At 31.9% G+C, this 72089-nt stretch overlaps 5 protein-coding genes and 1 pseudogene across 10 annotated transcripts; 4 read left to right on the forward strand and 2 right to left on the reverse strand.

Annotated features, from left to right (window-relative positions):
- The first annotated feature begins 24643 nt into the window (after positions 1-24643).
- On the forward strand, positions 24644-32546 carry LOC25482967 (uncharacterized). Its single transcript, XM_013611586.3, has 14 exons — positions 24644-24805; positions 24971-25053; positions 25412-25591; positions 26130-26250; positions 26336-26393; positions 26819-26871; positions 26950-27005; positions 27345-27497; positions 27633-27799; positions 28545-29824; positions 29916-30860; positions 31461-31845; positions 32116-32181; positions 32281-32546. The coding sequence occupies exons 2-14, from the start codon at positions 24995-24997 to the stop codon at positions 32349-32351; spliced, it is 3594 nt and encodes a 1197-aa protein (XP_013467040.1). The 5' UTR covers positions 24644-24805; positions 24971-24994; the 3' UTR covers positions 32352-32546.
- Positions 32547-33327: 781 nt separating this feature from the next.
- Positions 33328-36352, reverse strand: LOC25482968 (putative protein phosphatase 2C-like protein 44). 4 transcript variants are annotated; one of them, XM_039834496.1, is made up of 6 exons: positions 36270-36352; positions 35860-35922; positions 35360-35644; positions 34532-34790; positions 33849-33970; positions 33328-33726 (listed from the first exon to the last, which is right to left on the reverse strand). In XM_039834496.1, the coding sequence occupies exons 2-6, from the start codon at positions 35890-35892 to the stop codon at positions 33589-33591; spliced, it is 837 nt and encodes a 278-aa protein (XP_039690430.1). In that variant the 5' UTR covers positions 35893-35922; positions 36270-36352; the 3' UTR covers positions 33328-33588. The 4 variants fall into 4 exon arrangements, with proteins under 4 accessions (XP_039690430.1, XP_024641268.1, XP_013467041.1 ...); XM_024785500.2 differs by lacking the exon at positions 36270-36352 and having other exon boundaries at positions 33849-33946; positions 35860-36205; XM_013611587.3 differs by lacking the exon at positions 36270-36352 and having other exon boundaries at positions 33849-33958; positions 35860-36203.
- Positions 36353-40564: 4212 nt separating this feature from the next.
- Positions 40565-42893, forward strand: LOC25482969 (S-protein homolog 19). The gene is made up of 3 exons (XM_013611588.2): positions 40565-40605; positions 40771-40843; positions 42504-42893. Exons 1-3 carry the CDS (start codon positions 40565-40567, stop codon positions 42891-42893), a joined length of 504 nt encoding a protein of 167 aa, XP_013467042.2.
- Positions 42894-45213: 2320 nt separating this feature from the next.
- On the forward strand, positions 45214-52220 carry LOC25482970 (glycolipid transfer protein 1). Of its 2 annotated transcripts, none has more exons than XM_013611590.3 (7): positions 45214-45386; positions 46529-46659; positions 47574-47629; positions 48172-48302; positions 49040-49175; positions 51062-51193; positions 51776-52163. In XM_013611590.3, exons 2-7 carry the CDS (start codon positions 46542-46544, stop codon positions 51809-51811), a joined length of 609 nt encoding a protein of 202 aa, XP_013467044.1. In that variant the 5' UTR covers positions 45214-45386; positions 46529-46541; the 3' UTR covers positions 51812-52163. The 2 variants fall into 2 exon arrangements, with proteins under 2 accessions (XP_013467044.1, XP_013467043.1); XM_013611589.3 differs by having other exon boundaries at positions 45221-45386; positions 49040-49202; positions 51776-52220.
- A 3755-nt stretch (positions 52221-55975) lies between these two features.
- LOC25482971 (uncharacterized) lies at positions 55976-57146 on the forward strand. Of its 2 annotated transcripts, XM_039833166.1 has the most exons (3): positions 55976-56117; positions 56216-56279; positions 56376-57146. In XM_039833166.1, the coding sequence occupies exons 2-3, from the start codon at positions 56216-56218 to the stop codon at positions 56777-56779; spliced, it is 468 nt and encodes a 155-aa protein (XP_039689100.1). In that variant the 5' UTR covers positions 55976-56117; the 3' UTR covers positions 56780-57146. The 2 variants fall into 2 exon arrangements, with proteins under 2 accessions (XP_039689100.1, XP_039689082.1); XM_039833148.1 differs by lacking the exon at positions 55976-56117 and having other exon boundaries at positions 56126-56279.
- A 5251-nt stretch (positions 57147-62397) lies between these two features.
- Positions 62398-64661, reverse strand: LOC25482976 (heat shock cognate 70 kDa protein 2-like; annotated as a pseudogene).
- Between the last annotated feature and the right edge of the window lie 7428 nt (positions 64662-72089).

The raw sequence follows: 72089 nt of genomic DNA on the forward strand, positions 1-72089 counted from the left end.
CAATGTATGTCCCACCACTTTATGCGAGTTCTATTTCTAAAGTGTAGATCCGCAATGATTTAAACCAATAAGTTAGTATTAGAGAGAGTGTTCAAAAGAGAGTAGTGCTAGCACTACTCTATTAGACATTTTAAGCGTAGATGTGGTGTTAGTCTCACTTGTGTGATTGCTATTATCATAATGTGATATTTCGACCAATTGTAGGCTTCCTTTGTAAACTCAACATTATGATGAATTATTTTGTCGATTTTTGGATGTTATTTTCTATTTTTTGAAGAGTTAATTAGCTAAAAGGTCTCAATAAATATCAAGAATTTCTTTGTACCAAATTTTTTTTTATTTTAAGAATTTCATTTTAAATTCCTACAAAAATAAATCGCATATTTTGGCCCTTGTAAAATTATTCTGTCAGCATTTTTTGTCACTGTAAAATTTTCCGTCAACAATTTGGGCCATAAAATGTTCAAAGGAAAATGTTACAACGTTTAAAAATGTGACTTATTTATAGGGACTAAAAACAAAAAAAAAGTCTTATTTATATGGAATATTTATTTAATTAACTTTTTTTCGCTTTCATTGTATTTTTGTATTCAAGCTCTATTATTTCAAATTTCTTCACTTCTAGTCTTTGGGGGATGTGACAATGGAAAATCCAGATGAGTTATGATGAGTTTACAAAATACATGTTTATTAGACATTTTAAAATGATGCGATGTTTTTTTAATGAAGTCATACTCTTTGGTAATACTAACCCAAAAATATTCAACTTCTTCAATAAAACCATGTAATTACCGGTAACTCAAACTATTATATACTATCACCGATAAAACACACAATACATATTTTTTTCTTATTATTTCTCTCATGTTCAATTTTTTTATTTTTTATGTTCTTTCCTTTTCTAATTTATTTTCTAACTTCTCATGAAATAAAAGAACGTAAACCCCCATGCATTAAATCACCATCAACCGACCTTTTTTTTACCATCAAATGACTTCATCTGATTTTATTTGGCTATGTTACAAAATCACCGATGCGGAGAGTCTAACACGTAAATGAAGAGATGTTAATATGTGTTATATTAGTTAAAGTTCCAGATTGCATGCAATAATATTAGAAAGTGGAAAACATATAGTGAGGTTGCCCTTGTATCTAATGCCTTTAGAATTTGGATGAAGGTATGATGTTAATCTCACTTGTGCAGTTTCTCTTAGTATAATATGATTATCCAACTCAATTTAGGCTCATGTGGAAGTCTTGTCATTACGATGAATTGTTTTCTTCATTTTTTGATGTCATTCGCTTAATCCTTACTTTCTCATGAAAGAAAGGGAAAAAACTCCTTGTATGAAACCACCACAGTCCCATAGTTTTTAGCATGTTGTGCATCCTTCTGGCCTTATTTGGCTATGTCTCTATATTATAGTCGCAGAGAGTATCACACTTAAGGGAGAGATGTTAATATGCCAAGTGTGAGTTAAAGTTCTAACTTGAATGCAAAAGTATATGTTGAACAAAATATAAATGAGATGACTGATTATATCTGATGAGTTAAGGTTTTGGGTCAATATGTAGTGTCATTTTTTCAATTGCTTAACAAAAATCCATAAAGTTACCAACAACTCTTGCAAAATAAGTTTTACATGTGATGTCAATCACCAAGCATAATTAAACTATTAATTTCTTCAAGTAAAAAATCAAGATGAAAGATGTTTTAGGTATAAGGAATATTTCATTTGTCATGATTAATTTGAAATAAAAATCTATTTTTTGTTCTTTGCAATTTTTCAACTCTAGGGATTTAGTCTAGTAGTTAAAGAACAAACTTGATTTAAATATTATGAGTTTCGAGCTCTGCTGGTATCCTTGAAGATATGTAAATGTAAGTATATTTGTGAGAGCTCTTTTATCTCCAAGGTTTTCCCTACATTGCACAAAATCATCACTCTTTTATCTCTAACATATTTTTATCACTCATTAATTATCCAGAATTTTTAACTCATTCATCAAATCCATAAAATTACCATCAACTTCTAGAAAATGTGTTTGATCAAACAATTGCAATTAGCAAGAACAATTAAATCAATAGCTTCTTTCGGTAAAAAAATCAAGATGAGAGATGATTCAGGTATAAGGAATATGTCATTTTTTCTCCCCGATGACAATGATTAGCAAGAGCAATTAAATCAATAACTTCTTTTAGTAGACAATTGGTAGCAAGAACAATTAAATCAAAAACTTCTTTTAGTAAAAAGATCAAGGTGAAAAATGATCTGGGTATAAGGAATATGTAATTTCTTGTCCCTGATGCCAATTTAGGTAGGCTAGTAAGATTTAAAAAAAAAAATATATATTTGTCATGATTAATTTAAAATAAAAACCTATTTTATAATTTTTTTTTTCTATTTTCAAACTCTAAGAGTTTAGTCTAGCAGTAAAAGGATAAACTTTGGATTTATGGGTTATAGATTTTGAGTCTTGTTAGTATCCCTGAAGATAAGTAGATATAAATATATTTGTGAGTGCTCTTCCATATCTAAGATATTTTCCCCACCTTGTACAAAACTGATATTCCCTCACCATACAATTTTTTACCGAAAAAATTCATTGTGATTTTTGTATTTTAATAACGGCATTAAATTTCAAATCTCAAGAATCATTATGATTACATGATCATTAAATTGTTACCCTGTATACATTTTTCTATATAGAATTAGGCATTAAATAGCTTTTTTTTTTTTGTATTAGATAGCATTTACATGCATTATGCTATTAAAAAACATATCGTACCTAAAAAAAATAAAAATCGAGACAAACTTTATATAAAATTAGTATAATTCATTGGATCATTGCTCAAATTTACTTATGGCCATCATTCAATTCTCTTTCAAAATATTTTATTCCTATTTCGATAATCATATGATTTTCCCATGTTTTTGAATAATCATTTTTCTTTTAGAATATGTCAAAAGTGAAACTTTTATTTTGAATAAAAATTTGAGGCTTTTCAACGACTACTATAAAAATTTTAAATTTAAACAAAACCTTTTTTAAATTCAAACCTAATGCACATGTTTGAACTTTATTTTGCATAACGGACATGATATATAATACGAATATAGTGTACACGAAACCGAAAAATTGCACTACTATTAAATCAAGACTGCATTTTTGTCCATCATTTAAAGTTTATTTATCATTGTACCCATGATTGGTCATTTTTATTGAAATTTCGTGTAGAACAAATTCGTAAAGTTTAACATCTCTCTTTGCGTAAACCACTCGTATCGGATCACATTTTGAATTAATTTTTTAAAATCAAACTAAACCGCATACATATAATTTAATCTTTATTTATTTATTTACAAAAATTAATCTTTATTTACTTTTCATTAGTATAATAAATTGAATTTATCTATCATTCCTTAGATTTTAATATTGTTAATACTACTTATACTTATTAGTTTTTTTTACCATTTCATATGTTTCAAACATAATTATAAGAACATCCTATAAATATGATTTATTTCTTCATCGAACTCACACAGTTTCCTTAATATCAAATGATCAAACTTCTATGCTTTTAAAACACATAAAATAGTTGTTATTACAAAAAAAAAAAACTATGGGGGAAGAGACACATGAAAATAATGAAAAACAAATTGTTTATATATAGGAAAAAAATCAAGGCATGATCAATTTTGATTGGTTGATGAAAACTAAATGAGTCATAATTCAATTTGATTGGATGATAAGAAAACATTAAATGAAATGAAGAATGTGAAGATGCCACATGTACTCTTCAAAAAAATTAAGGCAAATGTTTATAATAGAGATTTAAGGTTTTAGTAACAAAATTAAGGCATTTTTTTTTACAAAAATTTAAGGCATTGTTGTATTCTTAAAAATATTTTATCACAAATTAATTTTAGCGTATTTGGTCATATATATGAACAAAGATCGTTTGATTAAATGCTATAATATTTTCAAATGAAATTCAAGATGATAAAAAAAAATATTGGGACAAAGACTATCATTGAATTGAATAGAAAAGAATGCTTTTTTAATGTCAAATGTTAGTAATTAGTTGTTAGATTAATTTATTTTGTTTCCCGAAACAAAATTAAATTTTTCTTCTTCGTCCGAGTTTGTACCAAGAACCTATAGCATCGTATATAGAAAAAACACAATCAAAGGAAACCAATAAATACATTGAAATAAGAGATGATATTCATTTGCCAAGATTAATTTGATATAAAAATCGATTGTCTGGTTAATTGGAATTTCTCAACTCTAAGGGTTTAGTATAGTAGTAAAAGATAGATTTTGAATTTAGTGATTATGGTTTTCGAGTTGCTAGTGTCATTAGGATAGATAAATGTAAATATTCGTGAATGTTCTTTTATCTCTAAGGTCTTTCCTACTTTGTACAAAATAAACATTTCCTCACCAAAAATATTTTTAGTAGAAAGAAATTCATTGTGATTTTCTGTTTTTTTTAAAATAACGGCATTAAATGTTAAACCTCAAGAATCATAATGGCGCAATGAACACCAAGGTGTTCCGTGTATATTTTTCTTTATAAAATTAACCATAAATGTATTATTATCTTTTTGTATTAAAAGACATTTATGTGCAATATGCTGCTAAAAGGCAGTTGGATTCTCTCCATTGAAAATTTTCTCTAAGTTTTCTCCATTTTCAATCTTCACCATTAAAATACAACAACCTTTTTTTAATTTAATTCTCAATTTCTCTCTCATGTTTAATTGTTGAGATTCCACTTGAGAAAATTTGACAGAATTTTCAATGTAAAAAATCAAATCATACTATAAGACATAAGGTAATAAAAAAAATAAAAGACATGATGTACTTTGATTTTTTTGAAGATAATTTTTTTAGAAAAAAAATAAAATTGGAATTTGAATAATTAATGGGTTTATTGCTTAAATTTAATTTTCGGTATCATTCAATTCTTCCTCATAATCTTGTTGTTATTATATTTCTGTAATTGTATGATTTTTCTATGTTCTTGAGTGTTACATTAGTTTTGGCAAATAATGTACTCTCAACTTTTATACTCGCTTTTATTTAATATATTTTCCTTTACTTAAAAAAGATAATAATACAATTACATTATTAATATAAATTTGCTTCTCTAAAAGCAAAAACAGGCACATTAATGAAAAAGACATACATTAATAAATGCAAATCAATATAAATCAAAATAATGTAATACCCTAATAAACAATAATTATGATTATTTACTCTATAGTTAAGGCAAGGTAGTAAACGTAGTAAATAGGTTTTACTCTGATGATGAATTTAAGTGCAAGAATCAATTGTCATATCAATGTGTGATCAATTACAATAGGAGTACTGTTTTCTATCGTCTTGGTTCCTGCCCTAGCTAGATACATCCTTAAGACAATCTCTTAGAAATATAGAATATTGATTCAATTCATAACACCATCACCTATTATAATTATAATTGACATCTATCTTACAACTGAAATGGTAGTATAGTTGCTTTCATAATAATCTCTTTCAAGTCAAAGGAAAAGTCCCGATTAATAGAATAAAGAAGCACGTTTGTCTTTTGCCCTCTTTGGATCTCAACTATACTTTGTCTTTCTTCCTATAATTCAATCTTCCTGAATATTCTTTATTCATGAATTATGTCTGCAGGTTAAAGAGCCAAAACAAACAAAAAAGTTATAAAATATTCAACAACGCAACTTTATACCGAAGAAGAAAAACTACATTGTATTTGTTAAAAAAAGAAAGAAAAACAGACTTAAAAAAGACTTTTAATAATATGAATTAACGAAACTCATGATTCTTTTACATATATCAAATAAGATAAATCAAATAAGTCTTTACAATACATGAGTCATGGAAATTAACAAGAGAAATGTGAAAAAAATTGACATTGTAACAAAAAGAGAAAATAGAAGTTCAGAGAAAAACTTTTAATAATATGATTTGTGAATATAGAGTGGTGTGAAAAGTGTGGGAGTCAAAATCGATATTTATAGCCAAAGAAATAAAATAAACAAAATAATCAAGTGCTTGATTCATGCAAACAATAACGAAAAAAATAATATTGTACATTAATATTCATCAATCGATACATTTGATCTTAGAAACAAAATCGCAGTAATTCAAACCAATTGATTTTTTTATTTCTTTTACAAAACCAATTTATAACCATGTATTTGACATTTACACAGACACACACTATTTTTTGACCAAATATTTTTATTTAATTTAAATGTGTAAAAAAAAAACTAAAAATGTGTATAAACTATGGAAGGCATTACAAAAATTTAGAGGCTTTCCCTTCGTTGAAATATTTAAAAAGAAAACAAAACAAAACACAATGGATGAATAAAGAAAACGAAAACAAATATAATTAAAAACATACGGGAGAGAGAGAGAGAGAGAGAGAGAGAGAGAGAGAGAGAGAGAGAGAGAGAGAGAGAGAGAGAGAGAGAGAGAGAATGAAAATGATGAGAAACATGTTGACTATATATAGGAAAAAAAACAAAGTAAATGTTATAACGATGACATGTTATTGGTAATTTCAATCATGAATCATGATTGGCTGATAATTTAAATCATGAATCATGCTCAATTTTTATTGGCTGATAATACAAAATTTATTCATGATAAGCTATAATTTCCATTTTTGTTTTTAATAAATTAATTGAAATAAATCAAATTTGTGTGAGTGATGCAAATGACATAAATAGCATGTGAGTAAATATGTGATGATTTGAATATTTGATCAAGCAATTAATGAGAGGAAGCAAGAAGGAGTGACACATGTACTTTTCAAAAAAAAAAAATAGCGCAAATGTATATAATAAAGATTTCGAAGAGATTTAAATTTAGTATCTTGAAATAAATATTTAATAATTTTTTATATTTGTTTTCATTCCAAAATGCAAATACATGTTTCTCTTTTAACAATTAGTGTAACCTTCATATAACAAAAGTGATTCGCTTCCACAAAAAAGATTTATTGAAAGTGTAATGTCTCAATTTGCCAAAAATTATTTTCTTCCAAAATAATAAAGTGACATTGTTGACCATTTTTTAATTTAAAGTGACATCTCAAGGGGGATTTAAATTTAGTATCTTGAAATACATATTTAAACTTTTTTAATATTTATTTTCTTTCCAAAACACCTATATATACATGTTTCTCTCTTAACAATTAGTGTAACCTTCATATAACAAAAGTGATTCACTATCAGAAGACTTTTTTTTTATTCAAAGTGCAATGTCTCTATCGACCAAAAATTGTTTTCTTTCCAAAATAATAAAGTTACATTGTTGACCATTTTTTTTTAATTTAAAGTGATATTTCAAGGGGATTTAAATTTAGTACCTTAAAATACATATTTAAACTTTTTTTAATATATTTGTTTTCTTTCCAAAATGCCTATAAATAGATGATGTTTCTCTATTAACAATCAGTGTAACCTTCACATAACAAAAGTTATTCACTTAAAAAATAAAGATTTATTGAAAGTGCAATGTCTCTATTAACCAAAAAATTGTTCCTGCTATGTGCGTTGACGTTGCTATCAACGCACAATGTTCATGTAGTTGCCCATAAACATGTGAATGTTTTTAACTATATAGAAGACAATTTGGATATGTACCTTCATTGCAGATCCGGAGATGATGATCTTGGAGAACATAATCTTCATCATGGTGAGAGTTTTGGTTGGAAATTTGATCATAACTTTTTTGGTGGCACAAAATTCTGGTGTTTGTTTAATTGGAATGGTAATCAAGAGGAACGTAAGTTTTATGTTTTTGTACAATCTAGAGATGATGAAAAAGATGATACTCTTAATTATTATATAGTGAAAGCAGGGCCATGTTTGACTCAACGAAGCCAAACTCTTTGCTATAATTGGAATGGTGATATTAGGGACATGTAGGATCCTCTTTGCTATGATTGAGATGTTGAATTTTTAATGTAATACACAATTTTAATAATACAAGAGGGATTGAGAACCCAATATTTTACCTATCTTAATATACTTCTTAATGGAATGATTGAATATCTTAGTGTGTTTTAAATTTGTTATTTTTTTTAATGATTTTTAAGTCTAATTTTTATTTTTTGGATGCCAAGTCTCGATCTGTTTATCTATCAATCAAGTGACCTTTTCAAAAAAACTGAAGTTTAATTTTTAAGGAGTCTTATTTTTTATTTTTTTTTGTTAACATACCCATTATAATATTTAGGGTGCGTTTGATTTGTTAAAAAATGAAGGACAGGACAGAACAACTCCAGTTGTCCAGTGTTTGATTTGTAAAACTGTTTCAAGGACAGAACAAACTGGAGGCAAGAGACAGGACAAAACCTGAAACTTTTGTCTTTCACCAAACCACAGCACAACTTTTTGTCATACGTAGAAGTTGTCTAAAACACCAAAATAACATTTTGTCCCCCAAAAATCATATAAAACAAAAAATTATTCAATACCATAAAAACTTGTCATGTGTTGTTATGCCTTGTGTTGTGCTGTTCTGCATTGTACTGTTCTGTCCAGTACTTACTGTTTCTCAAAACATATATTAACAATTTTTTTTTATATAATTTTTAAGTTTAATTTTCATTTTCAAGGAGTCATAATAAACAACTTTGCACATAATTATTTCAGGAGTCATAATGAACAACTACACACATCATTATTTCTAATGATGTTTACATCCAAACCGATCCAAAATAAAAAGAAAAAAACGCAGAAGACTGAAATTTATTGGATGTTTTTTGTAACAACCGTTCGGATCATGTCGAATATTGGATTACATTTTTAAAACCAAACCAAACAACGTACAAAAATATTAAGCTTAATTACAATTTTGGTTTTTTTATTTTCACTCACTCACCAAGATGGTCCCCCCATTTTAAAATCACACAATTTTGGCCTGTTTCTCTCTTTTTTTTTTTTACTTAAAAATCACACAGTTTTAATTAGTATAATATATTGAATTAATATGGTATTTGTTGGTTTTTTTTAAATATTTACTCCGGTCCTTATTATAAGTAAAATAAATTACTTTTTAGATTCATTGAAATTGTCTTGAGTTCGCTTGAGACGGCGTGAGTATCTAGGACTAGCTTGGCGCTTCCTCATATTCTTATTGCTTTTGGAGTCTAGTTATACGCTCGGATTGAGAGTTTTTATTTTTGTTATTTGTTGGACTATGTTATGAATGTGGAGTTTTTTTTTTTTTTTTGAAAGAAGAATTTGGAGTTTTATTTGATGTATTCTGAAATTGAGTTATGTTATTGAGACCTTGAGAGTATTTAGAAAGTTTGTAATTATTCCGTTGCGAAACTTTTTATGAAATTCGAGCTAAGCATGTTTCATTTGATTTATTTTGAAGAAATAACACCTTAGACCTTGTATTTACTCTGATTTATTTTTAAATATTGTTAGTGGGGTTTCATGGTGTTACATTAACCACCAACCAACCATGAAGTTTCTGTTAGCACTCTTTACTGGACTTTTCTCGTCATCAATGCACGACACCATGCTCTAGACTCTATATTAACTTAAAGAATTAAATTTGACAAGTAATACATGTATACACCTAGTCACATAATCCACATATTAATTGAAGAGTCCCCCTAAAATGCACGACTCTAAGGTAAGCACATAAATCATCATCACAACTCTCATCATCATCATATATAAACATCTTCACTCTCATCATCATAATAGTGTAGTTATCGTCATTCTCATAATCACTAAAATATAAACATTATCATTCTCATCTTCATCATAATTTAACCATCTTCACTCTCATCATTATTATAAGGGTTAATAATGCTTTTCACCCCTGTAATATATGTCATTTCCGGTTTTCGCCCCTATAAAATTTTCGGTTTGATTTGCACCCTCGTAAAATTTTTATTTTCCGGAAAACACACCTAATAGGCCATTTTTAGAATTTTTTTTCAAGAAATTTTGGTTTTTGAATGACCTATTAAGGGTGTTTTCCGAAAAATAAAAGTTTTACGAGGGTGCAAATCAAACTGAAAATTTTATAGGGGCGAAAACCGGAAATGACATAAATTACAGGGGTGAAAAACACTATTAACCCTTATTATAATATAAACATCGTCATTCCTCATTGTATCTATTTATTTACTTATATACAATATCAATCGTTATCACTTGTTGTCACAATTATATGATTCCTCATCTTTACTCTCTATCAACTGTTTATACCACCATATCGCTTCATTAATAAAACCCTTACGCCTGACTCATTTCTACTTCAACGTCCCTCTATGTCATTTTATTATTCTTCTTATGGACATACTCTATTCCAGGCTCTCTATATACTTTATTTCTAATATCATACTCTAATTCTCATCCTTAGTCTCAAGATGTTATCTTATTCATTTTTATTACATATAACATCTCCTCTCTATATAACTAGGCCTCAAGAGACTTTACAGTGGGAGGAATTATGTTCCCAAGTTCCGAGGAAAGTTATTTGAAGACGAAGACCTAAACACGACGAAAATCGGAGAAACTGGGTCCGAGAAGCTACACCATGCGCCTTGGGCTCATGAGATGCGCCTTGGGCATATCCCAAGTTCCGCTTCATGCGTCTTGGGCATATGCCATGCGCCCCAAGCATTTGAAATGCAAGGGGCGCATGCGTAATTTTATGCTTTTTCTGGGTAATGATGACATGTCATCTTACGTTATTCTTAACATGTTTTTCAGTCATTTTCAGTAGGTTTTAGCAGCAAAAAGTAGGAGTATTAGAACGATTGCCTATGATTTCGGGACTTTTGTAATGTTTTCTATATCTGAGTATGTAATTCTAGTTTTTCCGAAACATAGCAATTTTAAGGGGTTTTTGAAGTAATTCACGAAGAAATCACGCAAATCGGCAAATCAAGAACATCTGAAGAATTGTCAAGACTTTCGGAAGACCAAGAATGAAGATTCAAGAGGCCTCAAGAGACTTTACATAGGGAGGACTTATGTTCCCAAGTTCCAAGGCAAGTCATTTGAAGACGAAGACTTAAAAACGACAAAAATCGGAGAAATTGGGCCCAAGAAGGAGCAGCCATGCGCCTAGGGCATGACAATTAGGCTATATGCGCCTAGGGCATATGCAAAAATGCATTGTATGCGCCTAGGGCATGCTGTATGCGCCCCAAGCATGTTAAATGTGAGGGGCACATGCGTAATTTTCTTCGTTTTTGTGGGTTTAGCCCGCGTTTTTAGCCCAAACCGAGTTAGAAATCTCCACTATAAATACTAGCCTTCCTCATTTAGAATTTCTCATTCATAATTGTGGCAGTTCAGGAGGAAGGCTACTTTGGAGCTTCGGGAGAGAATCTATCTTCTCCTTGATTTTCTAGGGTATGTTTTTATCTTTAGTAATTTGTTTTTTGTTACCATGTATAATTAATTCTTTTTACGTTAGAGTTCTAAGATGAACTTCTATTTAATTGTTGGATATTTATTTAATATAATTTCGTTTTTATTTTATTCATCTTTTGTTCGCTATTAAGTTTTATTAGAAAATTCCTTAGTTTATTTATGTGATAGGTGCAACCCTATATTAGGTACTTAGGTTGTGACAGAGCATAATGTTGTTATCACTAACTGGATGCTTATATCTTGATATTTATATCTTTTTACTGATAATAACTATATGTCTAGGAAGTAAATGATTATTAACTAGCGAAAGATACCGAAAGAGAGTTGACCCTAGTTGTAGGTACTTAGGAGGTGACATTACTAAGATTGAGTGGTGCTCTATCGAACCTAAGATGTAACTGATTAGTAATTAGGTAAATAAGTGTCTAGCTAAAGGAAATAAGTCGTAGCCTAATAAAACCATTCTCTTAAACCCTCGGTAAGGTAGACGTAAATTAGGGCTATCTGTTTGTAGAACTACTAAGTGAGAGAGGGTGTGCTATAAGTGTCCTAAGATTCATAGATGGGCAGACTTAATGGAACCTTGGCCTTCATTGCCTTGGGAAACTGTGGAAATCCAATTTAAGTTTATGTTTCAATTACCTTTGAATTAGCAAGAACCCGCACGTAAGGATCACCGTGCGATCAGCAGGTGCAATTAGCCATCGGAGGGATAGACCAAATTAGGTTAGTAACATCCCAACGACCTCATCACTTGTATAATCTACCTAAGATAAATAAAGGCGACATGATTGTTACTTGATATCCAACAGTATAAACAAGGGGGATTCGAAGAATCCTAACCGTTGCTTACTTTTCTGCAACAAAAAACAGGTAAACTTACTATGTTGCAAACAAATAAAAATTGCAACTCTTTTAACCCTTATCTTTTATATCGTCAAATTAAAAAAATAAGTAACACGAATTGTTTGGACGAAACGACAATTTCCGTGGATACGATACTCTACTTATCACTTTATTACTTGGTAAACGATTTGGTACACTTGCCATATCTGACAATCATATTTCGCCTGGGGAACCCTTTTCGACTCCGTTTTAGATCATATACTCTCCAAACTCGGCCATAATCTTCACCCCATGATTACCCTATCAATCAAACACTAATTCTTTGTTAACCTACCAGATTATCCACTCTTTTTAAGGCTAAAAAAGTCAATTAAAAAATATAAACTAGTTTCTCTCAGTTATCATCTTTCAACTTCATCTTTTAATTAGTTCATCACTATCTCATATCATAACAACAACATCATCTTAAGAATTAAACAACCCCCCGTTATATATTAAGATACCCTAAGGTCCGTTTGGTTCAACAGAGGGGAGGGGAGAGGAGGGGTTTTAATGGAGGGGAGGGAAAGGGATGGAAGGGAAGGGGAGATATATCAATTAAATACATGTTTGGTTCAAATGATGGGAGGGAAGGGATTTTAATTAAATATGTGTTTGGTTCATAAGGGGAGGGGAGGGATTTTAAAACCAAATTACCTTTTTATCCCTCTAACCTTAAAACAATATCATGATTTTTATATTATTCACTTCATAAAAATTTAAACATGAAACTCCAGTAACCAAAAACTCCATAAATAATCAAACACAAAAGTTCTAACAAAATATTAGGTATTCATAAATATTAGAGCACTTCTAAAATAATCTAGTACAATATAAAAATATTTTTATAAAAAATTTATTGTTAGAAATTATTTTTAAAATATATTTATAAAAAAATCTTCTACAAATTTTATTAATTATGTTTTAATATATAATACAATTAAAAACTATAAAATAAATATATCAAAATAAAAAAATAAAAGCAACGTTAGCAAAAAAAAGTGAATTCACGTAAAAAAAAATTAGAAGACAAGAATATGCAGTTCTCGTTTAAATTTTTTTTTTTTGACATTGGCATGTTACAAAAAAGATGGTAATAAGCAATACGTTGATTTCTCAAAAAAAAAAAAAGCAATATGTTGAAAACACTTAAATTTTTAATAAGGTCGGTTTTGTCATTTAAAAATAAACATGAGGATAATTATGTCAATGTAATTAAAATTGAATTAACTCATCTCCCTTTCCCTCCCCTCCCCTGCAAAAAACTCCAATTTGAGGGGGAGTAATAAATGAGCTTATGAGGGATTTTGCTCCCCTTCCTCTCCCTCCCCTCCCCTTCTAAAAATTGAACCAAACACAAAATTTTTAAAATATTCCCTCCCATCCCCTCCCCTCCCCTTCAAAACCCACGAACCAAACGGACCCTAAAGTGCAAAGATTCTACCCCTTACCTCGAATTCTTCAAATATATTCAGTTTCTGGATTGACCTAGTTGCAGCTAGGGTTTTCCTCTTCCTTTGTTCCTTTCTTATTTCTTTTCCACGTTCAGCAATACTGACTCTCTAACCTCTATGTTTTTCTATTTATATTCGGACCGATCACTCGTTGTGATCCTTTCTCTCCTCAACCCACTATTCTTTTACTACATCCCTCCCCCACTTATTTAAAACTTATACTCTACACCTTCCGACTCTATTATTCTTATGTTGATTCATCTTTTCATTTTATATAATTTCTCATGCCACTTCTTGGTCGTCATCAATATTCTATTTTCTCAACAACAAATAACACTAAAGCAAAAACAACATCAATAATAATATTAACCAAAACTTCACTTATTCAACTTCATAAAATTAATTAAAAATAGAAAATTGAGGTGTTATAGATTCACTATGTTCTTTTTGGGCAAAAATTTTCACTTGCTCTCCTTTTCTATATATTGTCGCTTCCTCATAACTCCCAAAATATTGAATCATTTGCATCTATTATCTCTAGAGTCTCCATACCTAATTGTTCATACATTCTTCAAGATTAAATACTTTTCTTAAAATCACTTTGTTCTTTGAGTCATAGATTGCTAAAGTGTTATAGAGATTGTAAGTTGGTTCATTCAAGGAAATTGATTGGATAAATCAAGATTCTAAAGTGAAGTGAATAATCTCATTCCACCTCCAAAGGTCTTAGGAGTTCTTTCTAAAGTTCTTGTGTTCAAGGGGATCTAATTGCCGGAAGAAGATCGAAGAGTTCGAGTGAAGAACTTCAAGGTTTGCATGGGTGATTGAAGATTGAAAGACATCAATAAGCACCGATTTCAAAGGTTATTTGAAGCTTGGGAAGTGATTGCATAGGAATTGAAGAACGGGTAGTTTCAAGGAATTCTTGTAATCACGTTGTAATCAAACATTCATTATTCTAGTGGAAGTCTTTGGTGGAGACGTATTCCATCAAGAAGAGTGGATGTAGCTTGAAGCGAGGACGAAAGAGCGAACCACTAAAAATTCTGGTATCTTCTCTCTTCTATATCCTCTTTAATTGAGTGTGATCTAGGTTTAAGCCAATAAACTTGATTTTGTTCTTTTAATTTGCTTTATCTTACTTTACTATAAGATCACACTTAGTCTTAATTCATTGTTAATTTATCAAACACTTACACAATTGTGTTCTTTAGTATAATTGATTAATTGTTCTTAGGTTTGGTTTAAGATTATACTTGTTTTGTAACTTGTGTGAATTTCATTAATATTAAATTGTGTTAAGATTACTTAGAATCTCCCAATTCAAAGTTAATCTTATCCTTATGCATAGTCTTATTATTTTTGTCATAGTCACTAAACTTTGCATAATCCAACAAGTCGTAATTCACCTTTATTCAAAACGCTTTCGCTAAAAACTCAAATAAGTTTTTTAAACGCTATTCACCCCTCTAGCGTGTATTACCTTGCCATATCGACCAACAATAATCACACAAATATACCTACTACTAATTAACCAAATCATATGACTTGAGTTTATAAAAATAAAACTTTAAAAATATCAATAATGAAATATATATATATATATATATATAACTTAATAGGTCGGGCTATCAGGCTGAATAGGCCTTTTTGTAAGCCTTAGCATGACCTATCTAAGTAAATAGGCTTTATAAAAAGTTTAAGTTTGACATTTTTATTAAACAAACTGGGTCAAGTTAAACTTTAAATAGGTTAGATCGTAGGTCCATGTCGGATGGTCAGACATGTTATCATCCCCATGTGCAAGGACTTATTTCCAAACCTGAGATTATATTTTTAGAAGTTTCTGATATAGACTTTGATGAAATTTCCATAGTTCTCTATGCAATTATGTAATGCATTTTTTTTGTCATGTTATATGGTCAAAATATTATTACTTACCCCTTTAACATGATTTTTTTAAAAGCACCTCTTAAATATGATAAATGCTTAATTTATATCATTTTCCAATAGTAGCTTCTACAATTTATATACCATTTTAATTAATTTTATAACACGATTAAATGAGTCGAACCTTTTTTTCATTTTAAGAATACCTTAAACGTTTTGCAAAAAATTCTCAAATTAGCTGGTAAGTAACCATATATATGCTGCATACCATATATACTCTCATGCAAAGTAAATGTAAAATATACATTTGTCATCTATAAAAGCCCCACATGAAATTTCCAAAGTGCTCACTAATTAGTTTCACAAAAAAAAAAAACACCACCACCATGACCAATGGCTTTAGTAACACGAGGCATGATGTGTTAAACTCGGTTGCATGTAGATTATGCAACCGAGTTTTCATAAGCAGTCAAGCATTCGTAACTCACATCGAGTCTCACATGGAGCACGAAGGGGCTGCGATAAGAAGACTCTATTCGACGGATCATATCAATCCTCAAGTGCAATTTCCTTCTCATTGTATCCCACCAGGTTTTCATGTTCCAATTGACACTCAAAACAACAATGATGGTAGGATTTTCCAACCACAACCAAGAAGAAACCATTTTCTAAATGTTGGTTCTATGCAACTTACACAGCATGGTTTGCCAAATCCACATGTTTACCAATGGAAGCATCTAGAAGAAGAAGAAGAATCTTCAAATGATGGTACTAAGGCATATATCATGCAGCTTGAGAAACCTATCAAGAAAATTGATTTCATTGATTTGGTTGGTAATGATGATGACAACTCGGGTCCTCAAAAATTGGATTTAGCACTTAAGCTCTAGAGATAGAAGAAAAAAATATGAAACATTAGTTTCTTTGTTTTTTTTTTTTTTTTTTTTTTTTTTTTGTTGTAATATTGAATGGCTATAAGCCAATGTTTTTTTTTCCTTGTTTACTGATTCTTTTTATGTGTTGAGTTTAAGTTAGCAGTGCAAAAACAGCCAGTAATATGACCTTTTTGTCATACATTGCATGTTGATAAAAAGATAAATAAATTAAGAAATCAATTACTAATGGAAAGAATCCCAAAATTTATGGGACTCAAACAAAGAAAGTAATTAAAATAAAATGATTTTCTATTTACGTGATTGGACAAATTCAATCTAAAATAATTATCTAGTAAATTAATTTTTTCCCGATGAGATGTCACGGAATAAATAATTTTTTCCAATGAGATGTCACCGAATAGCCCGTGAAGAAAAACTCAAGCGAACATTACACAATGATTTCATTTTTTTTTTGTCAAGTAGCGTAATATTATACAATATCTTTACCAACCGAACTATGTTGATTTCATATTTTATCACTATTTTTGAAATATTGTTTAAAAGGATTATTAGAAATTCAATCAAAATATACTGCTTTCTCTTGCCGAAATTAACATATATTCTTGTAATTATGGTTAATTAACAGATTCCAATAATTACGGTCCCAATTTAATGTATGAGATCTCTTTTTATTACCATGTTAAGACTGTTTTTATTCCTTCCATTTAATTACCATAATATGCAATTATTGGTCTGGATTTAAAGTTGAGAGACTGATATAGAAATATTAGAAGATGTAGACATAGTCCTAGTGAGGTTAGCTAAATCGGCAATGACATTAAGTAAACAGAGTAACTACTATAAGAATCAATCTCCTTCCGTTGATACTGAGATATGATGGACGTCTCTGATTAAATGTCACTTTTTATAAATAGGTCTTCTCCATACCCATAAACTTTACAACTTCACCTTCCATCTTTGTGTGTGTTTAAGGAGAGATGGGAGAAGAATAGTGAAACCAAATTGTGCGTGTTTGTTACCATGACTTCCTGGTTGAGTCCGAGACGTTGAATTATTGTTGTGCGTGTTTTTTTTTTTCTTTTATGGTGGTCGGGGATTGAACTTTAGACCTTGCATATTATTATGCATTGTCTATATCAACTGAGCTAAGCTTACGAGATATTGTGCGTGTTTGTTACCATGATTTCCTCGTCGAGTCCGGGTATGTGAAAATCGTAAACTTTCAAAATTATTATGTTGAATTATTGAATTACCACCGAAAGTTTTAACTGTTAAATTTTACACGATAGTATATTCAATATATCAACTTTAACATAAGTGTGGCAGAGAATATATGCGTTGAACTCAAGTCTCTGCCACAATATATTTATAAGTTATAAATTTGCTTGGTGATAACATTATTTTGTTTTTCCTAATGAAAACAAACATATTTTATTTTATTTTTTTTCTTTTTCATTTTGGTTTATTGTGCTTACATAGGTGATTAGATTCATTTTAAAAAGTAAAATATTTCGATTTTCAATGCATTGATTACACACATTTTTATAAATACTTGCTACTTATAGTCTTTAAAGAGTGGTCCGATGGCACTCGTTAACATTTCCATATTTTTTTTACCACTGCTTTAACGAGAACCTCTTTAGCTATAAAGAAAATTGTTGTTCACATATGTTATAGGACTAAGAAACACTAGTAAAATACCAAAATACCCACTCTGCAGTTAACTGCCGAAGAAAGATAAAATAGGCTGCAGTTAACTGCAGAGGAAAACCTCGGCTGTTAACTACCGAGGAAAATGAAAACCCAAATTAACATCATCATCATCGTACATGTAGCTTTGAGATTTAAGTGAAGTTTTGTTTCAAATTAAGTTTTGTTTAGGAATTAATTGTTTCAAATTAAGGGTTTTCGCGATTGGAAATTGCAGAGTTTTGTTTTAAATTAAGTTTTTTTTAGGAATTAATTGTTTCATATTAAGGGTTTTCGCGATTGGAAATTGCAGAGTTTTGTTTTAAATTAAGTTTTTTTTAGGAATTAATTGTTTCAAATTAAGTTTTTTCGCGATTGGACGATTGCAGCAAGAGCAAGTCCTACTTCTTCTTTCAAACCAATGAAGTGTTGTGGAAAAGAATGAGAATCCACTATTTGTGTATCATGCAATTCATGACTTTCTCCTTCAGAGAACAAAAATGAAAAAGCCTTTGCGCCTGTCATTTACAACCAGAAGGATCATCATCATCCCTCCTAGTATGATGATGATGATAATTATGGGTATTCGTTTTCCTCGGATTTTTTTTTCTGACCCTGTTTCCCAAAACAATTCCATTTTTGACCCCATATGAGAATTAATGACATAAATGACCCACTTTCATATTTTTTAATTTATTTTTTGTCCTGTAGTTGGCCATTACCGCCAATTGAAATGGCAGATTTTGACACGTGTCAAGGCCATCCGTTTTTTGTTTTGTCCTGTAGTGTATTCAGAAAATTGAGAAAAAATTTTAATTTTGCTCCCAGAGGGAGTCAAATCAGGCGCGTATGGGACATTGCCATTCTCTGTTGCCACTAAGCCAATGTACATTTGATGTTAATTTTCGCATCCAATAATATATATACCATTTTTTAAACCAGTTTCACACACCATGAGGCATGAACCATCCAATTTTTCATTTTTGTACCCTAAAAAAAAAAATCATTTTTGTTTTTTTAATATAAGTCTTATAAAAAAAAATAGGGTCCCCATGAGCTTATCTCATTTGGTAAGGGATAATGCACAATATGTGGGCACGAGCAACTCACTTATTCATCTTTAAGGTGAATTTCTGTAGCCACTAGGTTACTTGACAAAAAAAAATTAAATAAATATAGGAGATTTTATAATTTTAATTGGATTCTAGATTTTATTTTGAAAAATTACCCTAATATGAACAAAATCTAGATTTTATTTTGAATATATATATCTTGAAATAATATATATATATATATATATATATATCATTTCGTCGGATAATTTATCGGTGAAAAATGTATATTTCGTCGGATAATAATATATATATATATATATATATCGGTGAAAAAAATTATTTTGTCGGATAATTTTTCACCTATAAATTATATATATATATATATTCATCGGATATTTTATCAAAATATATTTCGTCGGATATCCTAAATTATCCAATAAAAAAACAAATTGAAAAACTGGATGGTTCATGTCTCATGGTGTGTGAAACTGGTTTTAAAATTGGTATATATATTATTGGATGCGAAAATTAACATCAAATGTACATTGGTTTAGTGGCAACACAGAATGACAATGTTTCATATGCGCCTTGACACGTGTCAAAATCTGCCATTCCTGCCATTTCAATTGGTGGTAATAGCCCACTACAGGACAAAAAAAAATTAAAAAATGTGAAAGTGGGTCATTTATGTCATTAATTCTCATAGGGGGTACCTCGACAGTTAACTGCAGCCGGTTTTATTTTATCACTTATATATTTAATTTCAATATCGTTTAATCATCACAACCTCACAAATATTTTTATTCACGCTGTCATTTAATGATACCAAATATTTTTATTTTCTTTCTTCAACCTCACAAATACACACACACACATTAGCGTTTAGAGTGAATATACGTGTGTCTGAAGAAAATGAGTTTTTTTTGCTTATATTATGAGACGGAGGGAGTATATTCTTTAGACACATATTCACCTAAAGGGAATTCAAGAACTTTTTCTTACTTGATTAAGTTCAGGAGCACATTAAAGGCTCAAATTATATGAAAGATGTGTTACAATATATTTGTATGGCTCACTTGATAGTGATATATGAAACTCCCTGAAGGATTTGATTTGCATAATACATACTATTAACATTATTGAAAAGATGACATCATTTGTCCATTTTAAGGATTTGAAAATGAATTTGTTATAATCGATTTTATAATAATGGTATAAAATATTATTAGAAATCCTGAAGATATTCTAAAAAAAATATTACTATATAAACGTTGATATGGACAAATCTAATTGATTATGTAATAGAATGATTGTGATGTCACTTGATGTGAGTAAAGATCATGTCCTCAAAAAGATTATGAACAACTTGAATTGGTCAAGTGAGAACACTAATGTATTTTGCTTATTATTTATATATAGTGGTATTTTAGTTTTGTCAATATGGATATTGCAGCAAAGTCAAGTATACAATTTGTACCTTAGAGAAAGAACAATATCATTCAATCGTTTGAAAATGCTAACACCACATCAAGGAAGTGGAGAATGCTCTTTATTAAAAATATTATGATTTTATACATACAAGAAATCTCATGAGCCGCTAATTTTAAAAGGAGGTTATTTCAACAACCCAATATGAAGATATCTCATGAACCGCTAATTTGGAGAAGGGTATGGAGATAGATCATATCTTTCTACAGAGTCACCGCCAAGTAAAGATTTTGAGCAACCAGTATAAAAGTTTATCGAAATTTCTTTGTTGTCTTTATGAGGGGGAGACAAAAAAATGTGTTATGCACTCTTTTTCCCTTAACCATGGTTTTATCCCACTGGATTTTCCTGGTAAGGTTTTTAATCAGGCATATTATGACACAAAAGGATGTTGTACTCTTTTTCCTTCACTGAGATTTTTTCACATTTGGTTTTTTCTTAGTAAGGTTTTAATGAGACATATCATTGATGGACATCTAAGGTGGAGTGTAATGAATATACCTATTAGTGGATGTCCATCCCTTAACCTTCCATATGATTGTAACTCCCACCAGTGAGTGGATTGTAATGTGATCTTCTAGTTACCTATATGTATCCTATAAATAGGACCTATATTGCAATGTAATGACACACTTGTGAAGTAATACAATATACTATCTTATTCTCCCTTTATCTTTTTCTCTTTACTTTTTTATGTTGTATAATATCTTGCAATGCTTTGAATTAATTTTTAACAAAATTAATTATTTAGGGTGTTATAACTAGTGTCCATGGTGTGATGCAAAAAGTTGATCAATGCACTGCAACCATGACTCAGTGGTGTATAGATAACATCCAAAATCTTCGTAGAGAGGTTGATATATGTCACAAAAGATTAGAAAGAGCATGGGCTCAGGTTTATTTTTCTAGTGTTAATTATTTAAATGCATTCAAGAAAATGTTATATTTCCCTTCTAATAAAAGATGATCTTTTTTGGAGACAAGAGTAAAACCATTTGGTACAAAGATGGTGATTGAACACTAAATACTTTCATGCATTTGCAATCCCTCGAAAGAAGGTGGACATATGAGCTTATAAGCTATTTACTATCTGCTATAAGCTAATTTGCTGGCCTTATCAAACAGACCCAAAATTATTTCTCTAGAGAATATTTCATTGCAAATGGGTTTTTGTAGTAATTCATATGAATTGAATGCCATTGCTGGAGAATAGTTCATTGAGCTGTTCTAAAAGTAGACAAGCTCATGTCGTATAGTCCTTAATGCTATTACTAGGGTTTCATTTGGATAAGTAGCTTATATAGATGCTTATGATATTAGGGCTTATAACATTAGAGCTTACATCATAAGCTCTTATACTTGATAAGCTATTTATGTTTGAATATGTACACTAAAAAGTACTTACATAAATTGAAGTGTTTGGATCTGACATTACATAAACAATTATCAAAATTTTAAATATTTTTAATTTAACAAAAAATCAAATAATCGAACCACAAAAATGAAAGATAATAGTGTACAGTTTGTTACCAAAAAAAGACAAGTCAAGTTTGTTTTATTTATTCAGTTTCATTTTGTTACGTAACAAAAAAATAATAAAAAATTTTCTTCAAAAAAAAAAAAAATCTTAGTTATGTGTGTTATTTTAGTAAGATAAGTATATAACAATTTTGTTACTCATGCACCGTCAAAGATAACTAACATTATAATTAAAATATATGTTTGTTTCTAAAAACAAAAAAAAATAAAATTAAAATATATGTTTTGAAAAAATGGATCCAGAGAGAATCGAAGGAGGTTACATAAATTCATAAGCTCCTTGTTAAGCCGGAGGGTAAGTTGAAAATTTAGGCTTATTAAAATATGGCATCAGCAGTTTATGAAATGCTATTTTTATTTATTTACCCAAACACCTTTAAAAAGGCTTATGGGAGTAGATAAGCCCATATAAGCTCAACTTAAGCCAATCCAAACGGGGCCTAGATCGGTAACAAGTGATGATAATGATGTCTTAACAACTCCTTTTATGTTTGAAGAGTACAATCTTAAAAAAAAAAAAGGTTTGTAGAGTACAACGAGACAATGGTGGATCTTAAGTAAATTTGTTGGGGGTGCCAAACCATTATGAAATATATATTAAACAATTTCAAGAAGTAGGCAAAATCATCACCTACCTTAATGGTTTAAATTGTTTAAAAGTAGCAAGCGGGTGCAAGTTCAAATCCCCACAAACATGTTTTTTTGAATAAAATATGTAAAAATACAAGAGAAATAGGTAAAAAGAGGATGGTGTGAGTGTCAAACTTGCGACCATTGGGAGATTTTTAAACTATCCTTCCACTACGATAGTCGAAAACAAGGCATGATACTTCTAATATGGTATATATTGAAAACCTAGGGGATGCCATGACTCCCATGGGTCTATACTAAGATCTGCCACAAACATGTTTAAGTGCATGTTTGATTACAAATCTATAAAATTGATTTTAACATGTTTGATTGTTGTCGGTTAAAATTGAATCTAATGTTGTAATTAGACTTTTAAAATATAAGGTTGAGGTTAGAAATTTTAACTTTAAATTTTAGAATTAATGTTTACATCCAAATTTATTGTTCAAATCTTTTTAACTTTTATGTATCCAGGCATAAGTAAATTCATTTTCAATTCACAATTAGCCAAAATCAATTGTAACTATTGATTTGATTCACAAGAGGAAGACAAAATTAATAAAAGAACAAAATTATATCTACCACACTGCATAAAGTTGAACACCGAAATTGCTCTTCAAGTAACATTTCACTCAACCAAATACCAAAAGTGCTTTTAAGTGATGGTGATTACGATGCATACAAATAAAAAAGCTAAATAAGAATCCCCAACGGCACAATAAACAGAGAAAATTTAGTTGAGGGCAATATAATAGTTTCAGCAAAGTGACGTTCTTAAGACACGTATCTGTTTGACACTGATTGAAATAATCATTCGGTCATACATGAAATACCTGTTATACCCTCATTATTCTTGGCCAATGCCATGGACAACCTTTGATATTTGTGCTAGTGAACCACTGGTATTTACTAATTTAGATACTAATGTTGAGTAGCGCTAACAACACTATTTTTCAAGTCACACTCTAACCTTATTCTTCTATTAAATAAAATTAATGTTAATTTCATATTTTTAAAGAGCGAGAAAAAGAAGGTTTATGGTTGTTCTAGACCGGCATAAAACTCAAGGCGAATAAGCCCAACAAGAGAGGTCTAATAAAGTCAAGGTTCATATTTCTCTTAAAAAGCATCGTGAAGGTGCACGAAAACTCCGTACGCGTCAGGACCAATTCTAATCATTTAGATCATCTCTAACGGTCTCTGGTATTGACGCCGTAAAACTCGAAGACGGTTCATGCTACATGTTCACGCGACTCCGCATCACACTACATTTGCACTTTCGTTCATCCAATTTTCACATACAATCCACCTCTTTCACATACTTGATTGTTGGTGTAATTAAAAAACAAACTATCCAACATAGTCTTCTTAACACAATTTTTGTTTATTGAATCAAATCAATCAAATGCCGTAAGAATTTACATGAGAAAATATTGTGAATCCCACTTAAAAAAATTGTGATACTTATTTAAGATTTTGTATATCTTATAAGACCTAAAAAATTTTCTCTCCAATAACAATAAATAATAAGCATGAAGCATTAAAATTCTCAACCCTTGGCTGGTCCAACTCAACTGGATTCTTTAATTAAGAGACACCTTTTCCAACGTAGTCTTCTTAACACATTTTTTGTGTATCAAATCAATCAAATACAGTAAGAATATACATGAACATGAGTTGAAAAAGTGGGTCAAAGAGTGAAATATTAAAATTTATTTGACAAGAAGAAAAAGACCAATGGTCCCTCCCTAGTGAGTAATGAGCAAAAGAAGAACAGCTTTTTGATCCTTTTTAACACCTCACTTTCCTGTTCCTGTCTGTCCTCTGCACCCATTAAGGTTGTTCTTCTCAACACATTACAGTATTATTTATTACTTACTTTCTTCTCTTCATTTGTACTTTCCTTTTCTCTTTCTTTTTTTAGTACTAAAGTCTGTTTTTGCAAGCAAAGTAAGTCACCAAAATCTAAACCCATTTTGGAATTGTATATATTTACTTTATAGATTCATGAGTGATCCCTATCAGCAATGAACTCTTCACCAAGGTTGGATTCAGCTGTGTTTCAGCTTACACCAACTAGAACAAGGTAACATTCATCAATCAATTTTATTTATATATAGTATCTGATTGCAAGCATTGGAAAGTGAGATATATATTTTTTTGTCTCAATGATTATTCCATTCGGACGTAAGTAAAGTCTTACCAATAATTGTTTCGGTCAGGATTTGAATTCTAGTTCTTCGGAATGATAATGAGAGATTGATAAACAGTTAGAGTTTAATAATTGTTTACTGAGGGGTGTATTGTGTTTATACATATGATCATATGATTTTTATGTCACTGATTGATGACTGATCAGTGTGATAGTTCACTGAAATCATTGGATGTATAGTATTTGCTACCTGATTTGTTGCTTTGATATTTCTCTCTCTTGTGTAAATTAGGTTTGATTTGGTCATAACTGTGAATGGAAAGCAAGAGAAAATTGCATCAGGTTTGCTCAGCCCATTTCTATGCCACTTGAAGGCTGCTCAAGATCAAATGGATAAGGGTGGTTATTCAATTGTTCTTGTGCCTGAGCATGGATGCGATGTCACGTGGTTTACCAGGAGAACTATCGAAAGGTGCGGCTTGCTATCATATTTTTTTATTTGTTGATAATTCTTGTTGGCATATATTGGAATCAATGTTATCAAATAGCGACTATAGCCTAGTGTTGTCAGATAGAGGCTATAGTGATGCTATAACATCGTAGCATAGCAGAATTTGAAATCTGTGATTGACAACATTGCTTGGAATTTGAATTGATAGCGATATTTTGTTGAGCCGTTATTAGGGGTTTGAGATTATCATTTGGTATTCTTTCTTATGGTGCTCAACATGTCTCTTCAATGCCATGTTAGTAGTCCTTTTTCATTTGTCGAAATATCTGTGAGAAAGTTCCCTTTAAGCCTATTTTGTTCTAGCTTTTTCCAAAGCAGAGGGATTTACTGGGGGAATGGCAGTGAAGCATTGCCTTTGAAAGCTAAAACATAGATTAATCACTTATAACTCTAAGATTGGAAACTTAAAGTTTGTTGATTGTTCTCTTACAAGTGTTTCTAGGCAGTACTGAGTTTCGTATAAATGAGCATGCTGAACTCGTTTTCTATGCTTCTATAGGTTTGTCCGGTTCGTTAGCACACCTGAGATACTGGAACGGGTATATACCATAGAATCTGAAATCTTACAAATTGAAGAGGCAATTGCAATTCAAGGAAATAATTCCATAGGGATTGGCACTGTAAGTAAATATCTAAATCTAACAGCATTTTTAAATTCAACCACAACAATTAAATTGTTCATATTATTATCTACTGTGCCTGTAGGTGGAAGAAAACCAAATAAAACAAGTGGAAAGCACTGAAGGGACTTTTGAAAGGACAGGTGCGTCTTTTGCAAGTTATTATTGTGTACAACAAGTTATTATTGTGTACAACTATACCAACCAACATGTATTAAACAAAAAACAGTATATAGTTTTATTAAAAGCTTTGCTGAAATTCATAATCTGATTGGATTAACAACTTGATTAAGGGTTTATAGAATAAGCGCTTATCATATAAGTGTTTTTGCACAAGATATTTCTATAAAAAAATAAAAGATAAAACAAAACCAATCTGTTTTTGTAAAAGTTATAAGCTGTTTTCATAAGATATCCTAGAGAACTTATAGAAATAAGCTGAAAACAACTTATGAGCATGTTGTAGTTCCCATAAGTTCTCCCAAAGTCTCACAAGTGTTTAAGCCAGTCGATAAGCTCAAATAACTCAATCCAAACAGGCCCTAAGAGAACTTGTTGCTTTTCTCAGGAAGGAAGATTAAGCAGGATAGTAATGTGGAGAAAGCGGTTGTTCCTTACAAGGTTGGATGTCTTAAATTTCCTAAACTTATATTGGAATTATAATTTTCTAATCAGTCTGTGTGGATGGATATGTCTCAGTCTGATACACAGCCACCTGAAGCAAATGGAAGCACCTCGTCACAAGGAAAATCAAAGTAAATTTTAAATCTCTGAATTCTTCTTTTCTATGACTATTTGTTACAGAATGAGTATAAAATTTTAGTTGATGGTTTGTATAATTCATATTAAATTCATTAAGTGCCCATGGCAGACATGGATATTACTCGAGAAATTATTGTTGATATGGTTAGAGCAACGAATGAAGTGGCATTTGCAGAATTTCTGTATTTAAGCGTAGTTAAGCCAAAGATCTTATGTTCTACAAATGTAAAAGTGGTTCTTTTTTAGTGTTGTATTCACTGAGCTTCTTTTGACAATGCAAAACAGGTTGTTAACATCTGTATCATATTCACTTTCTTTACGTACTGTTTTAGAGTTCAGCTTTTGAGGGTCCTAGAGACACGTAAGTTGGTTCTGCATAAAGAGCAAGGAATGGCATTTGCACGCGCTGTTGCTGCAGGTTTTGACATTGACTCCATACCAGCTTTGATGTCATTTGCTGAATGCTTCGAAGCGTCACGCTTGATGTAAGAATATTCTTCGTTCTCAACCATTTTTTACTTAATCATTGGTTATTGAGATGCTGGATTCTTCACCATCTGGCCATTAAATGTATATTATTTCTGAGCAATCTTGCTGATTCTAATTTTTTCACATTTCAGGGATGCATGTAGAAAATTCATGTCTCTATGGAAAATAAAGCATGAGAATGGCCTATGGCTTGAAATCGAAACTTCTGAAGTGACACCTAATCGTGCAGACTTCTCTACAATAAATACATCCCACACTGAAATGGACTCAGAAAGTAACGGTGGGAAAACAAATTCAGGTACATGGCAACTCCAGCAAATTCTGATCTTGTAAATTTGTGAAGTCTTCATGACCTAAAGCATATCTTTGAAAATTCGTTAGTCATTACTCATTACTCACTGGTTGTTACTCTTTCTTACATGCTTAAACCCGTACATACACATACTTGGACCAAACTTAATTTTCACATTTAGAGAAGGTGTTTTTCTTTTCCATTTAATTAGCCTATACTTCAAAGAATCTCGAGCCATGTGAAGGTTTTTTGGTTTTTTTTTGGATAGATTAGCGGTCATGTTAGTTTCTAGGGTTTGAGCACTGGGTCTCCTTCTTAAAACTCCTTCGGTGTCCCTTAGCTCACCAACCAAGCTACCCACGTGGGAACATGTGAAAGAATTATTAAGGTTTTCTTACTTTCATAAATGGACTAAGCCTAGAAAGTTGTTTGAGGAAGATGTATTAAGTATATATAATATATAAGAGCGAGGGTGATTTTGAAGCCACATAATCTTATAATGGTTTTTAACTGCGCTGAACTTTCTGCAAAATTCGGTTTCTAAAGTTTGTCAATTTGATAGGTTTTCGTGGTTAGTGGAAGGAAGATTTAACTGGGGTTTTGTTGAAAGAAAATTGTAATGTTTCCTGCCAAGAATAATATATCTGGGCGAGAAAATTTCAGATGTTTATTGTTTTTCTCCCCCTTAATGTACCTAGATTATTTTTCACATTTGAAGATGTGTTTCATATGGACTAAAAACCAACTGCAGGAAACCAAGCTAATATTCAAGATCAATTTTCTCATCATGGATTCTCCCCTTGGCCTGTTCATTCTCTCCCAGGTGCTTTGCCAGTGTTCCATCCATATGCAGTCGAAGGCGTACCCTACTATCCGAGTTATCCAGGAAACAGTGCATTTACGCAGCCAGGTTGTCCGCCTATGGAGGATCCCCGACTACATGCTGATCAAAGTGTTCGACATAGAAGACATTCCATGGATAATAGACACGGCAATACTGATTCCAAAAATTGGGACATAGAAACTTCGAAACCAAGGTTTAAGGATGAAATGGATATAGAGAGGGAAGGTTTACAGACTGGAGACCGACGGAAGAAGACTAGTCGATCAGACAGACATAAATCTAGCACGGTGGTCATCCGAAATATCAATTACATAGCAAAGACTGAACATTCTTCTGGCAGTGGATCATATTCTGATTCTGCTACCGAAACCGATGAAGATAAAGAAGTTCACAAATCTGTGAAGACCTCAAAAAGAAGAGGATCTGGTAAGGCATCTTTGAAGAGGTTGAATTCAACTGATAAGGAAGAAACAGATGGAGGACATTGGCAAGCATTCCAAAATTATTTATTGAAAGGTGTAGATGAAGATAGACATGCCATTAACCAAAACCAGTTTGAAATGGAAAAAGGCGATCATGTGAGAAGAAAAAAACATGTTGCAGCCAAAGATCCTTTAGATTTGACTGGTAATTCACATCCTTCATCAGATGTGGCTGCTGTCAATGGACAGTGTTATTCAAACACTGATTTGGAAAAGAAGTTGTTTCATAATATGAATGATGACTCAATCATGGTTGAACACAGAGTCAATGGTCCAGTAAATATTGAGGGAAATGCGATTGATATGGGCTCCGATTTCCCGAATGTGTATACAAAGGAAGGAAAACGGAAAATCTCCAACTATCAACCAGCTGAATTGAGCTTGTTGCCTGAACGGGGAGCTGATAAAGGGTCAATGCGTTATGACTGTGCACTAGACTATGAAATGCAGGCCCAAGCTGTAGGTGGTTCTTCACAAGATAAAAAGAACAAAGGGGTATTGTCTCGTCATACCAAACCAGGATCAAAGATGCTGGATAAGGAGCAGAAATCTAAACCTACACCAAGTAGTTCTGATAGAAAAAAGACCATTGGGCCAATAAGAAGGGGTAAACCGAATAAACCGAGTCCATTGGATGAAGCACGAGCACGTGCTGAAAGACTGCGTAACTACAAAGCAGATCTCCAAAAACTGAAGAAAGAGAAGGTACTCACTCAAGTTGAAGTAATTGAAATTAAATTAACATTGTTTCAATTATGTTTACAATTAGATTAACAGATTTTCTTATAATAATCAGGAAGAGGAAGATATAAAACGTATAGAGGCTTTAAAGAAGGAGAGGCAAAAGAGAATCGCTGCTAGGAGTAGCTCAGTCACCAAACCAACCACCAAATCAACCATGCCATCACAGCAAACAAAGAAACAGTTTCAAACAAAATTTTTGTCAACCGTGCATAAAGGATCAAAGTTTAGTGATTCAGAGCCAAGATCATCCTTACCCTTCCAAAGATTCCCTATCAGAACTGTTTCTGGTGGATCCAATGATTCTTTAAAACCCTCTAAAACCAGCAGACTGAGTGCTGGCAGTAGCAACTCAGTTACAAGCAAATTAAGGCGATCAGTGCCTCTTTTGCCTGAACCTAAGCAAGGGAAGGGTGATTGTGCAAACAATACAAAGGCATCAATAACAAGCAGCAGAAGATTCTCAGAACCTAAAATGAGTACCATTCGTCCGACTTCTTTAGTTAAACCACGGAGCTCTAGGACAATTTCAAGGACTAAGGCAGTTGAAGAGACGGAGAGAAAAAAGATTTCTGCTATTGTGAATTATGATAAAGACAAGATTGCAACCCTTCCAGAACTGAAAATCAGAATATCTAAAGAGAAGCCACAAAAGCTTAATGTTGACAAGCCTTCTATGAATTCAGAAGGTGCCTTGCTGAAGAAAAGTGAAAGTGAAATTTCAACCACTGACAATAGAGATGAAATTCCTATGATTGATAAGACTGTTGTGATGCTTGAGGGTGAAAAAAAACCTTCTGCCCTTGATATCAACGATGAGAAACCAAGAGGGAAAACAACGATAGCAAAGAGACAAGATGACAAAGATAAAGCAATGGAGAAAACTGAGAGAGTATCAAGTTGTACTGCTGTTTGTGCACCGGCTTCATCCTTAAGAACAAATATGGTACACATAGGAACCTTGGAGAACCAGTCACAAGTGAAGCACATATCCTCGAAGGTGTGTCTTCATAACTAGAGTAGATTTATCATTAGTTAATTATTTTCTTAGTTTATACTCTTTTATGTGTATTTTTTTTCTTAAAAAATATACTTCAGAAACATGACTGTGAGTATGGTTAAAAATGTTGTCTGCCTAACGGCATGTGATCTTTTTAATGAGTATTACTGTCAACTTAGCCTGCCGGAGTTACATTACTTAATATGTTTTCTCTAGTTTATACTTTGGCTAAGCACGGGCATGTACTGCAAATTTCTCAAATCTACATTCTCATTGTAAATTGTTAAAATTGCATCAGGACCTTAAACCTTAGTCCACTTTCATAGAATTTTTCTCTTCCACCAATGCTTATATATAGAATTTGGATATGACATGGAGACGTGATGTCTATGTTCAATTCTTTGATTAGAAGAAATTTGCTGATATTTAATTTTAATTTCAGATATGTTATTTTAGACCTTTAAGTTTAACTGTATTGGCAAAAAAATTGTAAATTGATTTATTGTTGACTACATGCTTGTGTTGTTTATTTAAATTCTGTGTATGGGAAAAATTCTTAGTACTTCAGCTAATTTGGAATATATTATCTTCCAAATTCAGGTTAAAATGAATAATACAAAGAATGAACCTTCAAAATCATCATCTAGCAGTCGTGTTGCCGAGGAATCATCTCGTGCCCCATACTCTCGAGGTTCTTCTTTGGAAGATGGCCATGCACAAAATTCTGAGTATGGTAAAGCACCTCCCACGAGCTTGGAAACTACATCAATCGGTATGGAGACTTTCAGAGCACACGTGTCTGATACCAGGAACTCTACACTTGAAAAAATTCCCGAGGTAAATGAAAATCCCCAGGCGAAGGAGCCATCGAAAGGGTTTAGACGACTGTTAAAGTTCGGTAAAAAGAATCACAACTCAGCTACTGGGCACAGTATGGATTCAGATCATGCCAATGAAATTGGAGCGAATGGTTCCACCAATGAAGGTAGTGTGATTCTTTCTGACGGCAACATATAGATATTCAATTTTTATGGCACTTTCTAAAAATGGACATACACTCACCATCTCAACTTTAATCATAGGTTATACACAAGTGACAGAAAAATGATATTTTGATTTAGCGTGTTACTTTCCTAAGTCATAGGTTATACAAAAGTCTAGAAAAATAATAATTTTTATGGCACTTTTCATTTGTCATGTGACTAATATTACTCAACCTGACACCATCATATTTTGATTTGTTATGTTTTCTTAGTTCCCACTTTGCGGAATTTGCTTTCTCGAGATGAAACTCTCTCAACCAACGCAACTCCTCAAAAGCGTAAGCACCTGTTCAATTCATTTGAGAGAAAACTGAATCAACTCTTACTTCATCTTGAAATCTGAATATGGATATGATAAATGTCTTCTTCTTTTACAGCTACTCGTTCTTTCTCCTTGTTATCGCCGTTTCGAAGCAACAGCCGAGAAAAAAAGATAATGATGGCTTGATAAAACTGATTCTGCTATTTGAGGTTGATGTCGTGACCATTTACTCAATTCTTTTTCTCTTTTCCTGAGCTTCAATGGTCCTGAATTATTTTTGTCTAGCTGAAAACATCAGAGTAAATAAATATATTGCTGTTGCCTTTTTAAATTTAATCAATGGTCATTCTTGCATTTTATTGTATATAGTGCATTCCTTTACTATAGAAGAGTCACATTCTTATTCTTCAATGATTCTGAACAATATTTAAAATATTAAATCAATTTGAAACATTAATTTTACTTTTAAATTAACTTTGTCAATAGATATAACTTTATATATCCATTAATCTCTATCTAAAATAAGATAATGAAACTGAATGTTGAACAAAACCAAATACAGTAGGTAACACTATTTAAAAATCTAAATGACTGAGATAAAGAAATTGAGAAGAGCTTGGCTTCCAAAATAAAATATTTAGAAAACATGAATTCGAGAACTAAGGCAATTAGACCTGGTTTGAGTTGAACTTTGAATTGAAATAAACTAATCATTATTAAAACCAAACCAAATAATTTTTTTTCTTTGTTCTTCATTTAGATTATTTGGCTGATTAGGTCATTCGATAATGAAATTCCTTTGTCAAAAAAAAAAAAAAAAATCTAATGAAATTCCTAAAGTCCACATCATAAATTACAATGTACCAACGTGTATTGGTTGAAAAACTTAGACCAGAAAGATTGGTTCTGTTTAACTGGTGAACTAGTGACCCCAATGAGGTAATTTCGAGTGAAATATATGTATATCAACATGTATCAGTTTGTTTTCAGTAAAACCACGACTTAATTGATTGAATTAGGGTCTATATTTTACATAGAAAGTTGAGCTATATCAAGCTCTAGTATGATGGCGATGAGGTTATTGCATTTCTCCGAGTTCAAGTTGCAAGCACGCTTCACAGAAGGGTAACCAGTTTTCCTTAAACATAGAAGCCACCATAGCTCTCAGAGGGGAGAAGAGTATAAAAATATTTCTAAACATAGATGCAAATTACATCAAAAAATTCTTAAGAAACTTAATATGCCATCAATATATTCCCACGAATCTACTTGAGTTAGAAGCAAAATTTTCAAGGCTGTATCAGTAAGTTTTCTCTGACTACAACTGCTATAAGAAACTTTGGTATACATAGTTTTTGCTACCTGTTCTGGCATTGAACTATTCAACTACTCAACTACTAGGATATACTAATATGGTGAAGAATCAATCAAATCGAATGATTAAACATGAAATATGGCTTCTGCTCATCCTAACCAATGCTTCCTTAGCCAAACACTCTGCTGCTTCTTGTGGATCCTCTATGTGCCTGATAAGATTCACTGCTTCTTGGTTCTTCATCACCTACAAATACATAGGAGACTCATGAGCTTCTTTTTTTGTTTTTCCTATTTATTTTAAAAAAAACGAGCGAATCGCCGATTTATTCTAAGTTATAACATTAACATGTCATCTTGAGGCTTTACCTCCCATATGCCATTGCTTGCCAAGATAACAAATTCAGTACTAGAGTCAATCCAATAACTTCCAACCACAAGTTCTGAAGCTTTAGAAGCCTTTGTACCTGTTGCATTACCTGATTCACATGCTGTTACTTCATTTTGTGTACATGCATATCATCCATTATTAAATGTGACAACCAAAACATATACTCACTTATAGATGAACAAATTAAACAACATTCTGATTATTTCATTATTATATTGAGAGAGGATGAACTATCTCTTGAATAGATCAAATCCCAATTGAATGAAAAAGATGGAGCTATTAAGTGCTCAATTCTGGATTACAAAACTGATTTGTTTCCTACTTAGGGTTTGTTTGGATTGACATTTATTTGAGCTTATCTACTGTCATAAGCATTTGAGATGGTTTGGAAGAACTTATGGATACAGCTTAGAATATGTCCATAAGCTATTTTCATAGCTTAAGAAAACAGCTTATAGTTTATACAAAAATAGTTTGACTTTATTTTATCTTTTGCTTTGGAAATATTATATACATAAATCTTATATGATAAACGTTTATGCTACAAACACTTAATTTTGTTGTTTATCGAAACACGGCCTAATATTGCTTTCCATCTCCCAAATGAATCGTCATAGTCATTCGAAATATTTCAAAAAGATTCGAGTATTTGATTTGATACCTGAAAAAAGTCTGTGAAACCAATGTTTCTTAGATGATTGATTGTGCTTTCCAATTGTCTGATAAGCTACACCATCTCTACACAAAACAGTTCTGTAATCTCCGATGTTGGCTAGCACGAGTTTTTCTCCATTTATTATCATCACAGATGTTGAACCTATGATGCATGTTTCATCTGATTTGTGCATCTCTCTGATCTTTGTTTTTGCACCTAGGTATGCTCTCTTGAGTGTTTCTTTGGCTTTTCTCCTCAAATGAGACTAACATAATTGATAATTGAAACATCAGAAACAGAAAAGAGACCAGAAGTATATGATAAAATAGGAAATTATATGGGCATAGAGATTAAGAAGCAATAAATCACAATGCATTTAGTCCCTTTTACTTTTCATTAAAGTACTCCAATAAGTAAACAAGCAAAGACTTGGAAGACTTATTTTAGCTTATCTACCGACAGGAAAGACTTGGAAGACTTATTTTAGCTTATTTTAGAAGTACTTGTGAGACTATTTGTGAGAGCTTATAGAAACAGCTTATGAAATGTCCAAGTTTCATCTTATATCCATAAACTTTCCATGATAGCTTATGAAAATAGATTATAACTTAAAGGAGAACAGTTTGACTTTATTTTATCTTATGCTATAAGCTCTTAATTAACTAAAAACAGAAAGGACATTAAGTTTTTATCCTATTTTGTTCTTCCATTCAAAAGTCTCCCAAGTTTTGGAAAAGTTAAATCATAGAATCACCAATCAAAAGCATCATTGATTTGGTTCAGAAATATAAAGAGCAAACTGCATAAAAATCAATAGAATAATTAATTGATTACCTCTTTGAGATTCTTGTCAAAATAATTGGCTTGCAAATATTTGGTAACACAATCTCCAACCAAAGTATCAAAGATTCCACAATACCACAATTCTGTCTCACCAATTTGCTCTCTTTGTATCACAACTGAATCAAACTCACAGTCATCAGAATCACCATTAATCCAATCATGCTCCACTACATGATGACCATGTGATATTGGCATCATCCATGATTGCTTGCTTCCAACTCCATTATTTCTTCTTACCTTTCTATTTCCTAAACATGAGAGTTTCACCCTAAGTGCCTGTGCAAGTCAATAGAAATTCAACTTTTTGATGTAAACAACTAGTTATTGTTGTTAATAAGCATAATCTCAAAAGGGTCAAGACCATATATTATTTTTCCCTTAAATTTGATCACAACTAACATGTCCATAATTTTTTTTTTCTTATTAATTTCAAAGAGACTTCATGTTCATGTAACAATGGAATAAGAAAAATAAAATAACATTTGACTTACCTTGACTTTGAAGTGAAAATCTCTTATTCCCATTTTTTTTCCCTCTAAGTATATGATCAGAACCTGAATAAAATTGAGAATTTGAGAAGATGAGTAGAAAATCAAAGCTTATAAAAATAAATAAATAAATAGGTCTTTTGATCCAATTGGTTTGAGGTGATGATATATTCAACAAAGGTGTTGAATAAGGTGTGGAAGTAGCTGCTCAATTGAATGAATTAATTGACTTTAATTATCCGTTAGGAGACTAGTTTGAATAATCAGTAACTGTCAGCCTCTACCTATTGATGTTTTGAATTGAATAAACCTAAAATACTTGGAATCTCTTGATAAAGAAAATTAGGGTTAGGGTTGATCTGAGTCTAAATCAGAAAATTTTAAAACTCGAACATGTATGTAAAAATATTTACATTTATCTCTCTTCGATGAATACTAGTCAGCTTCAACGGACACCAATGGTATGGACACGAACCAATGGCCTCCTAATGCAAACTGTATTTATACGTTATACCAAACCATTGAAGTTGTATTTGAAATTTCTAATTCTAGAAAAATAATCAAATATTAATTATTTGCCAAAAAATTGTCCTTTTTTCTTGGCATGAAGTAAGAAACAATCTGAAAAAAAGGGTCGAGTCAAATAAAACGGGTAACGGCTCACTGAATTTTCTTTCGACTTTTATTGGGTTATTATCTTTAGTCTAACGTTTCTTTGAATTTGATTTGATTTTTTACAAAAATAATAATTTCTTTTGCTCCTTAAAACAATAATTTATTATGTACAAAAAAAAAAATTATAATTTTTTTTTGAAGAAACCAAAATGAATTATATTACCATGAACAACGTAATTGTCGAAGCACAAGGCGTGCCATAACAATCACGGAAAGAGCAACATTCTATCAAATTACAATATAGTCAATCAATGTTCATACATAAAAGCGGGTTCGACCACCAATTATGTGTACCAAAATAAAAATTATTATGTTATAAATAGTTAAAACATTTCATATCATGGATCTATAAAAAAAAATCATAGGTTCTTCCTTTATAGTTAAGGATTTAATTATTTTTTTGGATGACTTTGAACTTCCTGTTTACCCATGCTTTAACATTTTTTTAATGGTTGAATAGACAAGTACATCCAACATCTTCTATATATTAACTAATGGGACACTATTTTCATTGGAAGAAAAATTCCTTGTGTGGAGTGGATCAAGCTTAATTGTGACGGAACCCATAAGGATTTTGTGCATTTAGTTTGTTGTGGTGGATTCTTTAAGAAGTCATATGACATATGAATTAAAAGATATACATTGAAATTTATGACGCTCTCGGTGTTAAAATATGGAGAATGTATTTGAGAATGCAACTTGCTTGGATACACAATTTCCACTAGTGAAAAGCGAATCAAAAACTCTAGTTGACATGATCACATGGAAATTTAAAATCAATGGCAATCCACCCACCTTGACGTGCCGTATACAAAAGTTTTTAAAATTATACTCGTAGGTACATTTCAATCATACATGGCGAGAGGAAAATAGAAATGTTGATTGGTTATCTACTTTTAATTTCTCTCTGAATTATTTTAACATTCATGTTATGGAAACTTCTTAAAGCGATGCCTAAGTCTCCTTTTTTATGACAACTTTTGAACTTGCGTGCCTATAATTATTCATGCAACAATGTAGTTCTTTATCGCTCTTTGACGTTAGCACTCTTTTCTGTCCAAAACAAATGTTTTTATTTTCATTTAGATTGTTTTTTAAGATTAAAAATCCTTTTATAGGTGGAGTTGAAACAGAAAGCATTACCACGACCTCAAGTTTATGCAACCATTCAATATCCATTAGGATTTGGTATTCTTTTGTTACTTTTTAATAAATGATGACCGCAACTTTTTTTAGTCAAACTTGTCTTGATTATAATGCTATACTTGAGAAGTTTGAAATTGAATGTCCATCCACAACGTGAGATCATCCTCACTTATTACAGTCTATCCCACATCTAGTTTTTTTTATAGAACACATCTGATTTTGATCCAAATAAATACTTTTCTTCTATCCTATCATAATTAAACATTTTGTTCATTTCACACGTATTAAAAAAAATTAGCACATATTAATAAGTACCTTTATTGGAGATTTCACTTGTGTGACATTGTGGTGGGAATGTCACATGACATTGTCCAACCACAATGTGACACATAAGTTTTTTGTTTTCTTCTCTCTTTTGCAAGGCCTTTTTGTTTTATTTTAAAATGATAAATCCACGTGTCATATTATGGTTGGACAATGTCATGTGACATTCCCGTCACAATGTGACACAAGTGGAATCTTCCTATTGTGAGAATTTGTTTGGGAGTCTTATATGACACTCGGTCTCAAACAAGCATTCAATGCTTAAGTAGGGCCCACAATATTTTTCAGCAAATTAATCAACTACTTAACAAATGTACTTAAATCAGTGTGCCATTTCGCTTAAAATACTTAAGTATTTAACAATTTAACAAACCCATTGAGACATATAGAAACGTTGCATTGAAAAATTTAAAAGGAAAAGTTGTCACCAAAGCAATTGAATTTGGAATAGAATGTGAAGAAAGAAAGGGTAATTGATACTTTTTATTTTATTTTATGAATCTCTTATTCAATGTAAGTATTTAACTCAATGAGGCACAATACATTCTAATAAAGTACAGGTTGAGTAATAGCTTCTAATTTACACCAACCATCCTTTAATTAAGTTGTAACCCCCTAACTAACTACAATTTCGGCTAACTAACTTCAAGTAGTTAGTTAATTAGAATCTACTTCAATTACTTGCAACATAAGCAACATGTACTAACTGACTTTTGCACTGCAATGCTGCTAATTCACAACTGATATTTCAACACAACCCCTCAAGTTAAGGCCTAAAAATGTACAGTAGGCCAAACTTGGCTATCGATTGATGGAAATTCGTAAGATGTTGTGAGATTGTCAGTGACTTGGTTGTATCCTGAGATTAGAGAAAGTTTCATAAGCATTGTTTGGAGTTTTTTTCCGACAACATGACAATCAACGACCAAATGCTTAGTTCTTTAATATATTACAAGATTTGAAGCAATGTGTAATGCACTTTGACTGTCACAATACAAACCGGAACTTGTTGTAGTCAATGTTTAATGTGTAATGCTCAATTATTATACCAATGCTTGGCCTTGTTGTGGTTAAATACAGTTGTTTTCTACCAAGGTTATATATTCATCTGGATATAGGGAACTATCATCATGATGCAACTTGTGGCTTCGATCCATTAGTATACTAGATGGCTTGCATCCCAAGTCACAAGTCTCAGCTAACAAATCCAAGAAATATTATATATGGCTTAGAGTTATCCCTTGTTCCGACCCGTGTATGAAATTTGTATGTGTAAACACATACAAATTTATTTGATAAATTCAATTGTATAAGTCATCTTGTATGAGGCAATGGTATCTTAGACTTGTGTGTTTAAACAATTGTAATCTTGTGTGATTCTAGTGAAAAATTTCATGAAAATGCAAGGGGATTGGACTAACCTCGGATTGTGAGGTGAATCAGGATAATTGCTTGTGTTTTATATATCTTTGTCTCTCTAACTCTCTATTATTATCTTAACTGTTTTGTTTTGATTTAAACTCTTAACAAAACATTTTTCAGAAAAAAGATAACACAATTCAACCCTCCATTCTTCTACTTTTCTCACCTTCAGACGTGTGCGGTGGACTTTGACCGCAAAATTTTCGTAATTTGAGGTTTTTGGACTTCTTGAACTCTATGCCACTGTCTATTTTTTTGAATTCAGACTAAAAATGAAGGTTTTTAGTTTGACATTTCCTTACTCAAAATATCCTAATTTATCCCAAGATTAATTTTAGTCACTCACAAGTCATTGAACCTGAGCTTTGATTACCAAGATGGTTTAGAACCGGATAAGAAAACATAGACACTTTGTCATAAGAACACACACATTGATTTTTACGTTAATGATTCACAAAGTATTAGAGTAAATCGTAAGTACACCAAATCGTAACAAGTTATTGTCTCCACATGGATTGTCGTTGAACTTAGCAATTAATGGAATTTATTAGAGTAAAAACAGTCAAACAGATTCAATGGTTGCACGTTTTTTAATTGTCCTGCACAATGCATGATTAAGTTTGATTCAGATGTTTAACAACGATTAGGGTTTCCTTGGATCCCCTTTACCTTCTTTGTTGAAATTAATGATGATAGATCATCTTACGTTATTTTTAGCATGTTTTTCAGTCAATTTTAGTAGGTTTTACTAGCAAAGCAGAGGAGTATTAGATCAATTGTCTATGATTTTAGGACGTTTGTAATATTTTCTATATTTAAGTATGTAATTCTATTCTTCCCAAAACATAACAATTTTAGGGAGTTCTTGAAGTAATTCACAAAGAAATCAAGAAAATCAGGCAAAACAAGACATCCGAAGATTTATATGGACCTTGAGAAAATGAAGAATGAAGATTCAAGAGGCATCAAAAGAGTTTACACAGGGAGGAATTCTGTTCCCAAGTTCGAAGACATCTTACATTGAAGAAAACACCTCACCAGGCGAAGAAAACAGACAAAACAACACTAAAAACACACTAAAGTAGTGCCCAGGAACACCACAGGGGGCGTTAGGCGCCCCAAATCTATTTCACTAAAGTATATGGCGCATGCCAGGGGGCGCGAGGCACCTCTTCCTGGCAGGCACATGCGCCAGGCGCATGCCCCTAGGCGTTAGGCGCCCCATTTCTTGCGTAAAAAGTCACTTTTCGTGACTTTTTCGCCCTTGGAAGCCCATGTCTATAGCCCAAGTTAGGTGAAATTTTTTCCTATAAATACTGCCTTCCTCATTCAAAATTCCTTGTTTAGAATTGGAGCAGTTCAAGAGGAAGGCGATTCTAGGAGCCAAGGAGGAGTTATATCTTCTCCTATCTTTTTTAGGGTATGTTTTTATTTTTTTGTATTTTGTCTTAATTATCATGTGTAGATATTTATAGGCTAGGGTTCTAAGATGAACCTCTATTTGATTTGTTGAATAATTATTTAATTTAATCTCGGTTATTTTAGTATATTTTATGTTCGCTATTAAGTTTCATTAGGATTAATTTATTCTGGCGAAGTGCAACCCTAGATTAGGTACTTAGGTCGTGACAAGACTCAATATTGATATTACTATCCTAATACTTATATCTTGTATACTAATATCTATCTATCTAGGAAGTAAGTGATTAGTAATTAGACAAAAGATACTCAAAACGAGTTGACCCTAGTAGTAAGTACTTAGGAGGTGACATTACTAATACAGAGTAAAATTTGTTGAACCTAGTATGTAACTAGTTATTAATTAGGGAAACAAGTACCAAGGGGAGTGAACCGATCCTAGTGAGACCATTCTCCTCGACCTCTTGGCAAGGTTAACATTGATAGGCCTGCTCGTTTGTAGAAGTACCATGGGGAGAAGGAGTATGTGATATGAGTATCCTAAGATTCATAGATGGGAAGACCTTTAGGAACATTGGCCAATACTCATACTAGTAATCCTTACGAAGGTGGCGAAATCATATAGGATTAATAACCCTATACCGTAGCACGTGTATAACCGTATGACAATCATACCTTTGGAAATTTAGGAACGCCACTTTAGCGTAAAAAAATAATAAATTTCATCTTAAATATTTGCAACAAACTAAAGTTGCAGGATATAAAATTGCGTAGCACTGAAATAGCCAAAAGTGAAACATCTGAATCGGTCGCTCTAGCATATATTGATTTTCAGTATAGAGAATGTCTTATGTCAATTTTGAAAATTAGACTTGATTTATGACCAAAATCTTTTGTATTCTCCTCCTTTCCAATGAAGATAAAAATAAAAATGTTGGAACTATTGGGTAAGTGGGTTTATTTGATTTGAGTCTGGTTTTACTCGAAATCTGTTATTTTTGATGGGTTTTTAATCTTTAAAACTATACTCACCCAACTATCCATTCCAACCCTTTTTTTTTGGGGATTTTTGTGTGGTTTTGACCCGATTTTTTGGATTGACCCAATAAATGTACACCTCTACCGTTGACTATACAAAGTACTCACTCCGTTTCAAAATGAGCGTCGTTTTAGCCCAAAAAAAAATTGTTTCAAAATGAATGTCACTTTCAGTTTTCAATGCAATAATAACTTTTTTTTTCTTTTCAATTGTACCCTTCAATTAATATTATGTTAGACTACTTCCAAAATATTATTTTTTTTCTTTAATGAAAAACAAACCAATAGATAATTAGGATAATTTGGTAAAATTGCTATAACATTTGACTACTTTATTCCATTCTTTAATTTGTGTGCAATTGGCTAAAACGACATTCATTTTGAAACGAAGGAAGTAATGAATAGTGATGCAATATTCATGTTTGACTGATAGGTCTTTGCACTTATTATATCCCTTATATGGCCATATTCATTTGACTCAACAGTGTATATATATAACAAGAAACTGATCATAGGTTTCAATATCATTATATCAATTAACATATTGCGAAAACAAAATGGTTACAATCTCTAAAGTTGTGTCTGTAATATCTATGTTACTAACAATTCTCATTGTTTTGCAGTTTGAAGAAGGTAAAAGTTTTAACTTTGACTTGGTAAATGTGTATGTTACCAACAACATAACCAACTATCAACTCGGTGTTCATTGTAAAGACAAAAATCATGATAAGGGATTTAAATCACTGAAATTTGGAGAAACATACACCTTTGCTTTTTATCCTGAATTCCCATTTCCTAGATCCTTGTATTTTTGTGGATTTACTTGGAGCAATATACGTCACCGTTTTGACATTTATGATCAAAGACGAGATGTGAAAGACTGTGGAAATTATTGTCGTTGGATAGTAAACGAATCAGGTCCATGTGATGTTAGTGATGGTGTTAAGTGTTTTCCATGGGGTCCTGATGTTGTTACCAGTGGGAGGATACTTGATCATACTCCTAATGTGTAACATGATATATTTTCCTCTGGAATTTATGTAAGATTGAAGAATAAAAATTAAATAAAAATATATTATAAGTTTTCCTATAGTTAATCATAATATATTAACCATTATATTTGTTTTGATATTCTCTTCTTTCTCAAAATTTTATTCTCGTTTCTTTTACGTAAAAGATGAATGTTAATGAGACTCTCTTATCAATATCTTCTTTAACATTCATTCTCTTATTAGATAAAAACAATGTATGATTTATCACTTTACGTAAAACTTATTTCTAAAGTATGAGACTAACAATGATTTAAGTAAAAAAAAAAAGGAAATGTTGAAGAGAGTGTTGCTATCACTACTCTTTATGTGAAATAACTTGAAATTATGCGTTGTCTCTTATTCCATAACACATACTCATTCCGTCCCAAATTGTATGACGTTTTGAGCATTTCACACATATTAAGAAATGTAATTAATATTGTGTGGGAAAGAGATATTATGAGTTGTTTTACAAAATTGTCCTTAATAAATGATATGGAAAAGATAAATGAAATAATTTAAAGAAGAAAGAGTAATAAATAGTTGAAGATATGATAGGAAAAATAACATTAATGTTTCATTGGTATTGTAAAGTGGCATACAATTTGAGACAATTTTTTTTCTAAAATGACATACAATTTGGGACGGAGGGAGTATGATTTCTCATTTTTCTCTTGTTTCATATTTAAGGCTTAAATACAGTTTTGACCCATTAAGTTTCACAATCTTGCAATTTTGGCCGCCTATAAAAAACAATAACAATTTTGCCTCTAAAGCTTACCCCCCTTTTGCAATTTTGGTCCCTTGGTTTGATTTTGACCCAATCAACGCAAACGTGACACCACACTTGAATGAGCAGGATGCCACGTGTGTAATTTTTTAATTAAAAATTAAGAAAACCACATAATAAATAACATAATTACAACTCGTAAAATTCATCCAAAAAACTAATTTATTAAATAATTTTTTTTTAATTTATTAAATTTTTCCAAAAAAACTAATTGAGTTATTAATACAATAGCATTCCCTCTACCATTTTTTCACAACAATATTTATTGTATTGATTATTTAACCGAAGGTTGTACAAGTATTTTTACATATTTTAGTGTTTTCTTTCATGATTTTCTAGTGTTAATGCGACGTTGTTTTGTTCATTATCGTTGTGCGACGTTGTTTTGTTTTTCCATCTTATTATGATATTTGTTCTATCAAAATTGTTAGATCAACTTAATCTAGTCTAAATTCGATCAATAAATTTGATGTCTTTAACATTATAGATACATATTCATGAACATTCCAGAAAATTGAATATAATTATATTTGTAGACATATGTATTTTGTTGTTTTATGTTATTAACACGAATGTTGTGAGTTTGTTTGTATTTTTTTTTTTTTTAGTGTTTTATATTGCATCGAGTACTCTATCTATTAGAATGAGTGTTTGTTTGGATCTGCGTTTTGCAGCCACAAACGCGAGTTTCAGCTACAAAACGCGATTTGAGTAAACTCTTGGATGTTTGAATAATAACTAGCAAAATCGAATCCCTAAAACATTATTCTAGTCCCAAACACGAGTTGACATGAAGCTACAATTCCAAGCTTCTGCGACTGTTAATATCAATTCTGTTGAAACCCCAAATTCGTTTCCAGCTTTACCATTTTTTTCCTGCTGCGTTTCCATTCAATTATTTATTTATTTTTTGTGACAAACCCATTTGATTATCTTTTACTTGCACTTAAATTTGGCAATATTTTATTTAATACGACAACATTAAATAAATCAAATTCTTTCAAAAAAATTAAAATAAATGAAATGCTACAAAAAGATATAAATCCCAAAATATATACTCATTATATGCTACCCTCGTAAATATTTTTTAACATTAATTTTGTTGAATATAAATGAAATCTAATTTTATAAAAGTTAAAACTGAAAACCCATTTTTATAATTATATATCTAGATACAATTTTGACACAAACTAACCAATCAATATAAATTGGTAAAAATCACTTTTAATTTTGTAAATCAAAACATAAAACAATTAATATCTAACTCACTTTTAATTAAAATCAATTCTCTTAAACTCAATTTAATTAAAATCAATTTTCGTCACCGCCAAATCAAAACACACACCGAAATGAATATTGTTTATAGTTAATAAAAAAAAGTTATTGAATGGAAGAAAAAAAAATTAGTTTTTTTAGGGGAAAAGACAAGTTAGTTTACATTCCTTCAAAAAAAAAAAAGTTAGTTAATTACAAAAAATAATATAAGGAGAAAAAGCATATATTGTTTATGATAAAAGTAATATTTTTTTGATGAACACATGCATCAACTTCTGGAACCGCGTAACGAAAGGCAAAAGAACAAGGAAAGAAGAAAACAGAGAAATTTTGATATCCGATTCTGATCTCAAACAAAAACCATTCAGATCACACTTCTCTCCCTCCATTCTCGCCATTCCTTATACTATGTATGTATACATCATCTCTCTCTTCTAATTCTTCTTCCTTTTCATGGATCAATTTTTATTTTATTTTTATGTTAAATTTTGAATCTTTTGGAAAATTTATGAAATGGGTTTTTCTTATTTCTCAATTTCAGTTACTGGGTCGGTCCTAAAAAGTGAAATTGGTAACCTCAAAATATTGTTTTTTGTCTGTCATCTAATCTGTTTCATGTTTCTGTCAGTTGGAGTTCTGTTTTTTAGGAAAGGAAGTTGTGATGATCTCATAGAATTTTGAACTCTGCATAGTTGTAAGACAATTATTTTTAAGCTTTTAGGTGTTAATAAATGCAATCAGCTTTTAAATTGGGCTGTAAAGAACCAAAATGGAAATAAATTAAGCTTAGCAGAGATGATCATGTCGTGTTGGATGTGCGGTAAGACTAGACGGGATGTGATTATAAATGACAAATATTATAGAGTTGGGATATCACTTATAGTAGAAAAGATGGTGGAAGCTGGGATTAGGTGGTTTGAGCATGTATAGAGAAGACATGCGGATTCTGTAGTAAGGAGAGTAGATCAGATGGATAGTCACATCACTAGAGGTAGAGGAAGATCTAAAAAAATAATAAGAGAAACTATTAAGAAGGATATAGAGATTAATGAGTTGGATAGAGATATGATATTTGATAGAACATTATTGTGTTGTTTGATCCATGTACCCAACCTTAGTGGGATAAGGCTTGGTGGTTGTTGTTGTCTTTGTATGATATTATTAATCTTGGATTCTATCTCACATTGCCTTCAATGACTCATGCCTTTATTAGCTATAAAATCATTGCCTTTAGTTAATTTATGTTCAATAATTTCAAATTCTTAAATTTGTATGTTATAAGGAGCAAGATAAGTAATATTTAGATACTTGAATTTTAACTGCTCATATCGTATCTAGCACCGACATGTAGGATTAAAAGCATGTCAGTGTCCACACTACTGACACATGTGATTATATTCAATTACTTCTATATTTTTAAATTGTTACGATGCCTTGTGTTAGGGTCAGTATCATGTCTGGTCTCCTTGTTTGTGTCAGTGCTTTGTATAGATTTGATCTTTGCTAAGGGATTGCTGATATATTTGTTTGGTTTTGACATTGTTATGTTTAGCTAAAGTGTAAAAATGGAGGGGACTGTCTTCGGTCCTGCACTGGAAGAACTCCAACATGTAAAGTCTGAGCGAGGAGAAATTCTGACCAAACATTTCTTGGATTCGTGCAGACACATATTGCCTGTTATAGGTGCATTCTCATGGTCCCTTATTAGAAATTTTCCAATGTGTTTCCTCTTTTTTTTTTTTTTTTTTTTTTTCTTTTTTGTTTCACAAAGAGAAAATTCCAATTATTCTTGTGCTTAGGGATGTTATATTTGCTAGATCTTAATGAACGGTTCTCTCTTGATCGCCTACTCATCTATGAAGCGCGGACACCTCTGGTATTAGGTGTGTCTCCATGTCTGGCACACGTCAGTGTTCAGCACCCCGTACGACACGTCTCTTAAAACTCATATAGGTGTCCGAAAAAATGTTTTTTATGTGTCGGCACACCTTAGACACTCTTTGAACAGATCTCAGTCACATTTACAGGGCTTAAAGACGTGTCGAAACAATGATGATCTATGAGAGGGCTAAAGACATTAAATCTACATCACTTTTAGCTTTTCGGTAGTAGAGAGATGAATGAAGATGAAAGACTATCATATTTCGTTCTCTAATTGTTTTTTTGTAATGAAACAAATTGCTCAATTAGATGTGCACACACACACACATATATATGTGTGTGTGTGTGTTGGTTTCCGTGTCTATGTTTTTGATATTAGTAGTGTTGACGTGTCTGTATCGTGTCATAGTATTCATCATCACTAAAATATATATTTCGTCACATATATGTGGAAAATATTTCAATTACTCTTATTGTATATATCGTGATCACTTAGGTATCTCTATCTTTCACGTATAAGGATTTAGTTCATTATGAGGAGAAAAGATGCACAAAACATGATGATTGATATTAGTTTTAGAACAGAAACTTGTCGATGCCTTATAGTGCTCTATTAGTAGCCATGATTAATTGTTCATTAGTTTCAAATGTATGATATGAATTCTTGTACTATGGTCAGAAGAAGTGAAGAACTAATGTATTTTTTTTTATGACAGAAAAGTTTGGAGCTGCTATGACCCTTGTTAAATCTGACATAGGTGGCAATATAACGGTATGTTTCTGTCAATTGTTCTTTCTGACTCGTATTTGGATGGATGTGTCATCATATCATATGCTATCTACTAGCTTTGGATATATTCCTCTTTGTCTGTATCGTGCGGTTGAGCGGTGATTCATTTTGTGTTCTGTTTATGAGTTTTTATCTGGTTTGCATAAAAGCTCTGTTTGGATAAACAGCTTAATATGAGTGCTTATTCATGTAAGTGCTTATGTATAAGCTATTTCTATAACTAAAGTTCAAATAAATCAAATTGTTTTCATGTAAGCTATAAGCTGTTCTCGTAAGCTATCATGTTGAGTTTATGGAAATAAGCTGAGAACAACTTATGGACATGTCATAAGTTGTTTCCACAAGCTCTCCCAAACAGTCTTGCAAGTTCTTATGCTAGTAGATAAATTCAATTAAGTCAAACAAAAGAGGCTCATCTTAAGATTTAACTTTTCTTACAATTATTGGTATGCACATGTACCAAAAGTATATCCGTATCCTATGCTATACAATCTCACTCTATACCATATTGATTTTCATGGCAGAGATTAGAAACTTTATATTCATCCAATCCATCAAGATTTAATATCTTGTACAGTTTGGTACAAGTAGAGATTGAAAGTAAAACCGCTAAATCATCATCCAGTTGTACCAATGGACTTCTTTGGCTAACAAGGTAATTAATGAATACCATGCAGTTTTCATTTAACTTTTGTTTCATGTTTGTACGAAATTCTCAAATCTGTTATCTAGAGAACATTTTTTAATAAGAAATTAAGAATATTAACATTTGTATGCATAATCTATGCATGCCTAGATATTAATCATGGAAATTTAAAATTATAAATATGTCACGAAACAACTGAAGTGTGAAACGGGAAAGACCAAGCCTGAACTTGTTTCGTGTTTACTTTGAATAAAGGGTTAACTGGTGTTATAGACAGAAGCTTTCACATTGCACGATTTCTGAGTTAATAGATGTAAAATACAATATATGGAATCCAAATTCAATGAGACGGACGTAAGCACTAGCATGTGGTGAAAATTGGATATCATATCATGACACAAGTTTCATGATGCAAGTATTTTGAATTTATCATCAAAGTGACAAGAAACTGAGGAAGAGGTAAATTACAGGATTCAAGCTAGTAAATGAACTTATTGAGAACTTGACTTTTGACACAATACAATGATGTTTGAACTTGTCACACTTCTAATAGTCAACTTATCGTCCTCAAAATGTTTAGTTGAGGCATTCATATCATAATCTTAATTTATATTTAGTGGCCAGAGACCTTGGCTTATTATTATTAATACAATTTTTGGCAAGAACTTAGCTTGTTATTAGTTATTATTAATCGTTCACTCAATATTAGTTATGATAATTTAATTTTCCAACCTGAAAATCTTCAGAGCAATGGATTTCTTGGTGGCTTTGTTCCAAAACTTGATTGAGCATGATGACTGGCCAATGTCACAAGCCTGTACGGATGCATACAACAAGACTCTGAAGAAATGGCATGGATGGCTTGCTAGTTCAAGCTTCACTGTAATGTTCTTTTCATACTCTGCTCTTGTAATTCTCAAACTTCATGATATAAACAGAATTTTTGTGAGCTTTACCGTTTAATCTTACTTCACATTGGCCTAGATCTCTTGAATGTTCCTAGGAAATGCATTGAGTTGCATATTGTACTGCTGCCATTTTCTACAATCTTTGCACCTTATCATGTGAATGTTACATTTTTCGAATGATGTATGAAATATGCATTTAAGTATTCAGACTATAAGATTATTTGGTTCTGTTTGAATAAACAACTTAATTAAGCGCTATTGACATAAACAATTATCTTATGCATGAGCTATTTTTATAACAAAAGATAAAATAAAGTTTCTTTTGAATAAGCCAAACTAGCCCACCGAAATCAGCACCGGGGAGAATTGAACCTGAGACCTTTAGAGGAGCACACTCCAAGGTCCCAAGCCAACACCACCAGGCCAACCCAAGTGGGTTAAAGATAAAATAAAGTTAATATATTTTTATATAAGCTATAAGCTTTTTTTATAAGGTATGCTAGAGGGCTTATAGAAATAGGCTGAAAACAGCTTATAGACATGTCATAAGTTGTTTCCATTAGCTCTTCCAAACAATCTCACAAGTGCTTATGTCAGTAGATAAGCTAAAATAAGCTATTCCAAATGGACCATTGTAATTTGCTATAATTTAGGCTTATAGCATATCAGAGTTCCATAATAGATTTGAGTTAGAAAACATTTAAATATTGACTAAAATAATGCGACATCTTTATCTTGTAGGCTATGTTTGGATTGATGGAGAGTGATGGAATGGAATGGAGTGGGATATATCCACATTCCATTGTTTGGTTTTGTAAAAAAGAAATGGAATGGAATGGAGTGTGATGGAACCCATTCCATCCAATACCATCCATTCTCCCAATTTTCCATTCCCCCCAATTTGGGGTGTATCCAATGGAATGGAACACAATAATCTTATAATTACTATTTTGTCCCTGCTCTTCATTTCCAATTTCATTTGGCATGTACCAGTCCCTCTATTTTTTTACTTATCGGCCTTTCTTATTTCATCCTCGCCAACTCCTCACTGTTCGTTGCCTCTGGGCTCTGGTTCTACTGTTTGCATCTCTTCACTCAACAAGGTAATCCAAAATTATGAACACAATTCTTCCGACAGGAGCCATTCCTTTTCCTGCTATGTTGCAAAACACAACACTGGATTTGTGTTCTTTTCATGTAAAGTAACGGAAAGTTGAAAATCAATTGCATTTTCGGTTTTTATGTCCTCTATGTGATCATAAGTCAAAAAACATTGCAATTTATGCAAGGCTCTTAATAAAGTAAAAAACATAAATTAGGATCATATGAGACGGTCCATATGTAAAGTCCTCTATTGGAACTGCACATGCGATGCCAAAATAAAAAACATATTGATTGAACTGAGTTGGGAATGCAACCTTTTTTTTTTGTTGAGAGAGAGAATGCAACCTATTGATGTTTTTAAAAAAAAAAGGGTAAAATTGGAATAAAATTTTTATAACTCTTTCTGTTCCGTCAACTTTCCAAACAATGGAATGGAAAATTAGTTCCATTCCATCATAAAGTATCCAAACAATGGAATGGAATTTTTATTCCGTTCCATTCCATTCCCTTCCGTTCCATTCCGTTCCGTTCCGCTCCGTTAGTTTTAAGTTTTCCAAACAGAGCCGTAGTTTCTACACAGTAGTCTATTCATTTTAGATCAAAACTCTCAAACACCATGCAGTTTTCCCTTGTCCCTCCGTCTCAGTCAATGTTCCCTTGTTTTCTGCTTTTTGGTTATTTGTTTTTCCATCAAGGGTGGTTAGAGTGTATGGAACTGAATATGCATTTGGGATGTGTGGAATGTTTAACTTACAGGTAGTCATGAAGCTTGCTCCAGACAGGAAGAAGTTCATGGAGGTGATAGGAGGCAACGGTGATATCAATGCTGACATAGAGAAATTTTGTACAATCTTCTCTCCTCTCCTTGAACAGAATCACAAATTTCTGGTAAGATATCACTAGTAATTTCGGCTCTTATTGATGATCACTAATGCATGGATGTGAATGATTGTTAATGGTATGGACAATATTAATATGTGACATCAAATCAATACAGAAATTATTTAATAAAATTACTCTAAAATTTTAGAAAATATACAGGTGACTAAATTGTATATTGACAATGTTAGGGCCCGTTTACTTTAAATTGTATTTGGGTGACTGGAATGACAGTTGCTTATGAATTTTTCTTTTTTATTATGATAGAGAGAGGATAGCAGATAACCAAAGACAATTTCTGGAAACCCTGAAAACAATATTTTGAAAATTTTCAATCTATGTTTAATGAGTCCATCTTTGCTCCATTTAATATGCATTTTCAAATTGCTTTTAGGGTTTCCGTAATACCTTCCCGATGTTAGAACTAAACGGGCCCTTAATATGTGATAATGACGTCAAATCAATAAACACGTTAACAGAAAGATGTTGGTTGTATCGCAGAAAGAGGTTTCAGGCGGGCAATCTTATTCTCAGGGGGACCAAATAACATATTTTTCTTGCAAGCTTACTAAATTTACTCTTTTGGCGCAGGCGCGTTTTAAATTGGATGATATGAAGGCATCATGAATCACAGATTCGTACATGGTCGAAAAGACCTAATGAGTGACTCTTGCATGGAATCATGGTCAGAAGTTCCTGAGGAGAGGCTCTTGCATGCTCACTCTTATCTCTTATTGAGTCTATTATATCCATGTTTTCACCTTTGGCATCCAGATCAACTAGCATGATAAATAAGGATTATCTTCAATGTGCCACTAATTTTACTCTTTTAAACTTTATTCTGTCATATTTGTTACTATCAAGTAGTTTACTGTGAAGCCAAGGCTACCAAAAGTTCCATTAACCTGTTTTCTGCTATACCTTAATACCTTATAAAATCTTGATAATGAAACTGTTTAATCCTGTTAGAGTTACACTAGTTCAACTTTGTCTCATTGTACGTCTATTTGATCATAATATTGTTGTTTTATCCCAAGATATAGAGTAAATTGCTCTCATGTTTTGTGCTTGTGTATCAGATTTTTTTTTTATTAAATAAAAAACTAATTAAAAATATGTTTTTTTTTTCATTTAATTAAAAATTGTAAATTACTCTCATGTTTTGACATGTAGAGACAAACTATTTTGCCCAATTTCAATTAACCCTTTAAAAGGGTTGTCCATGACAAGACTTTATGAGGAACCATACCATGTGTTCTAGAGTTGAGTTTAATCCTAAATTGTGCCAAGTTGTGCTGCCATATCCCTTGTATTTTGATGGCATGACTTGTGTATGGGGGGATATAAAATTTTGTTGTAGTTTTTCTTTCTAATTTTACGCTTTACTTAAATTAAATTTACATCAATCTACTCTAGCCTTTAAATCAATATTAACAACTATGATCTAAATTAATCTTAATTTAAATTTAAATTAAAAATATAGTAATTAAAATAAAAATTAGAATACTCAATAATAGAATTTCGTTCATAATTTCATACTTAAATTTTTTGCCGCAATTATGGTCTTCATTTGAGAAAAACGAACAACCAGGTAAAGATGTATGAATGACGGGTAGGCCGGATTTTGTGTGTCGTTTACTCGGTCTTGACATCAGACAGACCAATTTTTAGGTCCAAATTTGATAAAATATGCGCTCAATAAAGACAGCCCATAAAATATACGATTCGGTTGATCTCAAGTCACCTATAGTAACACATCTTTATCCTTTAAAAAAAAAATAGTAACACATCTTTATAAACATTTAACTGAAAAAAACAACAAGACTTCTTTTTAAGACAAACATAATAAGACATAATAATATAACAATATGTTTACAAATTTATTTGACATAATTATTTTAAAAAAAATCATCAGATGTTGATACAAAACTTATCTAAATACGGTATGAAATTTTATATCATGCATATATAAAAAATTATATAGGAATGAAATGCCAGCAGGAAACAAGTTGCACCACCGCTAACTCTTTGTGGCTGGCAAAACAAATCCTCTTAAAAATTGCATCCTTAGACCAATGAAACACAATATTACTATGCATGATCCTTTGAACTCTTTGTAGAAGATTCAGAGGCTCTAGTGCTAGGAATCAAAAATGTCAAACGCAAATGGTATAGAAACATGTTGATTGTCAGAATACGTTTTCCAATGTTTGATCACTTTGCTTGAAGCCGTTTGTCACATAGTAAAAACCCCGATCCTCAATTCCACAAGTGGGGAAACCCCAGTCAACTCTACCCATGTATGTCTCCCTCTTACTCATTCCTACACCATAATATGTTAGTCAAAGTAACGATATTTCCTCTGGTGGATCGGCAAAGAAATTCATGGAAGCCTATTTCTTCACATATACTCATGTCCACTTAAATATAGCCAAAAGGACACCCCTGATAAAGTCATGCCCGTATTTGTAGGCGAGAAGCTTCGTACGATGATATGTGTGCTACCCAAAGGTATCCAAGTATGCCTTACAACAAACAGGGCAAATCTCATCAATGGAAAATAAAGAAATCATGAGACGATACTTGATGATAGTACAATACTCTACTGGTGACATATTTTGGCCTAACCCATCAATAGGGATAGCTAAAAGTAAATCTTGAGCATGTGTTGCTTGCAAATACCCAAAAACTGCATTCTATTTTGCGTCCATGTCAAACTGTATTTCCATGTCCTGAACACTTTTACTAAAAAGGGCACTCGTCAAAACATGTCGAGCTTTAGGAGGGGACAATATCCTTGTTAGTAAAACTGCTAAAATTAAAAGTTGAATCATACCATGAAGACTATACAGGGACTGTAAAAACTAGAGTGAATGCCACAAATCTCACTATCTCTCAATAAATAATCTTGTAATACCCTAGATTGGGTCATAGAAGCAACCAAAGCGTAAAAGGAAGCCTCTACTACCGAATACAAAGTCATCCATCAACCTCAATAGATAAAGAAGCCACCCTCCATTCAGAATCCCCAAAGAAACGGTCCTCCACCACTCCCCTTGCAACCCTTTATCAAACAAAAGAGTTGCCTCCTTCATGTAAATCGGCTTACAGGTCCTAAGGCCAAAAAAATATTGTGTGATACCCATGCATGATCGAAGTATAATAAGCCCACTTTATGGGTCTCTTAATTGTGGAAGAAGATGCATTAACTCAACAACTCCAACAACTCTCTTCATATTCAACCACTCGATAAAACCTTTATCTCGACCAACCGCCCCTCTAAAAAATTTCACCCTCAAGACTGTTCTCCCAATGTTCAAAGGAAACAACTTCCCACAATGAATACAACTATCACACAAAGGCCAAAATTGTTTTGAGAAAACTACTTCAGTCCTATATTAACACCATGCAATGCACCAACTATGTTTCTGAATACAAGCTAGTATAGAAATTTCAATTATTGGGGCATTAAACATTGACAAAACATATATGACATAATAAAACGAGACACTTCCAATAAATCCAATTAAACACATATCCTAATTAAGTTAAAAAAGAAAAATGTTAACTACAAAACACAAAGCCTAACTATTGATTCTCTTAGGTTTTTTATGGTTCATCAATTATCTTTACATCAACCTTTTTTCTCGTGCTTTCATTAGTAAAAAGCTATTCCAAAAACATTGTACCCAAATATAGCATAAAAATTTGTAGTGTTTGTTTATCTAGACTTTCACCTAAAAAAACGTTGAGCTATTGGTTTTAATTTGTTCTCAATTGTGGATGCTCAAAAACCACTTCTCTCCAATTCTTTACTTTTGAGATTTTTGATTGCATCCTCTCAAGTCTCCCTCTTCTTGGTTGGTTTCTTCCTCACAAAAAAAACCAACCAACCAAGAAGCATTTGTACATCTCCCTTTTTGCATGACTTCTCTCTCATTGCCACCTTTTTTTATTTATGTTGTTTTCTTCACTCAGCTACACGTGCTTAAGATTTTGTTCTTGTTTCAACAAGCCTAAAAAGTCATGTTGTGATTCATTTCAAACTTTATATACATTTCTTCTCAAACGTATATCAAGGTAGTTTTTTTTTTATTTTTTTTTATTTTTGTACCATAGTTTAATTTTCCAACTCATTTTCATCCATTATATGAAACATTTTACCTAGCTATTGGAGGTAGTTGCATTGCATACAATGAAAGAAACATGAACAATTTATTATGTGTCATTAATTAGAGAAGAATTTCACTTTTTTTTTTAATTATTTGTTGTTAATTCAATTTTTTCTAGCAATGTGGTAATAAACTACTAATTTATTGAATGTTTCAAAGAGGATTTCTCATGTGATCATTTGTTTTACATTTTATTTCAGGAAGATAATTTTAGCAGGTTTTATTGAAGATTGAAGGGTTTTTCCTTTGAGTTGAAGGCTTTTGGTGCAATTCATTATAAACATGTCGTCGGTGAAAGGCCTCCTCAAAGGACTTAGATACATTTCTAACATATTTGGTAAGTACCATAATCTCCTTTCTTATAAAGATTTTGGAAATGGAAATTAAATACAATTTTCTTTCCTCCATGCAAGTCATGGATTTTATTGAACATCTCCAAGTTTCTTTTTTTTTTTTCTTTAATGTATTTAGATAAAGAGCTTAAATTTATTTAGAATTTGATTTGAATTCAAGTATATATAAAAAATATTTGTGAAATTATGCTCTATTTAGATTAGGTCATTTGAGTTTATCTATCGATATAAATATTTTATTTATGACGTGTTCATAATATATTTTAGTTATGAATTGTGAGGTGGTGAATAAATGATAATTATTCTGCAGATGAGAAAGAAGATGAAATTCAAATTGGGTTCCCAACAGATGTAAAGCATGTGGCACATATTGGATCAGATGATCCATCAGCAAATGCACCAAGCTGGGTACTATTTTCGTTAATCTCTTATATATTATCATTTAATTAGTTTTTAATTCTTTATCATAAAGCCTTATTATGTGTGGAATTTTAAATTTTATGCAGATGAATGAATATAAATCAACAAACCCGCCTGGAGGAGCAGAGAAACCTACCCAGCCAACAGAAGGTTTGCATATACTGCCTCCGGTCCTATTTATAAGAAACGGTTTACTACCGACATGTTTCTTCTTAAAAACTATTTTTTTTGTTTTTGTTTTTGTAGAGCGTAAAAGCAAATCATCAAAACCAAAAGAAAAATCGTCCAAGATTCGACATCTAATACCAAAATCAAGACATGAATCAATCGACAACGAAACCAACACCACAACTAAGAAGAACACACGACGCCAACAGCGATCATCAGACCCAACTGCAGACTCCTCGACCCATGATTCTTCAGCCGGTTCACGACACAGGAGACATCGTCGTGGCTCTGATTCAGTGCCGCCTGATGCTCCACAACCAGGAACCAAAACCCATCGGAGAAAACCAAAGAATTCTGAAGATGGTGGTTCAGTACGGAAACCTAATTCAAGGAAATCTTCTAAAGGAGATTCGTTAACCGATATTTCTCTTTCGGATTTCGGATCAGGGTCCTTGGCAGAAACTGAGAATGGACCTAATTAATAGAGTTTGAGTTTATAATTTAAATTAAATTGGAGTGGGTGAGAGAGAAAGTAATGCTATTGTTATTATGTAATACAATAATTAATCACAAATTTTAGGGAGAGAAGAATGGAAAGTAATTGTTGCTTGCTTTATTTTGCAAGTGTAAATTACAAATTTTGATGTCTTCTTGTAGTGGGTTGCGGTTATCGCCCTGCATAAATTCAGAAATGGTTTTGAAGTACAACTCACGACATACTATGATTTATGCAGGGTACTGGAAATCATTAAGTACATCTAATGGTTTTGGAGTACAAGTCACAGAAACCATTTATGAATTTATGCAGAGTGCATAAGATTTCCTTATGCACCATAATCGCAACCTTTGTAGTGGGGTGTGGTGTCTCACTTCAATCTTTTGATTTTTTTTCTTTCTAAAAGAGATCAAAATATTCCTACTTTCAAATTGAATTTTCATAACTTTTTATATTGTATCATTTCCTTTAAACGCATGAAATCACTTATCTATGCATTATATTATTATTAATGGAAGATATGGTGTTTCAGTCTATCTTTCATTAAGTTTGATCACATATCTATGAATATTTGTGACAGATGAAGATTTGAAAAAGAGATGAAAACTAATTTTTAAATACATTTGGGTGTAACTAGATATTCTTGTTTTATTATAAGCGAAAAAACTCGATCATTTTCTTTCTTTCCATTCATGTCTCTTTTCTTTTTCCTATTGAAATTTCTATAATGTTTTTTGAAGAAAAAAGATAGTTTATTAAAAACATACGGCCAAAAGCACAGGGATTGCTATCATCTAAATGATACAAAGTTAACAATTACAAAAAAACAGCACTAATGTTCGATATGAACTTTAACTATATAAGAAAAAAATTATAACGATGATCTTAGATGTTGTGGGAGCGGTTTTCGGTGAATGTACATGAAGAGTGGATGGTGGAGGAAAGGCAATCATCGTTGAACTCGGACTGTGTGTCACGTATGTAGGAATGTGACAATATAACATCCTGATTTTTAGATATCTTAACATGTGTTGGGTTTGAATGTTTCAATCTTTCACGACTCGATAGTTCTCATGTCGATGAACTTTTTGTGTTGGAAAGTTTTTCATTTGAGTTTCGAAAGGTCCCCAAATAGAGGTTACTTGCTGATCAAGAAAAGGCTAGTATTTTCCATCTTGTCAATTTCACTACGTGAAATTATAGCCCGCTAAGAGAATTATGAATATGTTCAACATATGAAATCTGGCCTTTGTACTAGATGCTTCAATATCAGTAACATGATTTGACTTGGATTCCATGAACATACACTTTGTTCCAAATTCATGGCTTGGCTTGATTGATGCAATGTTGGAGTAGAGGAGCCTTGGTTTTCACTATGTCATTGATCAGAAGGAACCTGTTCCATTAGAGGATCACCTGCATGATTGTGATTATCAGACGCCATTCTTTGTCTAATCAGACGCATGTACCAGACTCTTGTGTTTTTTGACAAGTCTAAAATGAGTTTATAAATAGTGACACCTCTCACTTTACACTTTTTTTTTATTAAATTTGGGGGTCTTCAAGTTTGTTCCATCATGTGAACGTGCTCTGATTGTAGGTCCACGAAATTTGATGCCTGGCCCCTCTTTCATTTTCTGAGCCACATGAATCATGTTGTTTTGACTATGAATTAGATATTTTTCCTATCTTCAATGTGCATAGCCTCCCATGGTTTGAGACCACAGACTCACAATCACAACTAGTGGATTTATAATGATTTTCCTTAATTCTTAATCAGCTGCTACAACAAGTTTCATATCTCCATGCATTTTAAGTGTTGAAAATGACATTTTAAGTGTACCACAAAAACTCCTAAATGTAAGGGTAATAATACTTGGACACCTTATAACAAAGTTAAAAAAGCTAATAGATAACTATAGATTTAGACAAAAATATACAATTCATGTGAAGAGAGAGTTATGTGTATTTATTTTCTAAAGGAAGTGAGAGTAATTTACTAACCAATGATAGTATGCCACACAATAGCAATGACAATATGTACCAACGTGGCATTCATATATTGGTAGTAATCAGCCACCTCATGTCCACGTAAGACATAAGCACATGAATTTCCCTTAAGCTGAGTCAAGTTAAGAAGAAGTAACAATAGGTGTACCGGTACACCTTAATTTAGAAACTCCATTCTCCAATTCACACAGTTCTGATAATAGGCCAGTCATTTCTACTATGACCATTGTCATCAGTTTTGCCTTTCCTCTATTCTTCAAGATCCTTAAGATGGGGGGTTATCATCCTCCTGATGCCATAACCTTCACTACACTTTTCAAAGGTCTTTGTCTTAACGGTGATATTTATAAAACACTTCACTTAAAAGTGATGTTGGCAGCTCACCTTCAATTTTGTTACCACTCAAATCTAATGTGAAATGTTGTCCAACCATTAAATCAAAGAGGAAGATTGATTGGAGATCAAATTGATGGGTTTTGGTTTTATTGAAGACATATTTGTGTCATACAAAAGTAGCTGCTTTAAATTTGTTGCATTTTGCACAAGCCTCTTCAAGGTGGTTTTTCTCATTAAATGCAATTCCGTGGGAATTTCCCCTGCGGTTGCTTATGGCCCCCTCCACAAGGAGAGATTGCTGTTCTTGAAGGAGGGCCTCTTTCCGGTCTTCAAGAGCTCGGATGCGGTCCCGTATCCTTTGCATCACTCTTCCTACGACCTCAGGATCGAGAGCTGGCGGATGCTCCCATAACAGACCGAGCGAATTCTCCTGTTGGAGCTTTTCGGTTTCCGCGGTTTGTATTTCTTGTTGAATTTCAGCAAGTCTTCCATCAGGTGGTCTAAAGGGAGTAACGCTTAATAATACCATGATTAATGGATTATGTAAGATTAAAATAGTGGATGAAGTTATGAATTTGAGGAAGAAATGTATTCCAAAAATATGATTCCTAATGTCGAGAAATTCATCAGAGAGTCCAGTTGTAGAGAAGAGGGCGTTGATCTCTCAAACTAAATGATACATCAGTTTCTACAAGGAGCTGATGATGATTCTACGCAAAATCTGAGCCAGATCAGCAACTCCTTTGAGAAAACGTTCGGCCTTATCCATCAGCTTTACCACCTTACCGTCTCCACCTTGAACGTTGTCTTTCAAATGTCACTGCATTTTTTTTATAGGTCTTTGTCTTAACGGTGATGATCAGAATACCCTGCACTTTCATGATGACTAGCAAAGCAATTTCATCTCTGTCAGCTATGGTATGGTACGAATCAAACAGAAGATCGTCAAAGTTGATGTGGTAACGTACATCGCTGTCGTTGATAGTCTATGCAAAGATAAATTTGTAAATCATCTGTGAGATGAATTAGTTTTTATTATTTACTATTATGTTCAACTTGATATTGTAACTATAAAAGTGGTTGATTTTTAAGTCTTGAAACAATTGGTCTCATTTTTTGTCCATTGTATTGTTGATCTGTTTCATCAACTTTTAAGAGATTTTATCATGCAATGACCATTTTTAGTGTTTTAGTGGGAGTTAGATTTCATAAATCAGATAGTTGAAGACTTGCAGTTGTTTTTATAAACAAGAAAAGGCAAGGCTTGGTTGTTATAAAGAGTTATTGAGTGGTTCTTTGGGTGGGAGGGAACCAAGCTCTCGAAACTTGGTAGAAACAGTGGCCTTGTACTTTCTATTATGTGTATGTATGTGTTCTATCTCTAATTGAGAGAAACTCTCCAGAGAATATATTCAATAAAATTCAACTGTTATTCACTTCATATACTATTATCAGTACTAGTTTCTATCAGAATGTCTGCCATGACGGCGCCTGAATAGGGTCACAATGTCGTATTTATAGTGAGGATTTACAGGGGAGGATCCCAAGTAAAAGAGTGGGCTTTCTTTGTTGGTATTTTTCTGCTTATTTGGTCTCATTGGTGAAAGAAAGATGGGAAGTTTGCTTCTATTGACAGATTTTGGATACAGAGTCAGGTTTATTGATTTGAAACGTTTTAAGGAAATAAGTTTGCTAAAAGGTATCTAGAGTGGAAATATTCATCGATCCGGTGCATACTATTTTTTCCTAAAAAAATGTTACATATTGTGTTTGTTTGTTAGTTTAATTAAGTTACCTCTAGAGATATGATTTATAAAGCATGACCTATTATGCCTTGGTGATTGTTGGTTAGTACTCATGGATAGTTGGCTATGTAATAAGTGAAATAAAAGGACCAATCAAATATAGATATAGCGGTTTGTTCAAATTTCACTACACAGCATGCTACTACAATGCTACTATAGCCGCTATTTGACAACATTTTACACCAAATAGCATATTGCAAAACAAGAGTGATTTGTCACATCATGAGTTGGAAAACTGTTTTCAGTGGTGATTAAACATTAAAAATGTTCTTGTGCAGGTTGAAGAAGTACACAAGTAAGAAATCATGACCCTGTGGAAATGTGATAACCAGTTCCAATGTAGCAGACTCGTGTTGCCAAGTCCCTTTCCCGTATGCGTAACTTGACCAACTTAAGTGAAAAGGTCCATCTTGCTAACCACTGAAAAAACATGAAGAAAAGAGATTTTGTTGATCCGAGCAATGCAACTGTAGAATCAAACATTAAGAAAACTCTGAAGAAGCTCGTATTTAACTTGAAAAAGTCTCCTCCGGAAAAAATTTCCCTTCCTTTCTATTAAGAAAAAATGTTCCTTGTATCAATACTATCTATTTATTTATTTTTAATGGACACATGGCAGAATTTTACCACATTTTCTCTGCTCTTTCAATCTTTATGCAACTCTATTGTATATACATGAACAAAAATGATCAACATAGGTATAGATTGATGCGTTTTCTTTTTCGCTGATATATATGAAGTGGAATGGAACTAACGAGGATGGTGTGGTGGCTTGTTCCTATTTTTTTTTTCCTTACTTCTTCCCTGATAGAGGAAACCACGGTGAGTGATTGCAAGTGACAACACTTCATTCTTGCTCCAGGATGTTAGGGACTTGTTTTGGAAGTTTGATTATAGCTGTGTATTATTTGTTTTTTGTTTCTTTTGCAGTTAAACATTTTCATACATAACTAGCTGAGTTGTGCTAGTAAGTTGGAATTTACAGGCTTTGTAGTTACTTGAATTGGAACTTATAGTCTCCCACATTGATAGGAAAGTTGATGAATCAAGACCTATGTAGCACTGACACGACACAAACGCATGTGACTATGTTCGATTAATCTATTTTTTCAAATTATTAGTGGTGTCAATGTGTCAATGTCATGTAAGCATTCACGTTCAAGCTTTATAGATCAAAACCAGTCCTATTACATAGTACTGTATTCAAAAGTTCATCATGATTTGGAAGACAAGGTCCATAGAAAGCTCAAATAAACCAAAAACGATTATTAACTAAAGCACAAGTGCCTGATAGGGATCTTGATTTGGAAGCAAGGTTTTCAAATATGCTACTAAAACTAGAAAACAAGACAGAAAACACAAACAATTTAAGCAACATGTTTCGTGCAAATTTCATCATAAACATCAATACTTTTTGATAATGATAATCAACCTAAATGTTTGTTGTGCTGAACAAAGAAGAGTAAAACTAGCCAGTCTTGACTACAAGGTTTTCGAACATGCTCTCGAGCTCCTTCAAATTACCCTCAAGAACATCTACTTCATTATGCTGGTTATTCTTCTTATCAAGCAAATTTGTAGCCACTGTAATTGCACCATTGATCTTTGTAACTTCTTTAGAAGAGAGTTTTAATTTGACATCCTTATTCTTCAGAGCATTTCTCAACTTGTAAACACAGTCATCTAATGCATTCATTACCTCCGCCTTCCTTAGGAATTTCTCATCTTCAGCACGATATTCCTCGGCTTCTTGAATCATTTTTTTAATTTCATATGCTGACAACCTTTCTTTGTCATTGGTTATTGTGATCTCGTTTGTATTGCCAGTGGATGTTTCCTTCACAGAAACAGTCAGGATAGCATTTTCATCGATAGCAAAGCATCCTTCAAAGGTCTGGCCACGGGGACCCGAAGTGCAAGAAAGAGTCAACATACCAAGCAAATTATTGTCACTAGCTCTTGCTCTCTCACCCTCATAAACCTGAATTTTCACATTGGCTTGGTTATCCTCATCTGTTTTATAAAGTTTTGTTTTCTTGACAGGAATGCTAGTGTTCCTATTAATCATAACATCCAGATATCTCCTTTAAGTGAGACACCAAGAGACAAAGGTGCAACATCTTGTATCACCAAGTTTGGAACATTTTTAAAACCTTCACTCAACAAAGCAGCCTGGACAGCTGCACCATAAGCAACAGCCTCATCAGGGTTGATGCTCATGCACAATTCCTTTCCCTCGAAAAAATCCTTCAATAGTTGTTGCACTTTGGGAATCCTAGAAGACCCACCAACAATGACAATATCATTTACACTACTCTTATTCATCTTAGCATCATCAAGACAACTCTCAACTATCTTCATACAATCCTTAAAAAAGTCCATGTTGATTTCTTCAAACTTGGAACGAGTAACCGATGAAAAGAAGTCAATACCGTTAAATAAACAATCTACCTCAATGGTAGTGACAGTAGTAAAAGAGAGTACCCTTTTTGCCCTTTCGCACGCAGTTCTCAATCTCCTCAAGGCCCTTGGGTTCCCAGTAATATCCACTTTGTTCTTCGTCTTGAATTCCTGCGCAAAGTAGTTGACCATTCTGTTATCAAAGTCCTCTCCTCCAAGGTGAGTGTTTCCGCCTGTGGCCTTAACTTGGAAGACCTTGTCCTTAATTGTTAGGATAGACACATCAAAAGTGCCACCACCAAGATCAAAGACAAAAATATTTCTTTCTCCAACACAGTTAATCCTCTTGTCAAGGCCATATGCAATAGCTGCAGCTGTCAGCTGTCGGTTCATTGATTACCCGTATAACATTAAGGCCAGCAATGGCACCTGCATCTATAGTGGCTTTTCGTTGAGAATCATTGAGATAAGCAGGCACGGTAACAACTGCATTGTTTACGGGAGACTAAAAATTTCTCTGCAACCTCTCGCATCTTTTTGAGAATCATAGACGATATTTCCTCAGCACAAAAGCGCTTTTCTTGACCCTTGTATTTAACAATAATCATGGGTTTGTCATTCACACCAATGACCTTGAATGGCCACAACTTTATATCATTTTGAACAAACAGAATCACTAAACTTCCTACTGATTAATCTCTTAGCATCTGAAAAAATAACAAAAATAATTATTTCCTGTCACACATTTTGTCCAGCCAAATAAAATGGATAGAAATCCTATATATAATAACAAAGGTTTTGTCACCGTGAGCTTAGCTCAGTTGGTAGGGACATTGCATAATATATGCAAGGGTCAGGATTTGGACCCCGAACAACCAACTTCTCCACATTTAAAATGTGTAATCTCCGGTCACTAGGCTACTAGACCAAAAAAATAAATAACCAAGGTTTTAAATAAAAGCTATTGATTGTAATTTGGAGATAGGCCGTGACGACATCATACTTTTGATGTCGTCTTAATCACAATGTATAAAAAATTGCGGCACAACTGTAACTGTTGTTTAAAACCGTGAAAATAATATTAAATGCATAAAGAGAGTAGAAATTTACCAAAGACGTGTTTTTGGGGTCGGAGGCAGCTTGACTCTTAGCAGCATCACCAATCAACCTTTGATCATTAGTGAAAGAAACAAAAGAAGGTGTAATTCTGTTTCCTTGGTCATTGTGGATAATCTCGACTCTATTCTGTTCATCAAGCCACACAGCAACACAAGAATACGTTGTTCCAAGGTCTATTCCAATAGCATTTTTTTCCATGATCTTTCAAGTAAACAAAAAGAAACTAAAGAAAGAAAAAAAAAACTCAAGTCAAAAGATTAGGAAAAAGCAAAACATTTCGGTTTTGATCAAAGCATAAATATGTATTTCTGTTTTTGAAAAACTAAAGAGTCTTGTGATTGTTTGGAAATTTCAAGGCATGCATACCTGATATCTGTAGCGATTATGCAACAACAATACTTGAGCGTCACGGTAAGTGTGTGTATGTGAAAAGTACCTCTTGCGTTGGAAATATATATATATATGTCAATACTTAATGTTTTGACACCTTAGCATATATTTACCTTTTCTGATTTTAACAGAAAATCCTAAGTAGATGAAAGAGAAACTAACTTTCAAAAAAATTGATATGATTTTGTAACAAAAAATTTATTTACATTGTTGTATTTAAACAATCTAAATTATCTATTATATACTATATATAAATATTTATACTATATATAAAGAAAATAACTCATTTTAGTATTTTTGGGTTGACTTTTTCTCTTTCTTAAATTACCTTCAACTTTAAATACAAATAATACATATAACAAATAGATAAGAGTAAATTCAAATATTAAAAAGAGTAACAAACTCAATCTTTATTGTCCACAATATATTAATTTTTTTTCCTTATCCTTTAATCTTTAAAAAGATAATTGAATTCAAAATTTTAAAAAAAAATTAACAAACACGATATGAATAAATGTCCGTTTTTTTTTCTTTAAATTTTTATGTTATAATAATGGTGTCATCGAAATAGATAAACATTCATTTCTTATAATTTGAAAGCAACACCGTTCATAATTTTTAAACTTTATCGCAATAAAAAGAGAGGAAAAACGGGTGGTGCCCATCTTTTTGCTAGTATAAATAAAATAACATCTTTAAACTCTTTTGGGCTGACTTTTTCTTTTTCCGAAAATGCTCTTAATTTTTAATACAAATAACACAATAAATAGATAAGAATAAATTTAAATATTAAAATAAAAGTGTAACAAACACAAATGTCCAGTTTTTTTCTTTATCATTTAAAAAAGTGTAACAAACTATATGATTGTATTTATACTTACTTTTTCAATATCCCAATTATACCCTTAAACACAACTTTATTTATAATAAAGATTGGTGTTGGTATTATTAAAAAAAAAATAAGAATTTAGATTTTTTTTTATTGTATCGTTAGTTTCATTGAAATAGATAATCATGGTTAGTTTGATTCATTATAATTTGAAAGCAAAAAACATTTATATTTTTACTTTTAATCAAATTAAAATTTCATATAAAAATACCGTTCATAATTTTCAAAAGTTAGCGCACTAAAAATAGCGAAAAGACGGGCACATCACTAGTTTTTTATAAATTGATTTTATTACGATAAACAAACACAAAATATATTTTAATTTTTTATAAAATCTCTAAATTATGGAATGTCAAAATGTTTTTTATTTTAATCTGTAACAAACAGGGCCTACAACATTTAAATGTTAAAGAACATTGTATTCATACCCTTGGCGTTGTTTATATAATGCTGGTTTTCTTAGTCGTGTTTGTTTGTAATTCTCAGATTCGATGTCTTGGACTGTATGACTAGAAATGGTTGTGAATGTTTGCTTGTGTTCGTCGGTGAGCTTTTGGATAGTGAATTTGTAACTGTGTTGGAGGTCGAGTTTATTTATCTAATCCAAACAACAAAAAAGTACATTTGTATTTTTTTTATCTAATAAATTGGTATTATTCTCAAAACAAACTTGTTTGTATAAAAAAATGATTAAAAAAATAACATTTTATAGGACTCAAATTAAAAAGATAAATATTTATTTTAGAAGAAATCAAATCATATTTAAGATAAATTAATAAATTTTAGGAGTTTCCTTCAAAAAAATATAAATTTTAGGAGACGACGTCGTCTAACCCACAGTCTTTCGTGTTGTAATCTCAAAGCTTACCACACAATCACTCCTTTCTCCAAAGCCTTATCTTCTTCTTCTTCTTATTTCCTCAACTTCAATCTCAAGCCCCTTCTATTCAAATAAATTCACAACTGTGATAATGATCTTTCTATTCAATCATTCAACTTCTTGTTAAAAATGAGTAATATCCCTTCCTTCCTCCAATTTAACAGTTTTTTAGTTACTTCCCTTTCTCATGAATGAGTTCATTGGAATTAGGTCATACATATCTATTATGACCATTTGTTACGGCCACTTTTCAAAGGTCTTTGACTTAACGGTGAAGTTTAGAATTTAGAGAGGTAAGATGTGTGCATGTGAGGTTAGAAAAAGACAGCGGAAGCTAGCAACTTCCATTACTCGTATACAAGCATATGTTAAGTCAGTGGAAATTCAAATGTAAGTGCAATCATTTTTAGGTCTGGCAAATAAATTGACACTTCGGGTACAGAGCCAGAAAAAGATTTGATATAGCTTCCTTTTCCGCAAAGAGTAGTGAAGACCAAGAAGATGGGTCATCAATAAATTTGTTGTTGTATTTTGCACGAGCTTCTTCGATGTGGTTTTTTCTCATTAAATGTAATTTCGTAGATAATATTCAATGTTATTTCTCATAGGGAGTAGCGCCTATAATGTATGATTAATGGATTATGTAAGATTAGAATTCCTTATTACACTCTTTGAGCAAATCTCATCATCTTGATGAACAAGCAATTGTGTTGGCCAAGAACTTTTGTTTCAAGGATATAATCTATATTTCGTAACATAAACATTTATGATTAACGGACTTTGTAAATAGGGTTTGTTTAAAGAAGCATTTGTTGTCAAAAATGGAAGATACAACTTATGTAAGAGGTAGAAAATTGTTCATGAAATGATTGCTAGAGGTTTACTTTAGACTAAAACTAGGTATGATGGTTACACACAACAAAGATGTACTATGTACGGTTAGGGTCAATTTGATCATATAGCTTTAAAAGTTTTTGAATTTTCAAGTCTTGAAATAATATCCTTCATTCTTCTTCCAATTGTATTATTGATCTGCTTCACCAACACCAACTTTAAAAAATTTAATCAGGCAGTGGTCATTTTTCGTGTTTCAAATAATAGACAATGTTGAAATTGCCATAATTCTCTGGATTCTAGAATACTTCACCTTTTATAGCTATTAGATTTTTCTTTCTTTCTTTCAGTTTGCTGTAATTTTCTTGTAGACCTGAAAAAATTCGAAACTTAAGCATATCTTGTAAGCATCATCTGAGTGGAAAAGGTGTTAAAGTTTCTAATATATCTTGTATGGTCATTGTTGCTCGATGAATTGGAGCCTTTCCTTGTGGTATGGTTTATGTTAATGGTGATTTGTTCATGAATCTCTATCTTATTGATTCTCAGTGATCATGTAACTTCATAAAATAATGAATAAAGTAAATATAACATATGACGATTTTATACAGGGCTCAAATGTAACTAGAGTTTTTGCATTATAGTTTTGAATCCTACAGATGTAACTTTTGAGATTATTATTTGTGCTCTTTTTGTAAAATTTGAGGTCAAATGTTTTCTTTGGAAAGGATGAAACATCATAGTTCCATTTCAAATTTCATTTCTATTGTTAAATAAGGTTGCAACTTCTGAATCTTATATTGGATTTTACAGTAGTTATAAGTCTTACATTTATAACTAACATCACATAGATCGGATCTTAAAAGTGATCAAAATGTGCATAACAGATAGCCTGGAAATTGGAACAGGAAATTTATCTCCAAACAGCTTATTACATGAAAGGTCAACCATTCTTATCATTGTGAGGGTGTCACTGTACTAAAATATTTGGTTTTGCTTATTACATGTTCGTTAGATCTGCGCTGCCATTAGGGAAGAACCGAAGTCTTGGCAACTCGTATTAGTTTTTTTTTTGTTTAATTCAAAGGCTTTCTCAATCCACATTTGGGAAAATGGGGATCAGGACTGCAACACATTATGGGTTCCAACAACTGAGCTACACATGATAGTGTTTTTTTTACTACACCTTTCAAGAATATATTCATTTTCCATCTCTCTCTCATAAAAAAAAATATACCAACTTTTTGTTTTAGTCCCTCTAAAAAAATTCTTCAACTTTTAGTCTCTATAAAATTTTCAATCACCACTTTTGGTCTTTATTTTTAAGTCAATTTTTGTATTTTTTTTTTTAATGAAATTGTGCATAAATGTGTAGAATATTGTAAAAATCTCTCCAAAAAAACTTAGAATTTTTTAATAAAATATAAATTAAATATAAATTTTTAACCGCAAAAAATATAAAAATTCATATTTAATTCATGTTTTGTTAAAAAATTCAAATTTTTATTGGGAGAGATTCTTATAATATTATAAATTTTACTGCAAAATTTTATTTAAAAATATACAGATGAAAAACTGTTGAAGGACTAAAAGTTGAAGAAAAAAAAATTTAAGATGGACTAAAATGAAAATATAATTTTTTTTTTTGAAGTAATATATATATTATTTGACAAGTTATATATGTATATATTGAGGGCATATCAGGTGAGAGGATGATATGAGTAAATAAAAGCCCTGGGATCTAAATCAATGACTAATATCAAAACTCTTATTTTAGTGACTGCCATGCTTGATTATTTTCCCTTAATTTCATTCCATTCTTAAACGTGTGTCTACTCATCTTCATCCTCAGACCCATTCCCATGATCCAAGCAATTTTTTCAATCCCCCTCTCACATCGACATAACAAAGGATAATCAACTGACGGTCTTTGAAACGGAAAGATCGAAAGTAGCTGAGATGGGAAACCTTAATATTTGAATCTCGTTTCCGAGAAGCTGAGAAGATCTGCGACGACTCCGGTGTTCGTCGTTGGTGTTCCTATCTGTCGGAGTTCGTCGTCGGAGTTCCTGTTCGCCGGAGAAAGATTTATTTCATGGTTGTGATTGATTTTGGATGAGTTTTGATGTTCTTGAATCTTTTAACAATACATTTTATATTGGATCTGGATTTACGTTCTTCAAAACTATAGATTTTTTTCTTAATTTATTTATTAATTACATAAAAATTTGACGATCTGCATAACAAATTGGATTATGTTGAGTTAGACATGGATTCACACTTGAACACCACAAATTTTTCTTTAATTTATTGAAGATGAGTAGACACACGTTTAAAAATGGAATGAAATTAAGGGAAAATAATCAAGCATGGCAGTCACTAAAATAAGAGTTTTGATATTAGTCATTGATTTAGATCCAAGGGCTATTATTTACTCCTCTCATCCTCTCATTTAAAAAGCCCTCTCACTTGATATGCCCTCTGTATATTGGACAAACACATATTTAACAGGCCATCACAAAAAAAGATTACGTGGAACTATACTGGATTGTCTGCCTACCAGGGGTATATCTTTCTAAATCATTCTTTCCTTGAGTTTGCAAAGATGATCTTATCGGCGGATCTTGACTGAAATTCTCGAGAGTAACATTTATATTTAATCTATCTCATATTAAATGTGACATTTAGATTTTCTTATATAAATGATTATCTAGTCTATCTCATTTATTTATTAAAACACATAGTGGTAAAATTGTTACCTGTCAAAAAAGAACTTTTGATTTGATGTTGAATAAATGAAAATTATTGTTCATAAAAAAAATATTTAGGTATTCAAGGAACATAAAAAATTGTATTTAACCTATATATAGACCATATACATCAGGTATTTAATGAGCATAAAACATTGTGTTAGTTTATAACTGATGAACTTATAGCGAATAGTTGATTGAATTTATAGCGTTTATTAAAATTAGTGGTTGAACTAGTTTATAATATGAAATGACACAAAAATGATTTATTGAATTGATATTTAATTTTTTTCCACTTAAAATTGAGATAAAACTATAAGCTATAAGTTACTTAAATTAATTCATAAGAAACCCCTATAAACTAATAAAAAAGTTTTTTTTGTGGTGGCCGGGGCTCGAACCCAGATCCTTACATATATTATGCATTGTCCATACCAACTGAGCTATGCTCACGAGGACTAATAATAATAGAACAGTTATAAGCTGGGGTGAAAAATAACGATTATCAAATAAATTTTTTAAATCAAATAAACTTATAGCTTAAAAACATATCTATGAAACAAGACAAGACCTTAATATTCTCTAATTAAATAAATATTTTATTATTTAACTGAAAGAAGAAAAAGAAATCTGTCAAACATGAAATTACATATACAAACGTCACGAATCCTACCAATTATAGTACGCCACACAACTGCAATGACAAGATGTTCCGACGTGGCATTCATATATTGGTATGTTCTTGTCCACGTAAGACACAGCCACGCAAATTTCCAAATTTAGCCCCTACACACACACCGTAAGAAACTGCTATATAGATCCTTAACCTCAGTGAAGTTCCACAGTGTCTCATCCACTAAGCCTAATCTCAAAACCCTAATTTCAATCTCATTCTCACACAATTTTGATGATGTTGATTTCGTTCCCTCATTCACAGCTTCCTCAATTGCATCATACCTCTTTTTACCCTGCCTCCCACAAAATCATCAATTGTTACTGTCAATTAGGTCAATTCAATGTTTCCTTTCCTCTGTTCCTCAAGATCCTTCATATCAGTTATCAGCTAGATGTGGTAATCTTGGCCGCACTTTCAAAGGTCTTTGTCTTAACGGTGATGTCCAGCAGGCCCTTGACTTTCATGACGATTGATCAATGGGTTATGTAAACTGGACGAATGACAACTGCTCTGTAACTCATCTGGATTGATTTAGTAATGTATAACACAATCATTGATAGTTTGTGTAAAGATAAATTTGTGAGTATCCAAGCAGTTGTCACTTACAATACTTTAATTTATGATTTTGGTATTGTTGGTTTTGTTGGGTGGAATGGTGTTGAAAGACATCAATCCAAACATATAAGGGGATTCATACCTTTTGCAAGGAAGGAAAGGTGAAAGAAGCTAAAACTTCCTTATAGGATTAATGTTGTATTGTGTTCTATTAGATGCATAATATCTACTTTAATGTTGTATTGTGTTCTATTAGATGCATAATATCTTAGTGGTTAATCAACTATATATGATGATTAATGGATTATGTAAGATTAAAATAGTTGATGGAGTAGAGCATGAATCTCTTTGAAGAAACATATTATGGAAAGAAAATGATTTATAATAAGATAGCTTACAAGATGGCTTGTGCAAATTAGGGAAAATCTGTTATGCTTATTAATAATAAATTGCATAATGGAGGTCAACCGGCCAATGTCATCATTTACAATTCTGTTACATTTTTCTGCAAAACTCAAGGTATTTGTGTTAGTCAAGAAAGTTAAAGACCAGAGGCATATCGAAGTTGTATCCATATCATATGCCTATTGACGGTTTGTGCTAATGTGAAAAGACTTACGACTTAAGGATGCAGAGCAAGTTTTTGGTGAAG

Source organism: Medicago truncatula, chromosome 1 (genome assembly GCF_003473485.1).
Source record: "Medicago truncatula cultivar Jemalong A17 chromosome 1, MtrunA17r5.0-ANR, whole genome shotgun sequence".
Taxonomy (NCBI): domain Eukaryota; kingdom Viridiplantae; phylum Streptophyta; class Magnoliopsida; order Fabales; family Fabaceae; genus Medicago; species Medicago truncatula.

Excerpts from the sequence above, each read along its gene's own strand:
- LOC25482967 (XM_013611586.3), top strand. The coding sequence starts at position 24,995 with ATGAACTCTTCACCAAGGTTGGATTCAGCTGTGTTTCAGCTTACACCA. Across the intron at positions 27,006-27,344 it reads TCGTCACAAGGAAAATCAAA|AGTTCAGCTTTTGAGGGTCC; the intron begins GTAAATTTTAAA and ends GTACTGTTTTAG. Across the intron at positions 29,825-29,915 it reads AAAAACTGAAGAAAGAGAAG|GAAGAGGAAGATATAAAACG; the intron begins GTACTCACTCAA and ends TATAATAATCAG.
- LOC25482968 (XM_039834496.1), bottom strand. The coding sequence starts at position 35,892 with ATGGGAATAAGAGATTTTCACTTCAAAGTCAAG. Across the intron at positions 35,645-35,859 it reads ATTTTCACTTCAAAGTCAAG|GCACTTAGGGTGAAACTCTC; the intron begins GTAAGTCAAATG and ends TGACTTGCACAG. Across the intron at positions 34,791-35,359 it reads TTGACAAGAATCTCAAAGAG|TCTCATTTGAGGAGAAAAGC; the intron begins GTAATCAATTAA and ends CAATTATGTTAG.
- LOC25482969 (XM_013611588.2), top strand. The coding sequence starts at position 40,565 with ATGGCGCATGCCAGGGGGCGCGAGGCACCTCTTCCTGGCAG. Across the intron at positions 40,606-40,770 it reads GAGGCACCTCTTCCTGGCAG|AATTGGAGCAGTTCAAGAGG; the intron begins GCACATGCGCCA and ends TTCCTTGTTTAG. Across the intron at positions 40,844-42,503 it reads CTTCTCCTATCTTTTTTAGG|TTTGAAGAAGGTAAAAGTTT; the intron begins GTATGTTTTTAT and ends ATTGTTTTGCAG.
- LOC25482970 (XM_013611589.3), top strand. The coding sequence starts at position 46,542 with ATGGAGGGGACTGTCTTCGGTCCTGCACTGGAAGAACTCCAACATGTA. Across the intron at positions 48,303-49,039 it reads GGACTTCTTTGGCTAACAAG|AGCAATGGATTTCTTGGTGG; the intron begins GTAATTAATGAA and ends GAAAATCTTCAG. Across the intron at positions 51,194-51,775 it reads AACAGAATCACAAATTTCTG|GCGCGTTTTAAATTGGATGA; the intron begins GTAAGATATCAC and ends CTTTTGGCGCAG.
- LOC25482971 (XM_039833148.1), top strand. The coding sequence starts at position 56,189 with ATGTGTGGAATTTTAAATTTTATGCAGATGAATGAATATAAATCAACA. Across the intron at positions 56,280-56,375 it reads ACCTACCCAGCCAACAGAAG|AGCGTAAAAGCAAATCATCA; the intron begins GTTTGCATATAC and ends TTGTTTTTGTAG.